Source organism: Silene latifolia, chromosome 9 (assembly GCF_048544455.1).
Source record: "Silene latifolia isolate original U9 population chromosome 9, ASM4854445v1, whole genome shotgun sequence".
Lineage (NCBI taxonomy): Eukaryota > Viridiplantae > Streptophyta > Magnoliopsida > Caryophyllales > Caryophyllaceae > Silene > Silene latifolia.
In genome coordinates, this window is record NC_133534.1 from 63,572,171 (window position 1) to 63,644,259 (window position 72,089).

General features: G+C 41.0%; 3 protein-coding genes and 1 long non-coding RNA gene across 4 annotated transcripts; 1 reads left to right on the forward strand and 3 right to left on the reverse strand.

Moving 5' to 3' along the window:
* Positions 1-8,416: 8,416 nt before the first annotated feature.
* On the reverse strand, positions 8,417-9,551 carry LOC141599859 (uncharacterized). The gene has a single exon (XM_074419989.1). It carries the CDS (start codon positions 9,480-9,482, stop codon positions 8,466-8,468), a length of 1,017 nt encoding a protein of 338 aa, XP_074276090.1. The 5' UTR covers positions 9,483-9,551; the 3' UTR covers positions 8,417-8,465.
* Positions 9,552-32,443: 22,892 nt separating this feature from the next.
* Positions 32,444-33,393, reverse strand: LOC141599860 (uncharacterized). The gene is made up of 3 exons (XR_012523994.1): positions 33,209-33,393; positions 32,983-33,104; positions 32,444-32,760 (listed from the first exon to the last, which is right to left on the reverse strand). It is a non-coding gene; the product is annotated as an uncharacterized LOC141599860 (long non-coding RNA).
* Positions 33,394-48,879: 15,486 nt separating this feature from the next.
* LOC141601130 (protein MAINTENANCE OF MERISTEMS-like) lies at positions 48,880-49,695 on the forward strand. The gene is made up of 2 exons (XM_074421397.1): positions 48,880-49,158; positions 49,363-49,695. The coding sequence occupies exons 1-2, from the start codon at positions 48,880-48,882 to the stop codon at positions 49,693-49,695; spliced, it is 612 nt and encodes a 203-aa protein (XP_074277498.1).
* Positions 49,696-70,376: 20,681 nt separating this feature from the next.
* On the reverse strand, positions 70,377-71,323 carry LOC141601131 (protein FAR1-RELATED SEQUENCE 5-like). The gene is made up of 2 exons (XM_074421398.1): positions 70,935-71,323; positions 70,377-70,848 (listed from the first exon to the last, which is right to left on the reverse strand). Exons 1-2 carry the CDS (start codon positions 71,321-71,323, stop codon positions 70,377-70,379), a joined length of 861 nt encoding a protein of 286 aa, XP_074277499.1.
* Between the last annotated feature and the right edge of the window lie 766 nt (positions 71,324-72,089).

Below are 72,089 nucleotides of genomic sequence, written 5' to 3' on the forward strand. Positions count from 1 at the left end.
TGATGATGATGACGTGAATTGTATGTTGGTTGATTGTAAAGCATGAAAGTATAATGATTGATACATGTAATTTGGCATGTTATAATTATGTAAGGAAAAGTGTTTTGTCTATATATATATATATATAAAGCGATGTGTAAATATACATGTTGTTGTTGTCGTGTTGAGTAAAAGTACAGAAGGTTGGGAGTGTGAATTGAACATGTGCTGGGTGAATATGTTGAACGAATATGGTGGGTAAATATGTGGTATGATGGATGAATTAGTGGGAAAAGATGAATCATCGTGGTGTGATAACATGGTTCCTGATTAAGCATGTTATATAATGGAAGTTATTTTATAATGTTGTTATGCTAGTAACATGTGAATAGGGGACTTGATGTCGTGCATTTGTGATTTTGTTTACGAAAAGTGATAGAATAAAAACATGTGGGTAAGTCATAATTGGCAAGTTAGATAAATTATGTGCATGATGAATGTTGTTTCTTGGCTTTTGAAAACAGTAACATATGATTATGAATACTGGTTTTATGAGTTTTGGACTGGTTTTGTTTGCTTGGTTGTTGTTTAAGCTGTCTGGAAGTAAAAATCAAATAGTTATGTCGTCTGATTACAGCAAAGTTGTCTTTAAACTGTTATAACTTGAGATTCATAAATGATTTGGATGTGATTCCAATTGGAGGTGATAGCTTGTCCTTTTACGATTCTAACGATAGGTCACACGCCCAAAACGACCAAGAAATGAGTGAGTTATGACTGTTTTACGAAAACTGGACAAAGTCTTTGAGAAATGCGTAGGTACTCGATCGAGTAGCCTTGGTACTCGATCGAGTAGGGGGTACTCGATCGAGTACGTCAGTTACTCGATCGAGTGGCCCTGGTAATTTATTTTACGTGCTTCTGATCTTCATCTACTCGATCGAGTAAGTGACTTACTCGATCGAGTGGCCTGTACTCGATCTAGTGACCTTTATTTTGGGTCATATTCTTATCTTTTGACTTCGTTGCATATTATGTTTAAGTCAACGGCGTTATTTTACTTCTTTATGCATTGTTTTACATGTATGTTGGTCTTGACGCGTAAGTTACCCAATCTTGTGGTGTAAAGAGTGGCACCTATGATGAGTATGAGTTCGGTGGGGAGGACATGATTTATATCTGTTGTGATTGGTAAGACTTAATTGAGGCATAGAGCATGTTGTGTGAGACGAGATGAGTGACATGATTGTATGTTGAGTAATGAAAATGTAAGTGAATGTGGGCAAGGCATGATGTAAGTTTAAGGAACGTGAGAATGAAAAGATTGAAAGAAAGGATGTGGATAGTAGCAACCTGAGATGTATAATAAATTATGGAGGGAGATGGTTAGAAATAGTGTTGAGTAAGAATATATGTAATGAAAGGTCGTTTTAGAGGAATTGAGAAGAGTGGTATATAGCGAACTTAATGGGACATGTCGCGACGTGGATTTGCAGATAGTGACTGAGTTTGGAAATTGTGTTATCGAGAGACGAAACTACTGTGTGATTTCCTTGGGTAATTAACGGTATTAAATGAATTCTGATTTCTAGAGATGTAAAAAGGGAGATGCAATTGTTTGAACATTAAACGTTGATTCTATGGATAGATTAGTGGCAAGTGTGAGTGATAGCATAATAAGAGAAGATCCATGGTAAGAAAGAGTGAGATGATGTCGGTAGAAAATAATGGAATTTGAGTTTTGGAGCAACGAAAGGGTAACTGGATTACTAAAGAGTTAGCTAGAAGGAATAAGGAGTTGAGCTATTAATTGTTATTGTTGAGTGTTAAGAGAAAAGAAGGATAAAAGTAAGCTGAGAAAAATGTTGACCAGAGTTATGTGATATAGAAGTAAGGAATCGTCGAGATTTATGATATTATCATGAGGATATTAGTTAATGATTATATAGAAGTTTCAGGACAAAATGATTGATAATGAGTTTCGAGGAATTAAGGGAGTAATAAGTTGGTGGAGTATTGGCAGGATACGAGATATTTGGTGGAAAGTTGGAGGACAATACAAATAAGACAGTATTGGGTATAATGTTGAGGTAATTTTGTTGATGGGTTTGATGTTCGTTATTTGGGATGTTAACCAAAGATGGGAGAAAAACCGTGTTATTTTGATATGAGTGTAAGAGGTTTGATATACGAGCAGTGGTGGTATTGTGGTGTTGTCACTAGTGGTTAAGGGTGATGATAGATAAGAAAAGACAATGATCTTAGAGAGGTTGATTTTGTAAAGGCCGGATTGATATGAATGTTTGTAAGGAAGTATAAGATGTGGTTATATGAGGCAAGCGCTAGTGGTTGAATATTAATGGTATGGTTATACTTGGCATGAGGTGATGGTTATGCGAGCGGGAAAATATATTATGAGGGGCATACGAGTTAAGCTCAGGGGAGAGGTAACTTTTGTCAGGTGGTAACTTACGTGATCAGGACTGACCAGTTGGATGTGATTATGGGTCTATGTTATATATAAATGTTTGTGTGAGGTTCTGACCTCACCAGAAGTGGTATGATGTGATAATTATAAAGTTGTCATCTGAATGTTCTGTAATACATGTTGGATACGATAGCGTAATGGAATGATGTTTAAAAAAAGGTAATAATTTGACTGTTTTGGCATGACTAGTTATGCTTGTATATATTCGCGATACATGTTAATCTGTGATATGGTAAGGGGATGATATTCATGAGGTTATCTGTTTAATTCATATAATATGTTGCTTTGTGATTTGGTAAAGTGGATTTGAGTAAGTTTTTCTTGTCCGAGAAGTTATGTTGAGACAATGCTTATGAGATTGTGTAAGTTGTGATGACAATCGATGTGTTGTGGTGCCTCGGGTGGTGATCCGGGCACGGTATTTAGTGTTGTGATGCGGGTATTTTCGCACTGCGGTGTGGCTATTGGTGGCGGTGTTGTGATGCCGTCACCGGTTGTGGTGGAGTAGACGGGATGATTACGATACGAGTTTTCGAAAGTACATACCAGTTATACATAAATTGTTGTTTTATTTGTTGTTGTTTCCCATGAGTTTCAGTTTGGACAGATAGACTGTTGTTTTGTTTGCTGATGTTTCTTACAAGTTTCAGTTTGAGAAGGAGGGTAGAGTTTAATATAAAGAGAGTTGTAAATGTTTTCGTTGTTGTCATGGTATAGAAATGTTCTGTTGATGGGACACAGTTGTCAGAAGTTGTTACAGTACTTTTGATCTTGTTCTAGATAAGGCTTTAATGGACATGGTAATGGCAAGTGATTCGTAAAGTATGTGTGATAATGACCTGAAAGATGCAGGTGGTTTATAATCCTTTGTTGAGACAGTGAGTGTAGGGTGTTGGGGGAACTAGTGTCATATTAAGTTATGTATGAGTTTTGCGGTAATAAAGGAAAGAACTTGAGGATCTAGTGTGAGTGTACGTAACGAGTGTGGATCGTGAGTTATGCCTTTAGGTGATAGGTGCTTTACAAAGAGAGGTATGTTGTTTTGCAGTAATAATGGAGAGTTAGTATGGTGATTTTGCTACGAGTTTTATGGTATAGGTTAGGTGGTATGCCGAATGAGTTGAGGAATGAGAAACGTTTATGTATGGGAGCCTTGGGTATAGGAATGGTGAGTGTTTGGTTTATGGACTGTTATCTTTGACATGTGGTGGTAAAGAGGGTAATGAGATATAGATAAGGTTTGGTATTAGTGAGTTACGAGGACGTAACATGTGTCTTAAAGAGGAGTAGGATGCGATAAAAGAGAGTTTGATGTCTGTGCATGTCGTAGTATAATTCGAAGTAGAGTGTTAGCGTAGCGTAAAGGAGGGATTTGTTTTGTGGATAATACTTATAAAAGGCCATGGCCGTGCTTGTAATAGTGTGATGCTTTGGAGTATGAGAATAGTTTATATAGCGTTGACAATTGGAGGATGATGTTATGAGTCTGAGTAAACTTCGAGGACGAAGTTCCTTTTAAGGGTGGTAGAATGTAACATTCCATTTGATGTTATGGGTATTTTGATATTGGAATTGCTCTGGATAATATATTATGGAGCTAGTTGGTAGTGTATGGAGTTAGTGTTGAGAGAGATACAATAGAGTTGATACGATATCGTGAGCCATGTTGTGGAGGTAGGAATAGTTAGTGGAGTTGGCGTTACGAGTTCATGTTTGGGTTGGAGTTTCGTTTTGAGTTCTTAGTCACGTTGTTGTGTCTTGATCGAGTTAGTATGTTTGTTTTTAGAGTATGGGTTGAACTTCGGGGACGAAGTTCTTTTTAAGGAGGGAAGACTGTAATACTTCGTATTTATGAGTCTTTGGGTACTCTATCGAGTGGGCCTTACTCTGTTGAGTAAGGGTAAGTTGCGTTTTAGAAAATTTTCTGACCTGTTGGGTACTCGATCGAGTAGCTAGGATACTCGATCGAGTAAGGGGGTACTCGATCGAGTACCTTGGGTACTCGATCGAGTAGCCGGTTTTACGGGGAGTTTTCTCGGGTTTTGTTAATTATGCGATTAAGGTATATAAGGTTTGTCGTCATTATTCTAAATCACTTTTGCAAAACCTAAATTACTGTTTAAGAGAGAAATCAAGCAAGTCCTTCATCCTAATCGCATTATTAGCAATACCCGGAGTTTGGAAGGTCAGTTCTCGTCGTTGGTTATACCGTTGAGTTCCTTGCGTCAAGGGTAAGATCTATGTACCCTTTTTATTGTCTTTCCTTTAATTTGGTTAAACCCTAATTTAGGGATTTGGGGGTTTTTGTGTACATTGTGATTCGGTAGTGTTTGTATGTTTGTATGATAGGAGGAGATTTTGTAGAAGAGCCTTTTTGATACAGCTGTAGAGACCGTCTGATAATTATGCTTTCCAGGTAGGATTTCCTACTCAGTATTAGTCCCATAATGGGATATTGGTTGATGTATTGTATTTGGTTGTTTGATATAATAATTGTATTGTGATTGTGGTTGTGATCGTTGTTGATGGTTCTCGAGATGCGTTCTCAGCTGAGTGGGGTCACTTGCGGGAGTGGCTTCACGCCCTAGTTTCGCCCTTCGTGGAACCCGCCACGGAAGGGGATGTGCACATTAATGGACAGGGTTATCGCTCACTATGTGGAGCGGGGATTTGGTGGGTACGATTGCGGTCCCCCATCGTGGTGGTGGGTCCGGTGGACAGTCGACGATTGAGATTGTTTGGATTGGTGTGGTTGTGTGCATGTGACGGTTAAGCTGTCTGTTTATCGGATTGTTGATATGTATATAAATTGTGTGATTAGTACTGACCCCGTTTAAATGTTTTAAAAACTGTGGTGATCCATTCGGGGGTGGTGAGCAGATTTGCAGCGGTATATCTTGAATACGCGTGGGATCTAGATGGGGATGGAGTCATCACATATCAGAGTCTTTAGTCTTCCGCTGTGTTTGTTAGGACAGTTCCTTTCAGTTGATTTATAGTTTGAGAACAGTTGTATTTTGCTTACAGTTGGTTTTATTATGTAATCACTTAAACTTATTCAATAAAGTATGTTTCTTCATTGTCTTATGATTATCATGCCTCGGGTAACCGAGATGGTAGTATCCTTATACCTGAGTGGTCCTGGTAAGGCACTTGGAGTATGGGGGTGTTACATTAATTAAATCGTATAGGCATATGATCTCCCAAACAATTAGCTATTATATATATAATAACTGGCTAGGCTTATCGCGAGTCTCCAAATTAGTATTTTTATCCACTACAAACTCAAACTAATAGTAAGGATAAGTAGGGGTCGATACCATGAGGAAGGTGTTTATGTCGATTTAATGTGTGAAAAAGTTAAGTAACCAAATGGAGGGTTTTGATATGTTGATGGATTTAAGTCTACTAAAGTAATAATCTAATGTAGTGAAATGTAAAAGCAATATAAATAATTGAATATGTAAACAAATGATGAGAATAATTCTCAGACCAAGTAATTTCCACCAACTAGTTATGAAATGATCATTGACTCTTCTAATCTATTTCATAATTGAATACTTTGCTATGAAGTTATTGACTTCTAATTACACATAATGTTAGTTATTAGCTACAAGCGTAAACAAATAACCCTTACAATATTATCAATTTAGTCAAGCGCTTAATCATATCAAAATTGTAGAATATAGCAATGGAATTTAGCAAAGATGAATAAATGAAGAATACAAGCGATGCTTCACTATGTTTCATCCAAGTTTAATCATTTATAACTCAACAATGATGAATTAGCATACTACTTGATGAATTATAATTGTTACAACGGAATAGGCAAACAAACAAAAGATTTATTCACCTAATCTAGCAATAGTTAATTAAATAATAACAACTAGTTGATCATTCTAGATGCATAATTAACAAACCAACAATAATCCAAATTAAACTTGATATTCAAACAATGAAATAGAAATAAAGTAAGAGTCTTACAATTCAATAACTAAATTGGCTTCAAGAACTTGTTCCAAGATGTAGAACTTAGCCCTCCATACAAATAATAAAAACAAACTTGAAATTGGAAATTGTTTATATATTCTAATGATTTGTAAAGTATATCTAATTTGATCAACAACATCTTCTTATATAGTTTTCAAAAGAGCTTCTCCATAAAGTCTCATAAAGTATGAGCATAATTGCAAAAATAAAGGAAAATTAACGAGTTGTAGGAATCCAATGCAGAATTCAATGCTCAGCCACTCCAAGTGGCATTTTGCCACTCCAAGTGGCTAGAAGTTCAATAGTCTTTGTTTTGCCACTCCGAGTGGCACTTCCTTGTGATGTTTCCTTGCTTTGACCTTAGTCTTTGGGCTTTGACTAGCTTTAAAATCCACACTCACATAACATCTTTAGCCCAATACCAACCTCTAAAGAAGCTCTCTCCATATATAACAATAAATCAATCCAATTATCCCATAAAAACACACAAGTCCATTACCAACCCAACATAAGAGACATATGCAATAAAATCCACTAAAATGCTTCTCAACCTATCAATTAACCATCAAAATAACCTTTATTGACCCATACTAAACTAGACTAATCAATAACTTTTGAGTTGTTATTTGATATGTTATCTAGGGTTTTCTATGGTTATCTTCAAACTCTAATCTACCCAATGTAACCTATATCTCAACTAGAGTTTTGATATCATGGACGGTGGGCTTATGAGTCGTCATCTATCCACACGAAATCCCTTGTGCAAGTAAAGGATTAGAATAAATCTAGAATAAGTAGTTGTTTGAGATATTTTATCTCATCATACTTATTTAGATTTATTCTTAGTTATTTTATAAGATATTATTGTATTAAATAAAAGAGGATTTGATTTGATTTGTTTCTTGTTAGAAACTCCACGGCACATCTAGGGTTGTGGATCAAACCTAGATCTACTCCTCTACTATAAATACATTGCCTTACATTCATTTAAAACGCTTTTCACTTTTGAGCTTTAAAATATCCTTGTAAACAAACTGAGTTTATTATTACTTTGCAATTAAAAATCATTTTGAAAAGTCGCGTCGTTCATACTGCAATTACTTTTGAAATAACGTTATAGGATTATAGTGCTTAATATTGTTTCTTATTCGTTCAATTGTGTGAACATCAAAGAACTAGCAAGTGCTTTCTTATTAACGTAAGTTAGTCGAGTATTTCACGATACTTAAGCGAGTTATAATTAGAGTTAGTTGTACGAGTGAGTTAGTTATTTTGTAATCTTCAAAATAGTTTTCTTATTTCGATTAGAGATGTCATTATTTTACTATAAATAGCGTTAGTTATTATTCATTCAAGTTGAGAAATTAAATTAGAAAAAAAAAAAGATTAGTTTGATAACCAACCTTTGATTTGTAACGTACTAGAAATCTCGTTTTAAGTGAAATAGGTCTTTAGCTCATTACTCCACTTCAAGTTAAATAGGTCGTTAACATTAGCACCCATTGTTCGAAATATAGGTCTACGTCGAGCAAGTATCTGGGTTACTTGTTTCATTGTTTCGTGAGCATCAACATGATCCGGTTTTCTACTACCTCGTTATTTCCAATTAATCAAAATTAACTCTTGTTACCTTGGTTGGTTTACAATGAAAATCACATAAAAAACTACCCTCAAACTTAACTTCATTCCGCTTTCGTATCATATTTTGTTACATCTTATTTTCATATGATCACTTTCAGCATATTATATTTTGAGAGCTCATTTTCAAACGGGGCTAAATGCAACCCGTGCATTTTTTTCTCGGAATTTAAAACTAGTTACTTGTACATAATATTAGTACAATCCAATTGATGTATTGATGATTTTAGCTGATACAAGAAATCCAAGCTAAAATAGACCAGAAACCACACAAAAATACATTGATCTATATATATTAACTTAAAAAAAAAAAAAAGTATAAAAATATATCTTATCCTTGTTCCATCTTCCTTGTATGAATGTAGTAAAATCATGGAACATACACATCTTGAGGATCAATGTAACCTTGTTCCCTATCATACTCTTCCATGGTATCATACTCATTAGGGAACTTCTTGGTCCCCCCATAGTTACCCTTTCTTTCTTGAGTGACATACTGATTAGGGAAATTAGTGTTCACATTTTCATTATTGTTCAGACCATAGAAATATTTCCCATTGTCCAAGTATCGAGTATCGCTCATTCCGTGCTTTTCTACTTGAAATTGTTCATTGTTATTGTTGTTAGCATTAGAAACAGCCTCTTCATTTTGGACATCATAGAAATATTTTCCATTGTCCATGAATTGAGTGTCGCTCATTCCTTGCTTGGTCGGAACATACCCATTATTCCCTTGATTTTCAACGAAACTACTCACATCTTTACTATCTTGATTAACATCATAATAGTATTTCCCATTTTCTAAGAATCTAGTGTCACTCATTCCTTGCCTCTCACTTACATATTTATTATGTTCACCATAAACAGGGTTTCTTGTACTAGGAGAGTATTCATATTTGTTTCCATTCACATTGTTGTTGCTAGATTGTTCAACATGAACATACTTCTGGTCACCAAGAATAGTGTTTTTCGTGAGCATCTCTGACTTAGGAGGGTTATTATAGGGTGGAGGCGGACCAGCATAAGACGGTGGCAGATAATTATTATCACCATAATTCTCGGTTTGGCTAAGCTCTTGAGCCGGAACATACTTCTCTTGTTCACCAGAAATAGTTTTTTTGGTAGGCATAACAGTTTTTGTTGGCGTATTTTCATAAGGGTCACGACCATAAAGACCGTACCCATGTTCAACAACTTCTGGCTCCGAAGATAAAGCTGGAGCCAGAGTTGGTGGTGATACTGATGGAGACAAGCTAATCTCATTAGCATTGTTTTTCTTTGTTGTTTTGGTAACTTTGCTAAACAACTTGCTTTCTCTAGCATGAATTTCGAGAAAGAAAGAAATTGCAAAGAGAAGGAAGAGAAGACATCTTGCATAGGATGCCATGGCTAATAACTGTAATTTTGGATAGAAAAGAGAGTAGTTTAGGGTGGCCTGTTTTATCAACTCTTGTACATAGTGTATTTATAAACCCTTAGGACTTGTAGTAAGTGGTAGTTCCCTGTCTTTTTCACTTAAAAATTGAATGGCAAATCCTTATTGATATATCGCTCTTAAGTTTAAGACGGGTCAAATATATTTATATGGGAGTTAGAAGACAAAAGCAAAATAGCAAAAAATTTCACTTATATGAAAATTGGGAATTGGGAAGATATTTGACTAATCCTGAACTAGGTAGCACCAAAACGGACACGGATACTTATTACCATTACACGGACATTTGAAAAGTGACACTAAGATCCCATGAAATTTAGGACACTTTACACGTTATTTAAATTTATATATATATATATATATATATATATATATATATATATATATATATATATATTTTAGTTATAAGCGTTTGATTTTATTTTTGTAAAAGTATTTGATATTAAATTTAAATATGTGAAGGTAAAACTTGCCTTAATTATAACTCATTTTTATTTCCAACCAAACTTATATTCTAATGAATCTCTTTCGATATCTCATTTTTCGTCTAAAAAACATCATTCACCCCAAATAATGTCAAAATACCAAGGACACGCGTCAGACACGTGCCCAAATAAAAATAGGAAGTTAGACACGGCTTTATAGGTGTCCGACACGTTTAGGTGTGTGTCCGAAGAGTGTTGGTGTCAGACATGAAACAGCCGATTAAGAGAAATGTCCATCCAACCTAGATCATGAAGGAATAGGGTAGGGGAAAATTAAAAGGGGAGAGACAAAGTCAAGAAAAGAATTGGTAATTAGGCGGGGATTGTGGAGTGATAGACTGAAGAAAATTGTACATGGTGGGGTTGGAATTATAATGGCTTTTAGTGCATACTTCAAGGCTTCATGTGACCTTGTTGAGTATGTTTAATGTGTAGGCCAACTAGCTCAATTGCTTTGCTTCAAAGTGAAATCAAATCACTACATAATTTGTGTTTTTTTCTCTTTTGTTCTATGATTATTAGTACTTACGTGTTAATAAGGAACATAAACTATGACTAGAATGACAAAATGGAATACATACACTATTGGATGAGATAAAGAAAATTCAAAGGTGGACATGCTCCATTTATTTTACTCATTCGTCCCACTCTATTATTATTCTTTGATTTTGGCATAAAAATTAAGAAAAGATAAGAAAACCCATTATAACATGACAAGTAAGTGGGCCAAATTAAGTGTGAAAGATCAAACTACTCGTAAAATGCAATCTTAAAATAAAAAAGACAACGGTTAACTGAGACACCCTAAAAAAAAATAGGACAACAAATAACCGGGACATAAAGGGTAGTACTCAAAATTCCTCTATATTTTTCCCAAAAAAATTACAAAGATAAATTCTTATTAATGATTTTGATTTTAGGCTATTAGATATAATCATTTAAAGTAACCGATAAATAATAGACTTGTGTAAAGATAAACCGGAGTCCAAAGAATTATTCTAAAATATATGATTTGATCTAATGGAAGCTACACAGTGAATAACACGAATTGCATTCCATATCTTATACTCCCTCCTATTTATTTATTTTGTCCTTCTTTCCTTATCGAAGCTAGTCGAATTTTTGTCCCTCTTTCCTTTTTTGATAACTTTTGTGTGATCCAAATTTAATTACATGTGAGGTAGAGTGGAATAGAGTGTTTGTGTGGTTCAAAATCATTTTCTTAATTCTTGTGCAAAATAGAAGGGGGACAAAATGAATGAATAGGAGGGAGTATCTAACATCTAATCCGGCCCAAACTTCTAAATTGGTAAAAAAAAAATAAAGAGGTTTGGACAAATTGGTAAAAAAAAAGTAGCATGTTATAGGACAAATTGGTAAAAAAAACATATTGGACAAATTGGTAAAAAAAAAAGTTGATAAAGTGATATTTAGACCAAAATAAATAAATAATATTAAATATGTTTGCTAAATAATATATATCGAGTCGAGCCGGGTCGAACCATTTCAAATTTGGGTCATTTAGCGGTCAATTATTATCAAGTTTATTGGGGCAATGGTTAGTTTACAATAATAAACATTCGTGTCGGTCATCTTCGTTCGTTAACGGGTCATGATAAGATCCTCAGTTTAGCTGTCGCGTCAATTTGATTAAATCATTTGGTCAAGTCGGTTCGGTTCAGTTTTTTTATTATAGTCTCTGGTTAATATAAATTTTGGGTAAAGAAAATAACTAATGATTTTTTATACTATTTTTATAATCTTTGGTTAATATCAATATAATTGGCCCGACTTGAAAGACAAGACCCGAGTTGACACGACACTCGAACTGAGGGGCCAAAAATAACCCGTAACTCGAATTAACCAATATGACCGGACACGAATGTTTATCGTTGAAAACTAACCATTGCCCCTAGTTAACCTGATGTGACTCATATTTGTACACATTTAGTCCCCAACTAGCCTCGTTCCTATGCTTTCTTGCATGCATTAGAGTCGTTTCTTATCTTTAGTTTCCTATTTTTTATATTCTTTGAGGTTTTGTGTCCTTGGTAGAAAGGAATGCTAACCTTGCATATATGGAGCTAAATGGATCGCATCTAACGACCAAGCAACAAAGAAGAGACCAATACTAAAGTCATAAGATCAATAAAACAAGTATTTGGGCAATGATGAAGGACCCCCAAGGCTCATCAACGATCCCCACGGATCATGGGACAGCCAATTGAAGAAGAAGCCAAACTGGCCTATGAGACGGGCGTCCCAAGCACGGCCTGAGCGTCCTGAAGAGCAAGACGGGCGTCCCAAGACTCAGCCCGAGCGTCCCAAAAGCAGGACAGACGTATTCCTTTACAAATGGGCGTCCAACAGGGGGAGATCGAGCGTCTCCTTGAGGGATTTGCAAGGCGTTAATCTTCATCTTAGGGACTTAATCGTCATTTAAGCCCTTAATTACCTTAATACTTGTACTTGGTATAAATACTCCATTGTATTAGGAGATTATTACCAAGTTTTTACCAAGCTTTAATAGAGTTTTAGTGGAGTTTATTACCAAGTTTTAATCAAGTTTTACTACACAATTCAATCTTAATTACATCTTAATTTTTCCTTAATTATTCAAGTGTTCTTAGATTTAGTTGGATAATTTGAAGACTATTTGGGTTTATTGAAGAATTGACAACTCTTCATCATTCATTAAGTTTTCTTCTATTATTATTCTTTGTTTTATATTGGATCATCTTAAGTTGGTACAATTCCTTTTACCCTTTGCTTAATTATTGTTTATTGTTTTACTCATCCATCATGTTTAGACTTGTTAATGTGATTAACACCCTTATTAGCATATTTTCCATGATCATGAGTGAGTAGTTTCCTAGCTAGGGTTAATGGGGGATTGGGGGAATTAATCATGGGGTAGATATTTACTTAATAAGTTCATATGATTGCTTGCTTGTTGTAGTTTCAACTTATGCACATGTTATGCTTAATTAAATGCTTGATTGACAACCTAGTATGAATCTTTCATCCATTCAACAAGACTTGTAAGACATAAACTAACTCAAGGCTTGTTAGACCATGCATATAGTTGAATAAGAAGAAATTAAGTCGACTTGTAGGTGTTGTAAAGTCTTGACAGACTCGGCTCCGAGACCCAAATCTTCCTAGGAGTTGTAAGATATAAACTAACTCAATTCCACTACAACAATAAATTGCTTGCATCTATGAAACTTGTTTGTTTGATCTCACCATAATTCCCTTATGAACCCATGACACCCTAGTGCCTTAATCAATTGTTTACAACCCCATTTGCTTGCTTTTCTTTACTTTCAGTTGTTTATGATGGGCATATTCTGCACCCGTTGACCAAGTCAACATATTGACCAAGGTCAAAGCTAAAAGACAACAAGTCAAAAGAAAAACAGACTAACCGACAAAGCATGTCGGCCTGTCACTTGGGTCTCGGCTTGGCAACTAGCCGGCCGAGAGGCATATCCGTGTACTCACATCCAATCCCCTCGGCATGGAGTCAACCAGGCCTGCCGGCCTGTCATGGGTCCCTCGGCCGAGGGTAAGACAGTCTTTCCACCTGCTACGCCACTTGGCCACTACGTGACAAAAGGTGAAAGTCTATAAATACTCATCATCTCTCATTGAGAAACCAACTGAATAATCTGGTATCAAACTCCCTTATCTCTCTACAATATATTTTGCCAAGTTAAACATACCACTTACCTCTCTAAGTTTACTGACTTGAGCGTCGGAGTGAGTACGCTCGGTACCAAGCCAAGCCCTCAGTTTGTTCATCTTTACAGGAAAGAGTGAAAGGAAGAGGCGAGCAACGACATCATTCTACAAGCTCAAGTGGTCATAATCCTGCTCCGGAATTACACCCGGAACAATTGGCGCCGTCTGTGGGAATAGATACTAAAAGCTAGTCACCTAAATTAAAAAAAAAAAAAAAAAAAAAAAAAAAAAAAAAAAAAAAAACCATTCAACGAGCTAAGAAGATGTCAAAGCAACAAGAAACTGTGAGTGAAGGAACTGCATTCTTCCAGGATGACACGTTCCTGCACTCGAGATCGGCGATCCCCCACGGCCGAGTCACTGACACGGCGTTCGGGATGTCGAAAAAGCCAGAAACACCGCTGCCTACCGGCCAAGTCACTGTCATGGAACATGTGGTCGATGCGGCCAAATTAAAGCTATTCCTGGACCTGATGGGTAGCACGCCGATTACCCCTGTCACGACGACGGTGACGGCAGCGCATCCACAGGTGACCAGGGCCCATAAAGTGACCCCGAACAACTTGTCCGGAGCGATACAAGGAGCTGGGAATGCTAGAACGCCAGCAGAGCCCGTGGTGCCAGTGGTAGACCTGAGTCCTTTCCCCACTCGCGGGAGGACAGCGTCGTCGCGGCAACAACGAGGCCAGCCCCGAAGGAATGAAAGAAGTCCGACTCACCAAAGTCGGACAACAAGCCCTTCCCGCCAGAGGGAGATAAGCCGGACTAAGGTTGCGAGGAGCCGATCGCCGCGTGTCATTCGACACGTGGTCGACGACCCCTCAAAGACCTATGTCCTCGAGATCCCTGTGCCGACTAAGCTGAAGCTGCCGCCCATATCATACAAAGGGGATAGCGACCCGACCGACCATGCCGAGGCTTTCGAGTCGTACATGTCGGTATGGGAGCAGCCTGATGAGGTGTGGTGCCGAGTCTTCCCAACGACCTTGCATGGGATGGCTCAGAGTTGGTACAAGGGGCTACCTAACGGCTCGGTATCTTTGTTATGCCGACCGAGAGACAATTTCATAGCCCAGTATGCTTGCAACAAGAGAAGGGCCGTGGAAACATCAGATCTCCTAACTATCCGACAGGGGGAGGACGAGTCCCTCCGAAGCTACGTGAAAAGATTCGACGCTAAGGTTTAGCAGATCCGTGAGTTGAACACCGAACTGGCGGCCTTCGCGCTGATGAAAGGCCTCCCGAAAGGCGAGTTCAAAAACGAGTTGATCAAGTGCGAAGACCTCAACTTAGACTCACTTGAAAGATGGCCGACCGAGCCGTAAAGGTGGAAGACTATCACAAAACCTGGGTAGGCCACAGTGAAGCTGGGCACCCAGAGAGGAAGAGCCGTCGGGACAACATAGATGAAGGTCGCCGTGACGGGAATAGGTCACGGCCTGAGAGATCAAATAGGAAACAGCACTCGGCGGGCGCCGGGGGGAGTTCGGGACCGTACAACCGAAGCGGCACAAAGAGTCTCACCCCCGGTCGCATCTCCAGCCGAGGTCTTTACCCTAAGCAAGAATGATGGACAGAAGTAGGCAAGGCCCCCCAAGGCGAGGGGGGACGGTGACGCAAGCCAGTTTTGCGAGTACCACGGCCACACCGGCCACAAAACTGACAACTGTCGACATCTAAGGAACGCCATCGAAGAGCTAATCCGAAAGGGGAGCCTCAGCAAGTATGTAGCTGGAGGCCCAGGAAAAAGCGCCGACGGGGCGAATAGAAAATCAGTTTTCCAACGGATGGGAGTAATCCAGGTTGACATCGGGGGAAACGAGAATGGTGGGTCAGCTAATGGGCACAAACGGCATCTTAACGAGTTATACCAAGCCATCAACTTTGTGCCTAAAACAGCGATCCCCGCTTCCACCATCCCCGATATAACCATTGGAAAGAAGGACTACGAGGGAGTCGTCGCCCCGCACAGCGACCCGCTTGTAGTCCACCTAGATATAGCCAACCACTTGGTCAAAAGGTGCCTGATTGACACAGGCGCCTACACGAACATCATGTTCAGGGAGTGCTTTCTTAATCTCGGTCTGAAAATTGGAGATCTGAGCCCCTGCATTAACCCACTATACTGACTTTCTGGGGCGGCTACTGGTACCCCCGGGGTCAATCGATTACGGTGATGTTCGGCCAAGCGGATGCGGCTAAAAATGTTTTATCTGAGTTCGTGGTTATAGATGGTTCGTCCGCCTACAATGTTCTCATAGGCCGGGTGACTTTGAGCGAGGCCGATGCAGTGATGTCCATCCGGGCCCTGACATTGATGTACGTCTCGGACCGGGGGGAAGAACAAAAGCTCGTCTCAAAGGACGAGAGAGATGAAATAGTCAATATCCAAGTGTCTGCCAGGGGGTGCAACATGCAATCCCTCAAAGTGGCGAAGAAATCGGAGAAAAGGAAGAGCCCATCCTTGCAGCAGGAGGGCGAACCGATGAATACTAATGTCGGCATGGTCGAAGGATCCGAGACCGAGGAAGTGAAAATTGACCCAGAGCGCACCGTAATCGTTTCGGTGTCGACCTGGAGCCAAAATTCGAGCCGATCTCCTAGACCCGCCGAGGAAGAACAAAGATGTCTTCGCATACTCACCGCCGAGATGTCGGGCGTGAGTCGGGAGGTGATCGTTCACAAGCCGAACGTACTCTCCACCGCTCGGCCGGTCAAGAAGAAGATGAGGAACTCCTCGGCCGAGAAGGATGAGGCCATCAAAGTCGAAGTAGACAAACTATTAGCGGCGGGCTTTATCATGCCTTGTACTTACCCTGAGTGGCTAGCAAATGTTGTAATGGTGAGGAAATCGTCAGGGGCGTGGAGGATGTGTGTTGATTTTACCAATCTTAATAAAGCGTGCCCTAAAGATTGTTATCCCTTCCCTCGAATAGATAATTTAATTGACGCCACGCGCAGCTACACTATGCTAAGCTCGCTAGACGCCTTCTCGGGGTATCATCGGTATTTATGGCCGAGGAAGATATGCCTAAATGCGCATTCATCACCATTCACGGCACATTCATGTATAAAATGATGTCGTTCGGTTTGAAGAACGCTGGCGCAACTTACACTAGGTTGGTGGACAAAGTGTTCCAAAATCAAAAAGGGCAAAACATCGAGGCTTACGTCAACGATGCTATTGTAAAAAGTAAGTCTGACAGCGAGCACTTAGCCGATTTGAGCGAGACATTTTGTTCACTAAGGAAATATAAGATGAAGCTTAACCCAAAGAAATGTAACCGGCGTCCGGCCGGCAAGTTCCTCGGCGTGCTTGTCGGCGCTGGGGAATTGATGCCAATCCGGAGAAAGTCAAAGCAATACTAGACCTACGGAGCCGAGAAATCGAAAAGAGGTTATGACGCCGACGAAGGAAGGATGGCGGCTCTCGCCCGCTTCATCTCTCGGTCACCGACAAGAGCACTCCGTTCTTTAAAGTCTTTCAAGGGGAATAAAAACTTTAGCCGGGGGGGAACAGAGCACGGCTTTCAGCAATCGAAAACCCACCTTCCGACACGCCGACGCCGGGGGAGACGCTATATCTATACTTAGCGATTACCTCGGCCACGGTCAAGTCGTAATCGTCGAGGGGAAGAAAATAAGCGGCAACACCCAATTTACTTTATCGCCCATACATCGCTGGCGCGGAAAGAAATTACCCACTAATCGAAAAGGCGACCCCTCGCCGTCGTCATTGCAAAGAAGGAAGCTAAAACCCTACTTCGACGCACATCCCGTGACGGTCTTAACCGACCAACCATTGGAGAAAGCATTAGAAAAATTCGAAAAATCCGGCAGACTTATCAAATGGGCGGTGGAGCTCTCCGGCTTTGGCATTGCATGCAAGCCGAGGCCTTCGATAAAGGGGCAAGCTCTTGCAGACTTCCTGGCCGAGTGCACGTATCAAGAAGAATCACATCCCGGCGTGTGGGAAGTGTATACCGACGGGTCCTCCACGGCGAACGGCTCACCAGAGCAAGCATCCTTATCATCGCCCCTAACGGAGACGAGTTTGAGTACGCCTTGAAGTTTACCTTCTCGGCCTCAAATAACGAATCCGAATATGAGGCGGTGATAATCGGAGTCGAGTCGCCTAGAGCCGCCAGGGGCGGAGCATATTGTGTTGAAAACAGACTCGCTCTTAGTGACTAATCAAATCAGAGGAGAGTATGAGACTCGAGACGATGGGATGGTAAGGTACCGGGAGAGGGTAAAAGCTGACACCTCAAAATTGAAATCTTTCCAAATACGGTGCATCCCTGTGTCCGAGAACAACCGAGCCGACGCTCTCTCAAAACTTGCCGTTCAAGCATAAAAAATGTCGGTCGAACCGTCTTTGGTGGATATCGAAATGCTAAAAGCATCACCGAGACCGTCGGCATGGTGGGCGACATATCAGCCGAGATGACGTGGATGACTCCGATAATGAAATACAAGCTGACAAAAGAGTTGGGAGGACCGCATCTGTCTCGAGAAGATAAGAAGAATCGCCGCAAGGTACTTAGTGTTCGAAGGAGAATTGTACTGAAGGTCCGTAATAAGACCACTCTTGAAATGTGTCGGCCCACCGACGCGAGCTTATCTCGACAGAGATTCACGAAGGCATGCGGACATCACATGGGGGCGAGAACGCTAGCCCACAAAGCTCTCCGAGCCGGCTACTTCTGGCCTACCATGCCGAAAGATTCCAGGGCAAAAACCAAGAAGTGCAAGAATTGTCGATGCATGCTTGATAATACATGCACCTTCCCGAGACCTACAACCAAGACTTAGTCCCCTACCATTTGCACAGTGGGGGATGGATTTATTAGGACCATTTCCGACGGCCTCCGGAGGAAGGAAGTACCTGATTGTCACCGTTGACTACTTCACCAAATGGGTCGAGGCTGTCGCGGTACCTGCCAAGACCACGGCGGCCGTAAGAAAGGTGATTTGGGAGAACATCATAACTCGTTTTGGGTTGCCCCAAGTCATGGTATTTGACCACGGCCGAGAGTTTTGGAGCGACACGGTGATGGATTGGTTGGAAGAGCTTGGTATCAAATTTGCATACTCCTCCGTCTGCCACCCTCAGAGCAACGGGCAGGCGGAGGCAGCTAATAAAACAATACTGAACGGGTTGAAGAAGAAGGTTGAAGATCTAAAGGGAAGATGGGTGATGAACTACCGCGTCCCGTGGTCACTTCGAACCACGGAAAAAGAAGCAACAGGGTATAGTCCATTCCACCTAGTCTATGGGTCCGAGGTCGTCCCCGCTAATCGGCGGCGGTGCCGACATTTAACGCAAACCTTTAACCCTTGACCGAAAATGAAGAAGGCCTGAGAGCCTCCCTAGACCTGGTCGAAGAAAGTCGAGATACGGCACGGCTCAACTTGGCAGTATATCAAAACCGAATGAGAAGAGCCTACAACCGTAGGGTCCACAAAAGGGATTTCAGAGTAGGAGATCTAGTCCTGAAAAAGTCGGCCGCAACCAACAAAAGAAACATCCATGGTAAGATGACGGCCAACTGGGAGGGACCCTACAGGGTGGTTGAAGAAATGAGGCCGGGGACATACCGGCTGACAGACATGGAGGGTGTGCCTCTAATGAGCCATTGGAACACAGACAACCTTAGGAAGTATTTCATATAGCGGCGGAGGTGTCCGAGACCGTTGTGGGCACCCCAACGCGTGATTATATCATATGAAGAGTGATCCAAGTTTTCCATCGAAATGCTTGTCCCCTCCGTAGTCGTACCAAAGTAGACGCCACGGCCAAAGCGGCAAATCACTACAAATGCGATTGATACTCGCGAAAGCGACCAACATGCTTAAGAACGTATAAGTCTGATTGAGAACGCAAATGATCGCCCGGCCAATCCGGGAGTGGCGGAGGAAGCGATCAATATGTCTATAGATACGAATGCAGTCGAGCCGTAACCTCGATTGCCTCGGCCAAAGCCGGGAGTGACGGGGAAACGACCGATATGCTAACATGTTTACAACAGCAGTTGGGAAGCGCAAATCTGACCGCCTCGGCATGACCGAGAGTGGAGGAGGAAGCGACCGACATGCCAACATGTTGCTGAGCAAATTGGAAAACGTGAATCTTGCTACCTCGGCTTGTTCAGGTGCAGCAGAGGACACGACCAATATGCTAAAAAAACGTTTAAGTACAGTTGAGATACGCAATCTAATTGCCTCGGCCAAGCCGAAGGTAAAACGAAAAAGCGCTCAATATGTTTAAAAACGTAAGAAGACAACTGAATGGAGGATGAGATCAAAGCCTCGGCCAAGCCAAAAGCAAATAAACAAACTTCATTGAAAATGTTTACAGGTGAGACAAAATAAAGTCGAAGGCCGTCCCCATAGGGGTAGCCTAAGCTCAACCTACCAAAGTTTAACAAAAAAAGAAGGAACAACAAAAATTACAACATTCAGACATGAAGAGCCAAAAGGATGGCAGGGAGGAAAGGCTCAAAAGTTGGCCCCCGAACAGCTGAAGCTGTCCGAAAGGCCAGGTGAGTCTGGTGACGACCGCCCGTCTCCCTATGCTTGTTGCTGCTCGCCACCGGCAGCAGCAGCAGCAGCATCACCGTCGGTGGGCGGCCCAGAGGACGACTTGGCAGCTTCGCGTGCCCTTGCCCTCTCAGCCTCTTCTCTAGCCTCCTTCACCTTAGCATCATGGGCCGCCTTGGCCGCTGCTTCCTGAGCAGCCTTCGCCGCCTTCGCCTCGCGCGGCCTTGGCCTCCTCGGTGACCACCTTCTCATCCGAAGTTTGTCAAAATCTTGCCACGGAAAAGTGCCTTCGGGAAGGAGGGCCTTAATCGCATCCCTTGTAGCATCTTGACTTGGTCCGTCACGGCACACATTTCGGGGATGATAACGGTTTTCAAAGCATCTCAATATCCTTCTCCCTCCGAGCAAGGATAGCCTTTGTGCCCTTATGTTCCTTCGCCTCGGCCAAATGCAGGGCCTTCCATCTTTCCCTCTGCTCAACCATGGCCTTGTAACCACCCTCAAGCTTGTTCCTCTCCTCCCGCAGCCTTAGCGGCATCGCCCAACGCGGACTCAACCTTAGCTCTCTCGGCCGAACCACCTTCTCGGCGTCCTCCTTAAGCTTTCGCTCCGAGGAAGTCCTTCATGGTGGCCGGGAAGTCCCGTCGTCTTCTCGGCCTCCTCCCTAGAAGCGGCAAGCTCAAGCCTAAGCCGTTCGAGCGTAGGGGCGATTTGAGCTACGAGCTTTTCTTGCTCGATAAGATGAGTGCCGCAACTTCACCCCCACTTCACCACCTTTTGGCCAACCTTATGTCGTCCGCCCCGAGCCGAACGAAGGAAGCCTTCTCGGACGAGGAGTCGGCGGCGACATTTTTGTCGCCCCCGCAGACAGCCGTTCGCTTCTCCAATTGTCGTTCGTGAGAACAACGGTGGCGACGGCCGATCTATAAAAACCCGGACAAAGCGTCCATGTCAACATTCATCGACATATCGAAAGCCTGTCATCGGGAATGCATAAGGAACCGCTAAATCCGAGCCATGGGTTAGATCCGTACAGTCCTAGCCTTCTTGGATTGAGGGTGACCCCTCCTCTTTCCCCGCCTCTGAATAAAGCAGCAGCAGCAGCAGCGTTGTTTCTTTCCTCTTATTTGAAGGAGGAGGACCCTCCAAACGGTGACGTCCTCGTCAACATTGACGACCACCTCATCCTTTTGGACTCGGGATTGGAGACCGAGTTGGAGTTGACGTCGTAGCCGCCGCAGACGTTGCTTTTGGTCTCCCGGCGCGCACGTTACCGCCAATCTCCGCCGAGTCGCCCCCACATCCATTGCTTTCAACGCGCCGCTCCATGAGTTCGTGCGGGGCCCTTGCGATCGCGGCGCGGCCTTAGGGTGCGGTTCAACAACTCTCCGTCCCGGTCAAGTCCCAACTTGCTTAGGATGGAGACAGAGAGATCCCGCCAAATCGATCCGCAAGAAACAAAGCAGGAGTTAAGCGAAAGAAGTAAACCGAGGCTCAAATATCGAAGCATAAAAGCAAAGGAGGGCCCCATACCGACCCCACTCACCCCCGGGCCGAGGTAGGTATGAGGCCAACGTGGCAAAGCGGCTCGTCTTGAAGGACGATCTGCGTCGGAGGCATCCATCCCTTCGGCGTGCCATCCTTCTCAGCCTCAAACATGCTCATTGCCCGCACTTCGTCGTCTTTAAGATAAACCTTCTTGGCGTCCATCTTAATCTTATTACGGGAGACATATCTTTCATGCTCCCCCTGACTCTCACACCGCAAATTGACGCGGCGCTGGAAGGACCAAGGCGGTGGATAGTCCTCGGAACCTCGACATATACCCACCGCCCCTTCCGGTCTTTGCGGGATGTCACTTGAGACGGTCACATAACCCGGCTCGGTGCTCGCACGTTGTACCACCCCATGACGCCTTGGGTAGACAGTAGAAGATGGTGGAGCCGTGGAAAAGGTTCACCGTTGGGGCCACCCCCTTAAAGAGACAAAACCATACGAAGCCAATAATCGTCCTAATGGCCAACGGGTGCAGTTGTGCCACGGCGACATTCATGGCTTTGATTATGGCCGAGACACGTTCATGAAGAGGAAAACGGAGCCCATACTCCAGATGCCTAATATACACGCCTATACAGCCTTCGGGAGGGCAACAGACTAGGAAAATATAACAAAATAGAATTTTTCCAATTTTTTGGTTATGAAATTGTTTTACATGATATCTCAAAATAGACTAATGAATTATGAAACTATTTTACCAAATATCATTTATCAATATTTGCTAGAAATTTGTTTAGGTGAGATTTCGGGATATTTTTGTGACAAAAATACAAATGTCGGATTATTATTGTTTAAGTTAAAAGGTTAGGTTTATTTTGGGAAGACTTATCAAAGACTGGGTTATTTTTGTTAAATTCGCCTTATTATTTATTTATAGATTTTGGCCTAAATATCACTTAATTAAACATTTTTTTACTAATTTATCCCTTAATCAACATGTTTTTTTACCAATTTGTCCAATATGCTATTTCTTTTTTACTAATTTGTCCAACATACTACTTTTTATACCAATTTATCCAAGACTCTCTACTTTTTTTTACCAATTTGGTAAATTGGCCATCCACTAATCCTAAATAACCTTTGTTTAACAAATTTTAGCATACTTGAAATCATTCCTAATTGAATGATACTCAACCTAAATTGATCATAAACTTTTCCCATAAACACTCTTTTACTCGATAAAATTTATAATTGTCCGAGACTCCGAGTGATTTAACTATGTTACATTGAACTATTTTAAACAATAAATAAAATACTAATGAAAAATATTTAGAATGTTGCCGCAATACAATAACTCAATTATGTTCAAGTCGAATCTCACATGATCTGACATCTATCGAGCTAAACTCGTTAACAATGCAAAATAATTCAAATTGGCTAAAATGAGTAATCGAAATAAACCTAAACTAGGTTTGAGCGAATGAAACTGATTTTATTGAAATTTACCTCAACTAAATAGAATGTCCCGTGTTCTTATGTCTCATAAATACCTTACTATGTCTACGATGCATGTAGTCCACGTGTTGACTTTTGGAGGCTAAATTATAACCTTCAAATCAGAGCCAATATGCAAATGTCAAATAGCTTAATTGGTAAAGTTATGAGAGCTGTTGTTTATATTTATTGTTCAAATTCCGTCAGTATAAAATCGCTTTTATGACTAAATTATAGAGGATTTCTTATTGACATAAGTTTATTTTAAATGGAATATTTTTTTATGTATAATACCATACGGAGATAAGCTTTATTTTTATGGTCAAGAAAGTATTTTGTGACAAAAATTAAGTGCCACAGATTTACACTAGAAGTTGAAAAAGAGGATAAGTGTGAAATTAAGATGAGCAAATTATTCTTCATATGTGACAAAAAGGGGCACATCTCTACTTCCTGGCCAAAGTGGGAAAATTTTGTGGGCATTGTAGAAATTTAAGAAGGTGATGGTCATGAAACAAGGAACCAAACATGGTGGACCAATTTTGTAGGGTACACCGTTTATGTTGGTTGGTGTTATAGTTAGTTGAGACACACAGAAGCTTTAATCTTTGTGTTAATCTTTTGACCTTTTACACGTTTAGTAAGTATATCCGTCTATAACAAGAGATGGGTCAAATATCCTTAAAGTGATGATATTTTTTTGCCTCACTACGCAAGTTGTTGTTTGTCTTATGTGTAATATGGTATGTTATATGGCCTGTCTTTAGTTATAAACGGATAGTTGGATAGTTGTCTATAATGAAATTTTGTGTTACACCTTTCAATACGGGGTAAATTAATTACAATCATTTGTCCAATTGTCCTTGACTCATTTTTGTTCCAAGTTTCTTAAAAATTGCCTCTTGTTGTACAAGGATGAATGGATGATGCATGCTTTTAAAAACCGCTTATTGTCGATACAGCCTCCGGTTGGTTTCGGTTCACCAATTTACGGGTTTTAACGGGTCGATTTTGGTCTGGTCAGGTTAACTTTAGCCGGCTCTAAATATAGGGATGATGCTTTTGTTTTTATTTTATTTTTATCTTGAACTCGACTTAGAGTAAGTCCAATGGTTTAGCATAAGGATTTGCTTGTAATTTTATAAAATTGCAAACTAGTGACTAAACCATTGGAGATAGCCATGTAGAATGGCTTGATTTAAGCAACTAGCCTCATAAAGCTAGTAGCTTAAGGTGGCCCACAACTTAAAATCAACAAATGAGAAAATTAGTTACACATTTTAATTAATTAAATAAAATTTATGAAAGCTAGCTAAACCATTGAAATAATATGGTAGCTTAAAATGGTTGTGGCTTAAAATGTGACGTGGATTTATTAAGCTAGTAGCAAATAGCCTATAATTAGACTTGCTCTTATAATGTTTAAAATTAATTTCAAAATAGTGAATTAAAGTGAACAAAATGGACTTTGAGCGGAATTTCTAAGACCCATCATTACTATAAATAAGCACTCGAGTAAGCACACGTATAAGGACCTCAGCTATTACAAAATGTAGCTATAAAGACCTCAACTAATATTATGTGGCTTTAAGGACCTCAAACCATCTTTTTTTACCAAAATACCCTTGTGTGTATATATATACATACTTCTTATTTTGTATTGAGGTATATTGTACGCTGATTCAAAACCTTTATCAGATTAAATATTTAATCAAATTGAATAAATAACTTGTTAATTTACGTCAATAAAATGATGATACTCCGTAATTAATTAGCTAAAATAGTTAGTGTACGTGAATTATGAACTATACTTTACACAAAATACTATATAGATCGTCTTACAATAATTTGTTGTTATATGACCATTTCAATACATAAAAAATGCGATAATATTTTTTGTACCGTTTAAATGATGCCAATAATTTTTTTTAATTGGTACGCATTTTACAATGTTAACACTTAATACCTATTTTATCGTGTCGTTATATTAATTTTTTTTAGTGCTTGTTCGGTATCTTTTCATATCTGTTTTATGACTTTTAGTTAATATATTACTGAATTGTCTTACAATAACTTTTATTATGAGACGATCACATACAAAAGTACTTGCTCGCCATCTTACTACGAACTCCTTGATATGTTAAATATTTGAATTTACAAATAAAAGACATAATTGAGTTTGTGTAAGTTTGTTAGTTATAAAATCGTCTAAAACACATTGTTTTAAGTTTTTAACCTATTTTTGGCTTCATTAAGTTATAAGTAGACAAAATAATGCTATCACGTACACGAATAAATAATCATTTAACTAGGTTGTACCTAGTCAATTTTATTCATTCAGTTTGGTCAAAATTAGGCTATACTTAGATGAATTATTTCCCTTTAGGTTCAAATTCAAATATCAGCAATTTCTCTTAAGACGGAGGTATCCATTTTAAAAGTAAAACGGATTAAGTATCATCCCACTAGATAATATAAGATAAATATTTTACGTTTCTCAATACATTTTACTTTTGACTTATTCTTACTACTTGGTCGCCTAACGCTTAAGACGGATACCATATTCGTCTTAAACAAGAATTCACGTAACATATATAACCATAAAAAATAAGAAAAGCATATGTAAGGTTATTTTCGTTAAAAACTGTTTGGAGTCCTTAAAGCCACGAAATGATAATTTGGGACCTTAAAGCTACATTATATGATAGTTTGGGTCCTTCTTGTAGTATTTACTCATAAGCACTCGGACACGTTAAAATTCATGTGGCCATGTGGTAAATTGAGTGAGCTAGCAAAGATGAAAGTTAATTTTGTTGATATGATGAGTAACTAGTTTTTGTACCCGTTAAATTCATGGATGCGATTAAGATTAATTGTTTAAGTTTACGCATAATTGTAATCTCTTTAGTATGAAACATGTTGACATTTTTGTTGCTAACACACACACACAAATGTTTCACATGAATTATAATTTATGTAATTTGGTGAGAATCATATAATATTTTAATATCTGTTTTTATATAAAATAAAATATTATATGGGTAAGTAGACTTCATACCAGATGAATGTAATATAAAACTACTTAATTAGACATTGAAAACTCTTGATATAAAATTAATCGTGTTAATTGAATAGTCTATATGTCCGTTGCTAATTATTTTCATCCGTAACCATGTCAATTTCACATGACACCACTTAACGTAGGTTGTGTTTATTTTATTTTTATTTTACATTTGCTTTTTTTTTTTTTTTTTTTCATTGCATATAACTAGTTTTAAACCCGTGCAAAATTGCACGGGTATGTATTTGGGCCGGTATTAATGTTTTTGGATGTATTTTTTTTTTTTTCATTTCTATTGTAATTATCTAGTTGGTCTAAATCAGCGATCTACATAATTAATGTTTACACTTGTTTCAAATACGTGTTCAAATGCAATGGTTTAAGAGGAAATAACGTAATATACTATTGTAAATAAAATTTGCATACATAAAAAACTTTACATCCCGAAAAAAGAAATATAATTTAATAATCAACTTTAACATAGACAAATTATTCTAAAAATTGAAATTTTTCATGATAGTGGTTCTCGGGGATTTGACATTGATTGTTACGTATTTTCCGTAATCACCAAGTTTCTTGGAGGTATGAACACCTATATTCGTCAAGCATAAAGGCAAAGACGAATTATTTCATTAATTTCTGTAAAATATTCATATTATTTGTTATTCAATCCCGTAAGTAAATGTAATTTATTCACGTAATTATCTAATTTTATTAGTAACTATGTAATTCAGTCCAATTATATGTAATTACTTTCATTTATTCCGATTTGTAATTCATTCCGTTTATATGCAATTTCTTTTACTTCTGCCGATTATCTATTTATTTCATTAACTATGTAATTCAGTCCGATTATATGTAATTACTTTCATTTATTCCAATTTGTAATTCATTCCGTTTATATGCAATTTCTTTTACTTCTGCCGATTATCTATTTATTTCATTAACTATGTAATTTAGTCCGATTATATGTAATTATTTTCATTTATTTCGATTTTTAATTCATTCCGTTTATATGCAATTACTTTTACTTCTACCGATTATCTATTTTATTTCATAAAATATTTTCTATGACATAATTTGTCGCATGTTTGTCAGAAACGATTTAAAGAAATAAACTCTTTCCACGTAAACGGAACCTACCATTACCTGAATTTCTCAAAAACAAAAAAGAAAAAGAAAAATTGGGTGAATGACGTGGCGCATCCTGTGTTAAGCATTGTCTTTTGCATTAATATAGATAAGATTTGTATTGTTTCATAGCAAGATAACATGGCCTTAGAAGTAGACCTAGTAAAAGCAATCCAACCCGATTGGCCCGACCGAGACTGACCCGAGGCCCCACCTACATCACCCGTATGTGACCCGAAAACCCGAAATACGGCCGACTCGAGCATGACCTGAGCTTCTTGACCCATAGGTCATAACTAACCCGACCAGCAAATAACCCGATCCGAAACCACCAAACCTCAAAATGACCCGACAAAATATAACATCTAATTGAACCGAAAGACTTAAAATGGCTATTTCTCTATTATTCATTGACCCGAAAATGATCCGACCCAAAACAACCCGATCCACTTGATCCGAAACAGACCCGATCAACAAACCCGAAACAGACCGAAATGACCCGTCCCGACCCGAATTAACCCGAAATCAATGAGAGACCCGAACTGCCCCGACCCGTTGACCCGAATTGGTGCTCTCTATGCTATTCTTGTACTATAATATTTAATTACTACTCCCTCCATTTTTCTATTTTCACCACATTTGCTTTATTGCGGTCTCCAAGGCGTACCTTTGACCGTCTTTTTCAACATCTATATGTTACTTTTTTTGTCGAATTTTTTTTTTCTTAAAAGATGTCTTGAAATTAATCGTAAATGTTTTAATTTTATAAATAAATAGTTTTTATTCTCCAACTTATTTACGGTCAAAGTTCGGAAACTTTGACCTCCATAAAGCAAATGGGGTGAAAATAGGAAAATGGAGGGAGTACGTTATATGAAGTATTTAAAATACGTTATAGGAAAAAAAACTGTTATTTTATTTTTTAAAGCTCTTTTTATATTTAACTAATTCATTGAAATTAACGGGTACAATTATACAACATAATATTGCACAATTAAATTAATATGATGTTTTAACAATAAAATAGTAAAAGCTTATTTATATGTTCATTCTTTTTTTTGCGAGTTAACTTATTTTACAATAAAGTCTTAAAATTCAAATTTAGAATTTACTTTGATGTTTAATTGTTGTTTAAGTCGTCTAGTTTACTATGAAGTTAATAAGACAAATTTTAATGTTTGTGAGGTAATAATGTTATTTACTGCTTTTTTTTTTCCTTCATTATTTTTTTTTTCTTTTGCTGATAAATAAATTGGTGATGTAGAGGTGGTTTGCGTAAATAATTAAAAAAGTTGATGTGTCATTAGGATATGTGGTTAGTTTGTCTTTTTATTATTATACATAGATTTGAATCCTTTTAAAATATTTTTTTTTTCAAAAACTACACTTATTATCACTTAATTGTAAAAAAATATTACACAATCTACATATTTATGCGGGAAAAAACACAAATTTGATAAAAATAATCAACTTTTTGGTGATGACTTTCCTCGTAACCATTTTTCCAAAACGAAAAAGAAAGTTAATCGCGAAAAAAATTATAACATTACCCCCAATGCCTCAGTATTAGATAAATATTTTGATCACCTTTTTTTTTACTAATTTTGAAAATAATTTTAAATACTTTGAGAAGCTAGAAAAACCTTATGGCAACAACGAATGGATGTATAATTACACAAATTCTTATTATAGACAGACATTATCCGTCTATACGTACAGACGGATACCATTTCCCCTCACAAAATACCCATTTGCCATAAAGTGAGAAGCACATGGGGGCACCCCACCTTGTCCCCCCTATCCATTTTATTAGAGGTCTTTACCCGTCTGTTCGTCCACCCGTCTATACCAAGACATATTGAATTAATTAGGGGGTAGCTGAGGGTAAATTAGGTGGCACTTGACAGTTTTTGTAACAACGAATTTAGTTTTTTTTTTCCCCTTTTGGAATTCTTTTTTTTTTTCTGCTTTAATAAGATATCTGTTCTGGTTGTTGCTTTTTTAAATAAGATAAGATGCCGAATATGATAGGTTGTCTGGCATTGGTCGTACCATGTCATTTGGACCCCATGGAAATGTGAATATCGCTACCAATCCCGGAACGCAGCCTAACGAACCAGCCAAGCTGCATTGGTAAATTACGGTGTCTGGCCTATTGCCAATTCGGGTTATGCTAGGCTGGTTCGCAATGAGCTCAACTAGATCAACGTACCACATACCTTCAGTGAAATCAACAAACTAAGATGTACTAAAATTAGACACAATAGCTATTGCCAATTTGCCATCAATCCAGAGTAACAGTCTCACTTTAGCAAGGGGCCAATGAAAAGTATAAACTCAGAGTTGCTCAACACTACAACTACAAGAACGTCAGTTGAGAGGCACGGCCAATACACAAGATAAACTAACCAGATTATAGTACTCTGCAGTAAACCAAAAGAGAAAAAACACAAATCTAGACTTTTTAAACATTGAAATCCTCACACAATTCTAACTTTTTACGATATACTTAGATGAAGAGTAAGTAATAATAAATTCACAAAGAGAGCTATTAAGGACAGAATAACCCAGATAAAATCATATAATGATGGTAAATTTCCAGTCCAGCGCTTTTTCAGCACTGCAGGAATGGATTGACCAAACTTAAGAAGCCATGCAATAAAAACATGGTACTAAATTAGGCTCATGACACTACATAAGGGACGCCAGACGGAGATATAGTGATTTTGGAGGTTACAGCAGTAGGACATTAGCGCTTCAATGTCATACACCATACTGCCAAAGTAACAAACTCTCACGCTGTCTTATTGACTAAGAAAAGCACTTCGAGCAGACAAACTGGATGTTGAATTAGCAGATATGAGTGTTATCAGACTTGACCAATTGAACTCACAGAAATGAGAGGGTGGTACTACTGAGTATGGAGAAAGAGCTAAGGTGGTCGGTCATATACGAGAATCTGGCTGGGCCCAAGTTTCCAATGATTCTACCCTTCTAAGGTTAGACAGAGCTGGAGATTTAAAAAAGAAAAAAAAAAGGTTTTATTAGTGTTTGGAACCAAACAAACGATAGCATCATCATTCCAAGTCATCAACAAACACCATAACACCCCGCTAAGAGAGCCAAATAAGTTGTCTACAATACTCCCTTTGTGTTACTTCAATCTTCTTATTTTCAAAATTCCCCCACATATATTGAAAACTGGAAGATTATATCGGGACAGTGGGCGAATCAATGACCCACGACTTCATGAATGCCACTAAAACTAAGGATCATCTATGTCATCCTTTTGATTAAAGGAAGTAAAAGGAATTGATGTTTTGGATGAAAATCATGTGGTTGTGCAGAACTTAGTAGAATTACAGACTCATATCTTACGAACACTTACTAAACTTAAGAGAAGAGCACAATAGATAAACAACTTGATCTATCAGGTTAAAACATGAAAGGGATATCTCAAATTTAGAATTTAAGAAACTAACAAAAGTAAATTATGCTAACTTGAAGATACCATTAAAAAGTTGAATTCAGGAAGTTTTACAACTTGAAAATTGAACATTAAGAAAATAACATATTGCTCTTTGATTTATGACGTTCAAAATAAGGAGATAAAATAAAAGATCGAAAGGGAGTGAAATGATAAATAAAGCCACATCTTACGGTTTAGAAAGTTGGAAAAGACTAGAAATTTATGATTCTCAATACTCGATGGTATTAGAGTAATTAGACTACTAGCATAACTTAAAGACACTCTACCACATAGTTCAAAATTCAAAGTTTGTATGGTAAAATGCTTCACATAACTTGAAGCCCAACATCCTACAATATTTGCTTAATAAGGTCAAGTTAACTCGAAGTCCCATATTCTACTAGAAGATGCGACTTATAAGATATGAATGATCAGTATCCATATAAATCTTCCATCTTAAAGAACCCAAATTCTTCCGGCACGCAACTATAATATCAGTAAGGGTGTGTTTGGATAGCAAAAGTGGAGGGAAAGGGAGGGGAGGGGGAAGGAGGGAAGAGAAAGGAATGGAAGGGAAGGGGAGGGAGATGGGATGTGGGTGTTTGGATACAATTTCCATCCAAATCTTGCTTATTGTGGAGATATTTTAATTTGCCTTGGAGGAGGGAAAATGGATCCCTCCAAATCCTTCCCCCTTCATTTCCCCCCACCCTTATTTCCTATCCAAACAAACAATTTTCCCCTACTCTCCCTTCCTTTCTTTTTTCTCCAAATCCATTAATCCAAACACGTCCTTTAGGGTGTGTTTGGATAGCAAAAGTGTAGGGAAAGGAAGGGGAGGGAGATGGAGGGAAGGGAAAGAGAGGGGAGGGAAGGGGAGGGGAGGGGAATGGGAAGTGGGTGTTTGGATACAATTTTTTTCCAAATCTTGCCTATTGTGAAGAGATTTTGATTTGCTTTGGAAGGGAAAATGGATCCCTCCAAATCCCTCCCCCTCCATTTCCCTCCACCCTTATTTCCTATCTAAACAAGGGATTTTGAATCTCCTACTCTCCCTCCCTTTCTTTTCCCTCCAAATCTCTCAATCCAAACCGACCCTAAAGGTGTGTTTGGATAGCAAATGTGGAGGGAAAGGGAGGGGAGGGTGAAGGAGGGAAGAGAAAGGGAGAGAAGGGAAGGGGAGGGAGAATAGGGTATGGGTGTTTGGATACAGTTTCCCTCCAAATCTTGCCTATTGTGGAGAGATTTTGATTAGGCTTGAAGGAGGGAAAATGGATCCTCCCAAATCGCTCCCCCTCCATTTCCCTCAACCCTTATTTGTTATCCAAACAAGGGATTTTAAATCCCCTACTCTCCCTTCCTTTCTTTTCTCTCCAAATCTCTCAATCCAAACACACCCTAAGTGAATTAGTGAGGCTTATGATAAAACTGTCCAAAAAATAATCAGAAGAGTCGTAGCTTTGTCACGGCTTCAATAAGTATGTTCCACTTGGTGCATCAAACAAAACATTGAATTCAATTTCCATAGAGCAAGCAACAACAACATTACCCCATGTGGCTCAACGGGTTCCACAAATTGCGGGGTAAGGGATCTTTAGAGCACGCATAAATGTTTCCATATTATATTCCATGAGTGATTGATATATATATATATATATATATATATGGTTATCTCATCTAGTTAATCGCATTCAACTAAAAATCTAAAATGATCAATAAGCAGATGCATTACTAACATTAAGTTATCCATGAGTGATTGATCTCTAATTGCTTGTCTCGTCTAGTTGACAACCTTCAGCTAGCAATCTGAAAGAACAAACATTACTAATCAGCACTAACAATCAACAGCTAGACTTCTATTGAGCATCTTAACAAACTAAATTCAACACCCCCCCATAAAAGTAATCCTAGACCCTAGTTAACGAATCGTCAGACTAAAAGAAAGAAAAAAAAAAAAAAAAAAAAAAAAGGAAGCATAGTCGCAACTAAATTGGTAATGAGTGTAGGAAAGCATGATATCGTCATTACCATCAATAAGCCAAGCATGGGTGTGGCGAGTGATGGAAACCATGGAAGTCATCAAAGCGGATGCGGTTGCAGTGTGAAAAGGCTGCATTGTATCAAGACACGCACTCAATTCGACCGGACACCTAAAACAACCAACCATTAAAATGATTGAGACGGAGGCAGTATAAACAAATGATTGAGACGGAGAAAGTATAATAAAGTAAAGAAAGCAGAAAGGGGGAATGACCGGAAAATGCGAGGAGGGGAGAGCAGGTTCTTGGGGGAGGTGGAACACCCTGATGACTTTGATTTGGTTGCGTTGACCAAATTGGCGACGGCGCTGCGGGCGGCGTTCGACCTAAGTATTGACCTTGCGGCTGTTATGGTCGCCATTTTTTGAGGGATAGGATAAACCCTTCAACCATCAACTCCTTTTTATTAGAGCAAAACCAACTAAGATAGGATCATTCTCGTTTGTACCCTGTGTGGCTGAGTTATTGGGTTCTCTTACCCGATTCGTAAATATCGACGACGTTTTAGTAAACATCGACGACGTTTTCATTTTGAAAGACATATTTGCCCCTCACATTTCACTAACTTTACTCTTTTCTCTCTAACTCAAAAATTCCCAAAATAATCCCAACATCACCACCACCTTTCCGGCTGCCACCACACCGCCACCACCACAATCACGCCGCCACTGCCGCAAACCGCCACCACCGCAAGTCAATAAGGTTTGTAATTCTTTTTTTAAAAATTATTTTTGTAATTGAAGTTAAACTTGAAATTAAATCGTTTATTATTGTTGTTAGTAGATTATATGACTTTATTTGTTAGTTTTTTTTTTTTTTTTGTTGTTGCAAGAATAGCAAGCCTTGTATTCTTCCATATAGGGAAAAAAGGAGGCCAATCTTACAAAAGAGAACCAATAGAGAACCTAATCAAGCATTTAAAGACCCTATAATCTCCCCTTCTTTTGAGGGAGAATTTACAGACAATAAGCGTATGCTAACAAAATATTGTATGCGTTTGACAACATACGCAATATCATGTTCTAACCCCTGAAAAATTCTGATATTTCGTTCCTCCCATAGACTATAAACTGTTGCCCCCAAACAGCTAGAAAACCATTGAGCCTTCCAATGCTTCCTGACTTTCTTACCCGCTATCCAGTGCATCTCTTTACTCAGTTTAGACGTCTTGTACTGCATTCTTAACCAATGCAAAACTTTTTGCCATATAGCATCAGAAAAAATGCACTGAAAGAACAGGTGTTGATGCGTTTCATTGTCAGCTTTGCATAAAACACACCTATTTACCAGTGAGATCCCCCTGTGGTGCAATTTATCAATAGTGGCCAATTTCTGTTGCATAGCAAGCATAAGAAAAACACTGTGCTTAGGCATAACAGCTCGGTGCCAGACTGCTGCCCCCCAACTGATTGGATGACCCTTCTTACGGAATTTATCATAAAGTAATGATAGCTGAATGCAATCCTTCTTGACACTGCCAGACAGTAAACGTTCAGCAGTTTGTACATTGCCCCCCATGCTCAGCAGCTCATCTCTAACCAGCAAAATACTCCTCCAACTCTCAGAATGAGTACTTTTCTTCTGAAGAGTCCAAAAATCACCAGACTTAATGTTATATGCATAATTCCAGTTAGTCCAAATGCTATCTGAATGTTGAGTAATTCTCCAAATCCACTTACAGATGATGCATTTGTTCCATGCTAAAATTTCTTTAATATTAAAACCTCCTTCAGTATAAGGAGCACAGCAAGAATCCCAGCTCTTCATAATCAATTTCCTATGCCTGTCCTCAGAATCCCATAAAAATCTCCTGCATAATTTTGTAATAAGCTTGAGCACACCCTTAGGAATCAATAAGGTAGAGCACCAATATTGTTCCAATCCAAAAATGACAGAATTTATCAGGCTAACTTTCCCAGCATAAGAAAGCTTATAATTAGACCAATGATTCAACAACATTCGAACTTTTGCAATAAGGTCGCAAACATGGTCTTATTAAGCTTACCAAAGATTCAAGGGCACACCCAAATATATCGAAAGGGAAGAAACCTTCAAGTATAACCAAATGTGATTAAGATTTCTGTTTGATATTATCTCTTATGCTAGCCATGTAAATGTTAGTTTTTTCTGGATTAGCATGCAGACAGCATAAGTAAAGCAAAAGAATCCAGTGAGGAGGTGATAGCTTGAACAGATGGAGTGTCTCCCCTAACAAATAGCATCGGGTCATCAGCAAAAATTAAATGATTGAGCCCCAATTTCCCACATTTAGGATGGTAGGAAACTTGAGACTGTTGATGAATGCCCCTTAAAATCCTAGAGAGGATTTCCATACTCATAACAAAAAGGAAAGGGGACAAAGGGTCTCCCTGTCTTAAGCCACTAGCTCCCTTGAAAAAACCAATGTGATCACCATTCATTTTCAAACTAAACCATGTAGAAGTGATGCTCCCCATAATCCACCTCTCGAAATTTCTCGGGAAAATTGAAATCTGCAAAGCATCTTGCCTATAAAGTCCCATTGAAGGGAGTCAAAGGCCTTCCTGATGTCAACTTTGATTAAACATCGAGGAGAAAGTCCTTGCTGTCCATATCCCTTCACCAAAGATTGAGTAAGCATTATGTTTTCAAATATGCTCCTCCCAGCAACAAATGCTCCTTGTTCTTGTCCAACAATGACAGGTAAGAGTGGCTTAAGTCTAGAACATAAAATCTTGCTAACTGTCTTATAGAAGACAGTTCAACATGCAATTGGCCTATAATCCAGAACAGTAGAGACAACAGGCTTCTTTGGAATCAAGGCAAGTAGGGTAGTATTGGCTTGCTTAGACATTTTCCCAGTTTTGAAAAATCTTTTAATAGCATCACAAAACTCATGTTTCACAATATTCCAAGAAGTTTTGAAGAATTGAGCAGAAAAACCATCTTGCCCTGGACTTTTGTTAGAAGCAATAGAGAAGAGAGCAGTCTGTATTTCTTTATCCTCAACCTCCCTGCAAAGCTCCATCCAACTAGAATCTGGAACTTTGGGCCCATCCAAAGAAGCCATTAGATTAGTGTCCACAGGGGTTTTCTGACCCAAAAGCCACTGGTAGTAATCTATGAAGGCTTGGTTAACCTCAGGTAGACCCTCTTTATCAACTCCATGTCTATCTCTGATTCTTCCAATAATGCACTGATGCTTCCTAGCTGCAATGCGGGCAAAATAATGACTGGTGGGAGCATCATTGAATTTTATATCCTGGATTTTAGCTCTCTGAAGGAGAGAACTTTTTTCAGCCTTTTTGAGAGCTATGTAAGTCTGCAGGAGAGTTTTTTCAAGTTCCAATAGAGAAGTGTCCATGGGCTTAGTTTGGAGGCTAAGCTGACAATCTTGCAACTGTTGATAAGCAACTTTAACTTTCTCAGAAATCCCAGAAAAGGAGCTTTTGTGTAAGTTGATAAGTTTCAACTTCACATTCCTTAATTTAGAAAAAAGCTTGTATATTGCATCTCCTTGAACAGGAGTATCCCAAGCCTGCTGTACAACATGACCATAATCCATATGCTCCTCCCAACAATTAAGGTAGCTGAATCTTCTTTTATGCTGATAATGATCCTGAAGAGTGACCAGCAAAGGTGAATGATCAGAAATCCCAGATGCCAAAACATTCACCTGAGTATTAGGAAACTGGATCAACCATAGAGAATTAGCAACCACTCTATCCAGTCTAGACCAAATTCTAGTGACATTCTCTTGTTTGTTTGTCCAAGTATATTCACATCCAAAACTATGAAGGTCCTCTAACTGGCAGTCAAGTAAAGATTGATTAAAAGCCAACATTTCTGTAACAGATGGAGGGTTAGGTCCTATTCTTTCTTCCATGTTTCTTACAATATTCCAGTCACCCATCAAAATCCAGTTAGTAACCTTAGCCTTTAATCCAGTAAGTTCATTCCATAACCTCTCCCTATGTCCAGCATCATTACTTCCATAGATGAAAGTGACATAGATCACTTTATTAGAAATATGATGAAGCACTTCCAAGTGAACTAGTTGATCGTGGCCATAAGAAGTAGGGGTGTTCACCGGTCCAAAACCGGACCGGACCGGACCGGACCGGATGAACCCGCGGACCGGATAACCACATATCCCAAGACCGCGGACCGGACCGGTTAGAAGGGGACCCGGACCGGACCGGGCCGGAACCCTTTAGGTCCGGTTTTTTCCGGGTTTGGACCGGACCGGTACTAATTTATAAGGAAAATTTAGTTTTATTTTTTTATGTGGACCGGACCGGGGACCGGTCACCATATTTTTTGGGACCCGGAGACCGGACCGGTATGTATCCGGTCTGGACCGGACCGGACCGGCCGGTCCGGTTTGCCGGTCCAGACCACTTTTTGTTCACCCCTAATAAGAAGAAATCAGAGTGACCCTTCTAGTGTCCAGAAAAACCCAAATCCTACCATTAGAATGATAAGGATAATTATTTAAAACTAAATAAGAAGAAAAAGTCCTACTTATAGCAGCATAATTATTCTCCTTCACCCTAGTCTCCAACAATCCAAACACTTCAACTTTATTTCTAATCAGATAACCCCTAACCTCATGCTGCTTTATTGGGTCATTAAAACCCCTAATGTTCCATGAAGAAAGTATCATTGAGCAGGGTCAGGTGGCTCCCCCTCCAGAGTGACCACCTCCACATCAGTATCCAATGGTTGTCCCTCATTCTGCAGCACAGAGTAAGTATTTGCAATAGGAACAGCATATGAGTCAACATGTGATGTATCCAGTCCAGTATTTTTCCCTTCTTCTCTTCCTGCAGCATCAGGACAGTCAGAACCTAGCACATGGGATCCTGAACCCACCTCACTGACAACAAGAGATGAACTAATCTCTGAAGATGAAGGAATGGAGCCTAGCTCAATGCATTCTGAGCTCTGTTCCTTCTGTTCAGTAGAATGTTCACCCCCAGTTACAGGAGGATTATGGCCTAGCCCATTGCATTCTGAGTCCAATGTCTCTGAGTTGCAGGGAGGAGATTTGGTTGTCTGCACTGGTCTATATTCCTGAACCACCTTACTAGCCTTCCTTTTTTCCTCTAATTGTTTGTTGATTTTAGTAAATTTGCAATGCTCCTTAGTATGTCCCAACTTCCTACAACAGTTACAGTAATAAGGCAACTACTCATATATAATTCTTTGTGTGGTTGTTCCATGATAGGGAGATGTGACTGTAACAGTTTTGGGCAATTCCTCAGCCACATTAACTTCCACCAAAACCCTAGCAAATAGCAATTTAGACTTAAAGGTTGTTGGTAAATCTGCAAATAGAGGCTTCCCAATTGTGCTTGCCATCTTACTTAAGACATTCTCAGACCACATAAAGGATCCAGGTCTGGGAATAGGACCCAAGCAGGAACTGTGGAAACAGAATCCATCTCCTGAGAGAAGGACGGAGACCATTGCTTCAGAATCAAGTTACTAGACCCCATAGTCCATGGTCCGCCCTTAAGAACCTCATTCATGTCCTCAACAGAAAGGAAGCAAAAGCTAAACCACCCTTTCTTATAATATTGAACTACAGGACGAGTTACATTCTTCCAATTTTTCAACACAAAATCATCCACTTGTGGAAGCTTTGGTTTAGAACCCAAAAAATTACCCATAAGAGTATTTTTCCAAAACCTAATCTCATCCGCTACATCGTCCTCAACAATCTCAACAATTCCTGCGTCCCTACTTTTGTCACAATAATGAAGGCTCATACCAGGGGAGGGTCTTGCAACCTCCTTCCAAGGTCGAGTAATACCAATACCAAGATCAGTAGCAGGGTTAGAAAGAACAGGCTCCACAGTCGGAGTTTCAACTACTGGTTGTTTCTCTAAGAACCCCGTTAGATTAAGTAATTGACCCACTGTTTCAGATGAAGGAGTACCTGAATTCTCATCCGCAGCTGAAATAACCTCAAGATCTTCCAAAAGTGCTTCTTCCTCTGTCATGTCTTCCACAATCGGTTCCATAGAATTCACCGAAGTCGAAACATTCTCAACAGATCTAGTATTCACAACTTGTTTATTGCGTGCTCTTGTTTTAGCCATGGTCAAGCTGAAAAAGCAGAAAAAAAGATGAAGATTAACGTGTTTTTGGTTTTTTCAGGGTTTACTTGGAGAAGAAGTTGCTTCTCTTTCCATGACTAAAAAAAGATCTTTTTATTTGTTAGTTTTAATTGATTATATGCTTCGATTTGGCTAGTTAATTGAATTTGTTTTGATTAGTTTAGGTTTTATTAAACTTAATTGAATTAGTTTGTTGTAATTGTATTGTTGTTTTTCTTGTGAATTTCTTGCTAATTAGTTGTAATTGTATAGTTGTTTGCGTAAAATAGGTTGAATTATATGTCGACGATGTTGTTGTTAGTCTCGAAATTGAGTCGAAAATGAATGGGAAAGGGAAACCCATGGTGAAACGTGGAATCCACACGTTTCAACCATGGTGAACGGTGGAAATTTACGTTTCAACCATGGTGAAACGTGGGAAACGGACATTCAACCATGGTGAAACGTCCAATTCCTACGTTTTAACCATGGTGAACGTGTGGATTCTACGTTTCAAGTTTCAACCACGGTGAACGTTAGGGTTCCACGTTGGGCCATGGTCAAACGTTGGATCTCTTCGTTTGATCCATGGTCAAATGTTGAGATTCAACTTTTGTCCATGGTCAAATGTTGAGATTCAACTTTCGTCCATGGTCGATTGTTGAATTTCAACTTTTGACCATGGTACGTTAAATTTTTTTTTTTTATTATTTGTCGATTTTTTTTTATTTTATAAGTTTTCTTGTCGATTAGTGTGTTTTCTAAAAATTTTTATTTTATTAATGCAGATGGCAGATCGAAATGAGAGAGGAAAGACCATCATGCAAGCTCCGCCTCCGCTACCCGTACACGACCGTACCGATGGGCGGATTGTTACGATGTCGAAGCGTCGTTTGCGTGTTAAGCAGGCCCACCAAGAGCCACCGCCACTTCGAGAGCCGTCTCGCATGGTTATGTTGCCTACTCCCCGGTCACGTCCATAGTGATTCGAAGGAGGCGAGGTGACGGGAGGTTGTCGGTAGTTACCGGCATGTTAGAAAGGATGAGCCGTCGGATGAGGGTCCGGAGGAGGATGTTGGAGAGTATCGGGTCCAAGAGAACCCGTCATCCCAGAGATTGTTGACTCAGAGGTTGGGCCGGGATCATAGAGGACGTTATTCGAGTGTTAGAGAGACGTCCTCTAGCACGGATAGGTCGAGGAGGCCGAAGAGGGATACTTCTTGGATCCTGAGAGAGCCCGTTCTTGGTGGTCCTAGTAACATTGCCATCTTACGGAGTTTTGGTGGACACATTGCGTTCAAGTGTTGGTTGGACCCTAACCCGGAGAATATGAGGTCGTGGATGTAATACTAAGGTTTTATGAGGCTCTGGGTACTCTATCGAGTGGGCCTTACTCTGTCGAGTAAGGGTGTTTTGATTTAAGAAACAGTAGTCTGCCGATAGGGTACTCGATCGAGTAGCCTGGGCGCTCGATCGAGTAAGTGGCACTCGATCGAGTACGTCAGTTACTCGATCGAGTAGCTCGGTTTACGGGTAATGTTTTGTCGGGTTTTGTTAATAACACGGATTAGTATATAAATCTTTCTGTCATCTTCATAATACACTTTTACAAACCTAATCACATTGAAAAGAGGTTCAAGTTACGTTCTTCGCATTCATCCGTGTTATTGACAAATCTCGGAGCTTGAGTGGTCGGATTTCATCATTCTTTGCATCCTTATGATCCTTGCGTCGAGGGTAAGATATACGTACCAATTTTATAGTAATTAGTCAAGTTTGTTTAAACCCTAATTTGGGGGATTGGGGGTTTGTGTTAATTTTTGTATGGTTAGTGATTATGTGATTATGTGTTAGGAGGAGGATTCGCAGAAGAGGCATTTTGATACAACTGTTGAGATCGTCTGCGTGTGTTGCATTCCAGGTAGGATTTCCCTACTCAGTATTAGTCACATAATGTTTTGGTTGTTGGTTGTGGTTGTTGTATAGTATCATACTCGCATCGTGACGGTTGTTGGAATTGGTTACTGTTGATGATTGTGATTGTTTGTATCTGTCTATGTTCTTCGGGGTGCATCCCTGGCTGAGTGGAGTCACTTGCGGGAGTGGCTTCACGCCCATTATTCGCCTTCTGTGGAACCCGCCACAGAAGGGATGTGCACATTAATGGATTTGGGTTATTCGCTCAATGGAGATGAGCGGGGCTTAGGTGGGAACGGCTGCGGTCCCCCACTGGCGGAGTGGAGTTACCTGTTGCGATGGGTACTCTAGCAGGGCTACACACTTTAGTGTGTAGTCAGTGATGAGGAGTTGATTATGGAGTTTGGGTTATGTGACGATTGAGATGTGTTGGTTTCTGTCTTATTGTAATTATATATGATTGTGTGATTAGTACTGACCCCGTCTTTGTTTTGAAAAACTGTGGTGATCCATTCGGGGATGGTGAGCAGTTGTTGAGCAGGTATGAGTCGAGACATGAGGGCTAGCTGGGATGTGTCACCACGAGATGATAGAGTCTTCCGTTGTAGTTTTGAGTAGTTGTCAGACATTTTGATTAGTTGTTAGACTTTTGGTTTGAGAACATGTAACCTTATTTTATCAGTTGGTTTGGTTTGTAATCATTAAACTTTATACTATTTAAATGTTGTTTCTTTATTGTCTTTTGATTATCATTGCCTCGGGAAACCGAGATGGTGACATCTTTATACCTGAGTGGTCCTGGTAAGGCACTTGGAGTATGAGGGTGTCACAAAGTGGTATCAGAGCGACGATCCTGAAACTAATGAATCTAATGAACATAGGGAGTCAATTAAAATGAACTCGGGGTAAAAGTTATAGGAGCTAATGCAAAGGCTTGGGAGACGTCCTAAAGTCGCGAACTCGCCCTGCAATTTTGAACCGGTCACGTGGGGGTACGTGTCGGAGTCGTAAGTGTTGTCTTTGTTTTGTGTGTGTACCTAATAACATGTGTTGTGAATTGTTGGATGTTGGGAGTGGAGGATGGAAAGTATAGTTAAAGGTTGAAAAGATATGTTTTATATGTGAATTGAATGAAGAAGCATGTTGGGTGTTTATAATGTGGCATTTTGATAATATGAAGTAGATTGCTTTAATGATTATATGAGAAATTTTGTAGATTTGCATGCGTAGTTATAATTATAATGCCGAGATTATAAAGATTGCGTATTATGTTGGGGTAAGTGAGATAACATGCGGCTAGCATATACGAGTCAGCATGACTCGATCGAGTGGGGGGCACTCGATCGAGTAGGTGAGGTGCTCGATCGAGTGGGCTTAATTCGATCGAGTGGATAGTTTGACGTTTTTATGGTCATACCCGTGTTTTTGGGTACTCGATCGAGTACATAGGGGCACTCGATCGAGTGGCTTGTCAGCTCGGTCGAGTATGTTAGAGATTAGAAGGTCTATTTGGGGTCTGGAGTCGGGGCACTCGATCGAGTATGTTGGGCACTCGTCGAGTAGCCTCAACTCGATCGAGTGGGTTTTGGTACTCGATCGAGTGGGGTCTATACAGGCTGTTTTCGTGTTTTGGGTTATAGTATGTATGTTTATATCTACCTTTTCTTATATAGTTTCAAGATGCCGCCAAAGAAAACCGCCTTGTATGCGAGAGCTGAGAGCATGAACGTTGATGATATAGTTAAGATGTTGGAGCACCAAGATGCTCTTACGGAAGCGCTAAAGTGAGTGGGGAAGGATAAGGAGGTTGATCATTCTAAGATCAGTCTCTACATAGATAGGTTTAACCCGAAAGAGTATAAGGGAACCGGGGAGCCAATTCTTCTTGACAATTGGCATCGTGAGATGGAGAACATTCTGGATTTGGTACATTGTCCGGATTAGATGAGGGTAGAACAAGCTGCGTTCTACTTGAGGGAGGCAGCAGGAGAGTGGTGGGATAAGGTAAAGGTGAGTGCTAGAAGTATGTACGAGAAGCAGGGGCTGCCCGCTATTCCTTGGGAAGAGTTTAGGAAAGCTATGAAGAGGGAGTTTGTGCCGGAGCATGTGAGGAGTAAGCTGAGGGAGGAGTTTGATGGGTTCAAGATGACCTCTGAGATGTCTGTGGCTGAGTATTACAAATAGTTTAATGAGAAGGCTAGGTATGCTGAGGATATGGGATTGAGTGATGAGAACCTAGCTCTGAGGTTTGAGAAGGGGTTCACCCCCAAGATAATGGAGAAGTTATCCTTGGGGATCCTTACAGATGTTAAGGAAGCTTATGAGAGGGCTGGGAGAGCTGAGAGGCTGGTAGAGATGACCCGAGAGAGGGGTGTTGAGAAAAGAAAGGCTGAGAGCGAGGGTGGTGGCCAATCTAACTACAAAAAGGGAAATCACACTCAGGCTAGAGCATATTCATCTGGTTCGGGGTTTAGTACGGGGGCTTCCTATGGCCATGGCCGTGGGAACAGTGGCAGCAGCTGGGTAATGGCTTGTTTTAACTGTGGCGGTGTAGGCCACAAGAGACAAGAGTGCACCAGTGCGGTGAGCGGGGGTTACCAGAGGCCGGGACAGGGGAGCTTTTCTCAGGGGCTGGCACAGAGTTTTGCGAGCAATAGACCTGATGGGTCATGGAACAACCGGGGAGGTCAGAGTAACAACGGGGGAGGTAACCGCAATGGTGGTAGTTCTTATCAGAAGCCAGCTACGAACACCAACAACAACCAGGGGTCAGGTGCTAAGCCGACTACCTCTGCCAGTACTGTCCAAGGAGGTGGGCAGAAGACTAGTGGAAAGCTGTTTATGATGGAGAAACAAGCAGCTGAGGACGACACACATGTTATCACTGGTACTTTTCTTGTTAATGGTGTTTACACCTTTGTTTTGTTTGATCGAGGGCGTCTCAGTCGTTTGTATCTTCGAGTCATGTTAAACAGTTGGGTTTGAGAGAGTATGATCTGTAAGTGAGAAAGTTTTTATACCCTCGGGAGAGTCTGTAACATGTGGGAGGTTGTTTAGGGATGTATCTATGATAGTTGGGCAAGTTGATCTACCTATAGACTTGCTAGAGTTTCCTTTAGACGGTTTTGAGATGATAGTCGGGATGGATTGGTTAGGGAAGTACAAAGCTAAGATAGACTGTCATCAAAAGAAAGTGTCTCTGAGAGGTCCTAAGGGCATTTGTGTGTCTTATCGTGAGTTTGTTGTCAAACCCAAGTTAAGTTGATTGCAGCTGTGACCTTGAAGTCCTATCTGAGGAAGGGGTGCTCGATGATCTTGTGCCATGTGAGAGATGACCGGATAGAGAGTCCAACAGTTGATCAGATACCAGTTGTGGGGGAGTTTTCAGATGTCTTTCCAGAGGAGATTCCGGGGTTGCCGCCGAAGAGGGAGATACATTTCAGTGTTGAACTGAAACCGGGGACAGGGCCAATCTCTAAGGCACCGTACCGGATGGGTCCTAAGGAGTTGGAGGAGCTCAGGAAGAAGTTAGATGATCTGATAGAGAAGGGATACATTAGACCTAGTGTATCACCGTGGGTTGCACCAGTTCTTTTCGTGAAAAAGAAAGATGAGAGTTTGAGGTTGTGCATAGATTACAGGGAGCTGAACCGAGTGATGGTGAAGAACAAGTATCCTTTGCCAAGGATAGATGACCTGTTTGATCAGTTGAGTGGTGCAGCAGTCTTTTCCAAGATTGATCTGATATCGGGGTACCATCAGATGAAGATTAGAGATGAGGACATACTAAAGACCGTTTTTACGTCGAGTTATGGCCATTATGAGTATGTGGTGATGCCGTTTGGGTTATCTAATGCGCTGGCTGTGTTTATGGATTTGATTAACAGAGTCTTCAATCAGTTTTTGGACAAGTTCGTGGTGGTTTTCATAGATGACATCTTAGTCTACTCCGAAACTAAGGAGGAACATGAGGAGCATCTGAGGATTGTGTTGCAGACCTTGAGGGAGCATGAGTTATATGCTAAGTTGTCCAAGTGTGAGTTCTGGTTAGAGAAAGTTACTTTTCTGGGGCATGTGATCTCTAAGGATGGGGTAGCTGTGGATCCTGCAAAGATTGAGGCAGTTACCAAGTGGGAAGCACCAAAGAATGAAGCTGAGATCCGGAGTTTCTTGGGTTTAGCTGGATATTACAGACGGTTCGTGAAGGATTTCTCCAAGATTGCTCGACCTATGACAGCTTTGATGAAGAAAAAGAACAGGTTTCGTTGGGATGAGAGTTGTGAGACGGCGTTCCAAACATTAAAGGAGCGTTCGACCACAGCTCCAATCTTAGCATTGCCTGAAGGGAGTGAGAACTTTGAGGTTTATACAGATGCCTCAAAGAATGGGTTGGGATGTGTGTTGATGCAGAACGGTAAAGTCATTGCCTATGCTTCTAGGCAATTGAAGCCTTATGAGGAGAGTTATCCTACACACAATCTAGAGTTGGGTGCAGTGGCGTTTGCTCTCACGATTTGGAGACATTACCTTTATGGGGCGACCTTTAAGGTATTTTCAGATCACAAGAGTCTCAAGTACATCTTCACTCAAAATGAGTTGAACATGAGACAGAGGAGGTGTTTGGAGTTAATTGGCGATTAGGACATGGATATTATCTACCATGAAGGGAAAGCCAATGTAGTTGCAGATGCCTTGAGCAGGAAGAGTGTACATGCTTTGTGCACAACTATATCTTTGATGAGGTTGAGAGATGTGGTTGGGAAGTTTGGGATACATATGATCCAGAAAGGGGATGTCATGGGAGATTTGACAGTGCAGCCTGATCTTTATGGTGATATTCGAGGTAAACAGGTGTTGGATCCTAAGATGGTGGAGTGGAGAGCTGGAGTAGAGAAAGGGACAGTGTCTAGATTCTCTATTCATACCGATGGTAGTTTGAGGTTTGATGGGAGGTGGTGTGTCCCTAATGTTGAGGAGCTGAAAAAGAAAATCATGACAGCGGCACATTGTACACCATATTCGGTACATCCAGGTGGTGACAAGATGTACAAGGATTTAAAGAAGACGTTCTGGTGGCCTGGGATGAAGAAAGAAACAGTTGAGTTCGTGGCCCGTTGTTTGACATGCCAGAGAGTTAAAGGGGGAACAACGACGACCACAAAGTAAGATTCAGTCTCTTGAGGTACCTGAGTGGAAGTGGGAATCCATTTCTATGGATTTTATCGTGGGTGTGCCAAAGAGTCAGCAGGGTAACAACATGATATGGGTTATAGTGGATTGACTTACCAAGTCAGCTCATTTCGTGCCAATGAAAGATACATGGACTAAAGCACAATTAGCTACGGCCTATCGGAAGAATGTGCTAAGGTTACATGGGGTGCCTAAAGACATGGTATCTGACAGAGATGCGACGTTTATCTCAAGGTTTTGGAAAGAGTTGCAGGACTCTTTGGGAATGACATTGAAGATGAGTACAACATTTCATCCTACAACAGATGGTCAGACAGAGAGAACAATCAAGACTCTTGAGGACATGTTACGAGCTTGTGTGATGGATTTTGGTGGTAGCTGGGAGCAGAGGTTAGATTTGATTGAGTTTTCTTACAACAACAGCTATCACACTAGTATTGGCATGACGCCATTTGAGGCTTTATATGGGAGGAGATGTAGGAGTCCGATTTGTTGGGACGACAGTGCTGAGGAAGTGATTTTAGGACCAGAGATGGTACATGAGATGGTTGAGCAGATTAAGATGATCAGAGAGAGGATGTGAGCAGCTCAGGATAGGCAAAAGAGTTATGCAGATCTACATCGCCGGGATATAGAGTTTTAGGTTGGGGACAAGGTTCTTCTGAAAGTGTCTCCTATGCGCGGGGTTATGAGATTTGGGAAGAAAGGCAAGCTGAGTCAGAGGTTCATAGGACCATATGAGATCCCATACCGGGTTGGAGAGGTTGCTTATCGTTTGGCTTTACCATCTTCTTTGGATAGGGTACATAACGTGTTTCATGTATCTCAACTGCGCAAGTATGTGAGTGATCCGTCACATGTGTTAGAGGTAGAGAGCATAGAGTTAGATGAGTCCTTGTCTTACCTTGAGGTGCCTAAGCAGATTCTTGACCGGAAGGTTAGGAAGACTAGACATGGTGAGACAGTTTTGCTTAAGATCCTTTGGTCTAATCATGAGGTTGAGGAAGCTACATGGGAGGCAGATGAGGCCATGAGAGAGCGTCACCCTTTCCTTTTTGATCAGGTATGTATGGTTACGGGGACGTAACCTTGTTTCTTTTAGGGGGGTAGGAGATGATCGCGAAGAGTTTTTGCACCTTTTTGTGTTGTGTCGGTATAGTTAGTAGTGGTTTGAGTCGGGTTGAGTTTGGTTGGTAGCATGTTTTGTGTTGAGTTTTAATTTGGTTGTTGTGTCGGGAGTATGGTAGTATGTCTTTTCTTTGTTGTGGTTTGAACTTCGGGGACGAAGTTCTTTTTAAGGAGGGAAGGCTGTAATACTAAGGTTTTATGAGGCTCTGGGTACTCTATCGAGTGGGCCTTACTCTGTCGAGTAAGGGTGTTTTGATTTAAGAAACAGTAGTCTGCCTATAGGGTACTCGATCGAGTAGCCTGGGCGCTCGATCGAGTAAGTGGCACTCGATCGAGTACGTCAGTTACTCGATCGAGTAGCTCGGTTTACGGGTAATGTTTTGTCGGGTTTTGTTAATAACACGGATTAGTATATAAATCTTTCTGTCATCTTCATAATACACTTTTACAAACCTAATCACATTGAAAAGAGGTTCAAGTTACGTTCTTCGCATTCATCCGTGTTATTGACAAATCTATGAGCTTGAGTGGTCGGATTTCATCATTCTTTGCATCCTTATGATCCTTGCGTCGAGGGTAAGATATACGTACCAATTTTATAGTAATTAGTCAAGTTTGTTTAAACCCTAATTTGGGGGATTGGGGGTTTGTGTTAGTTTTTGTATGGTTAGTGATTATGTGATTATGTTTTAGGAGGAGGATTCGCAGAAGAGGCATTTTGATACAGCTGTTGAGATCCTCTGCGTGTGTTGCATTCCAGGTAGGGTTTCCCTACTCAGTATTAGTCACATAATGTGTTGGTTGTTGGTTGTGGTTGTTGTATAGTATCATACTCGCATCGTGACGGTTGTTGGAATTGGTTATTGTTGATGATTGTGATTGTTTTATATCGCATCTATGTTCTTGGGTGCATCCCTGGCTGAGTGGAGTCACTTACGGGAGTGGCTTCACGCCCATTATTCGCCTTCTGTGGAACCCGCCACAGAAGGGATGTGCACATTAATGGATTTGGGTTATTCGCTCAATGGAGATGAGCGGGGCTTAGGTGGGAACGGTGCGGTCCCCCATGGCGGAGTGGAGTTACTGTTGCGATGGGTACTGGCGGGGCTACACACTTTAGTGTGTAGTCAGTGATGAGGAGTTGATTATGGAGTTTGGGTTATGTGACGATTGAGATGTGTTGGTTTCTGTCTTATTGTAATTATATATGATTGTGTGATTAGTACTGACCCCGTCTTTGTTTTGAAAAACTATGGTGATCCATTCGGGGATGGTGAGCAGTTGTTGAGCAGGTATGAGTCGAGACATGTGGGCTAGCTGGGATGTGTCACCACGAGATTATAGAGTCTTCCGCTGTAGTTTTGAGTAGTTGTCAGACATTTTGATTAGTTGTTAGACTTTTGGTTTGAGAACATGTAACCGTATTTTATCAGTTGGTTTGGTTTGTAATCATTAAACTTTATACTATTTAAATGTTGTTTATTTATTGTCTTTTTATTATCATTGCCTCGGGAAACCGAGATGGTGACATCTTTATACCTGAGTGGTCCTGGTAAGGCACTTGGAGTATGGGGGTGTCACAGTGGATCAAAAACTACGAGAGGCCGAAAGCTGGGAGGGAGATTAGGGAGATATATCTCAGCGAGGTTGTTGTCGCTAGGGTAGAGGCGAGCGGGCTTGGGATTTTGAGGGATTGTTTTACCACCGGTCTAGACGATAACCTCCTTAGTGCTTTTATCGAAAGGTGGCATCCGGATACTAACACTTTCCATATGCCTTTTGGAGGGATTAGTATCATGCTCCATGATGTCCAGCATATTCTTGGGATACCTGTTACTGGTGAGCGGGTGTGTGTGGACGGTTGGCTGAGGCTGATGATAGTGGTCTGAGGAGGAAGATTGCGAGATTTTATGGAGTTCCTGAGTCCGACGTTGTACCACCACGCTATAATAATGGTGGTTTACTTACATCAAACTTGAGGATTGTTGTTCACCGAGGGAACGAGGGCTTACCTCTTGATTTTACTGGGGCATACTCTTTTCATGGATAAGAGTGATGATAGGGTAAATGCTCAGTTGTTGCCCTTGTTTGATAGTCTTGATCGGGTTGGTTCCTATGCTTGGTGTGCCGCTTGTTTGGCTTACTTGTACCTACAGTTAGGGACAGCATCGCGCCGAGATGGTACTGGTGTTAGTGGGTGTCTACCGTTACTCCAGGCATGGATATACGAGTACTTTCCCAAGTTCCAACCCGGCGCTGGATTCTTCCTTGAGGACCGACCTCTAATCGAGACTTGGGACCGCTTGCCTCGGGCTAAGGGCGATTCTCAGACTTTTCAGATGTATCGCCATAGTTTGGACGATCTTAGCTCGGAGCATGTCTGATGGTTGTCCTACGGGAACCGTCCCCAGGTAGCTTGCAGAGTATCGCTTTACTGGGGTTTTATCAGGCATCTTGATATAGTAGAGCCGTACCAGCCAGATGCCCGGATCGGTGCATGCGTCAGTTTGGGTATCTTCAGGCTATCCCGGTCCCGATGCCGATTCCGATTGTTGAGTCTCGCCTGACGAACGGGAATTACAAGCTGGAGTTCGGGCAAGAGCCCTATAGGACATGGGGGAGCGAGAATTCGATCATATCGTTACGACGTCTGTCAACTAAAGCATATATGACTTTCGAGTATGGTGACGAGTACATGAGTTGGTATGCGGAGATTTCACACCCCTATTTGTATCCCCCCTCAGACCGCCTCCATTTTCGTACTGTCGAGTTTTATGAGGAGCCGGAGGTCGCCCAAGCTCTTAGTCGTAAATTTAAGAACGTATTCCAACAAACTAGTGAGGAGAGGGAGAGAGAGACTCTAGAGGATTTGTTTTCGGACATGCGTCTCTACTATGAAGACGTGTATACGACTAGTTTTTTTATTTTTTATGTTTGTCTCTTTGTACGGATTATGTTATTTTAATTCTAGTATCTTTGTATGGATATTTTTTATGTTTTTTTTTTCGTTAATTTAATTTTAGTAATCATTTTGTTGATCAATCCCGTAGTTAATGACACAAATTAAACGTAGTTAACGAAAATTAAACGTAGCCGAATACTTAATTTAAACACGATACAATTTAACAATAGGACATAATACAGAGATACAACTTAATAAGGTAAAATATAAATTGAAAATACAAAGGGAATTAAAACGTAGTTAAATGGAAATTAAACAACGACATAAATTGAAAATACAACTTAATTAAAACGTAACTAAATTACTTTCGAACTTAATTATCTTCGGCTGATGAAGATAACGATTCCAAATCTTCCAAATCGTCTCCGGCCTCAATTCCTTCAGGTTGGGCGTGAGATACTACTCGGAACCCAGAATGACCGTCATCTCCAACATTATTCACCCAACCATCTAAGTGGCCCCAAAGAATCTCAGGAACACCCCACCATTTGGCCAATGATGATATGAGGCCAATGTTAAAGTTCCTTCGCAAATGAGCACCGAGAGGTCCTGATTCGGAATTACCAAGTCTTTGTTGTGATGGTGGTGCATTTGTTGAACCGTTAGTACTTGGTGTCCCTGTAGATACCTCATTTCTGCACCTCCCGCAAACCACCCGGTGATGATTGGGCCGCATGTTTGGTATACGGAACGATTTGTGACAGTTCGTAAGTTGGCAGTAATTAGAGTACATTTGGAGTCCGGGTCAAAAACCGTCTTCATTTTCTAATAACCGAGTCAGAATGTTCTGGAATGTTCCAGATATTTCTATTCCATATTTTCCAATCTTTTGATCTTTAGTAAAATATCTCCCGTAATATTCACACAAAATATTAAGGAAACGAGATTAATCCGCTATTCTATATTAGAAACGCGAAAATCTTTCTTCCGCAGGAAGAAACCACTGAGGAAAGGACGCAGCAAGTGCTGCGCCTCTTCCAAGAGACACAGTGCCTGCTGCGCCTCTTCCTCAGTCCTTTTCTGCGTATTTTTCATATCTTTTCGAGATTCACTTCCAAAGTTTCTCCGAAAACCCTAGTTCCTCCATGTGATTAGTATAAATAGAGACCTTCGGTCTCACATATTTCTCACGCGAGTGTCCGCCCTTCTCTTCTCCCTTTGCATTCTAGACCACGTTCTTACTTTTTGGCGTCTACGTGCTTGAACTTTCGACCACGTAGCTCGGATCTTTCTAAGTATCAGCCTCGTTTTGCATGACCGACCAATTTGACCAACTCCACATCAATCAACATTAATCAATCTTATTCGTTTTCCTCCTAGAGGGCACTTTCGTCGTACATTCGAGTCGAGCATCACTAAACGTTAACTTAGTTCATCTCGTTTCGTCAAACATGTAAGTTTGAGGGTGTAAATCCTTCTTTTGTTTATTGTTCTTTATTATTGTAATTATTATTGTAAGATTTATGTCGAAAGTATTCTTAAAATCGATTTGTAAAACCTTATTTTAAAACCCTTTTTACGGATTATCAGAAGACAACCGTCTAGAAAGGACGCAGTAACTGCTGCGCCTTTTTGAAGGGACGCAGCACCTGCCGCGCTTCTTCATGAGGCTGCCGCAGTTCCTGCTTCCTTTCTTATTCCTTCGTCTTTTTTCCGTCCTTTTGTTTTTTCGCTTTGTTATTAATTGTTCATTGTTTCATTAACATAACAATTTAAGTATGATAATTTTAACATGTATTATGTAAATAATTCGTTATTAATTAATTCATCTATTAAAATCCCGACTTAAATCCCTTATAATTCATGTTTGCGGGTTTTCGTCATTAAAATCAAATCGGGTTTTAGAGATTCGATTTACCCATATTGAATCTCTGGAATTCATCTTTGATATACTTGTATCTGTTATTTACCGTCGCCATCATTAATTCATCATTAATAATTTGTTCAACCTAATTAATATGTTTAGTTTGTTTAATTCTCATAATTAATCTCTTTTAATCTTGTAAATAATTCATTCTATTTAGTTTCATTCATGTTTTATCATTTTTATGACCTCATTCACATGTAAATAATATGTTAATCACTTTCATCCGAGTCAAATATCATTAATCGACCATTAAATTCACCAATGAATATTAACGAGATGCGGTTCCAGCTTCACAGCCAGAACTCAACCCAGGAACAGACGCAGCGACAGCTGCGCCTCTTCCAAGGGACGCAGCTCCGCTGCGCCTGTTCCCGGTTGATTTATGTCCCTGAACTCCCATTTCTGCTTTGACTTAGTTATTAATTACGTATTTAATTAACTATTACTCGTATTATCATCCATAATCTATTCGTTTATTCATTTATTCTTTCTTTTCTAAAATTATCCGTTTTAAATGTATTTTCGACATAAATCGTTAAATCCGATGTAATTATTGTAATTTTCCTTTATTGCTTTTTTATTGTATTTCTTTTATGTATTGCTTGTATGTTTTCACATGTAATTACCCTAAATCTCTACCTCGACATTAATTGTATGTTAAATTACGTGTTAACCGACTTAGTTAATTCTCACATGCTTGGATTAATTTATTGGATGTTGCATTGCATGCATATAATCGACAATATATCGAGTATAGACAATTTCCCTAATCATTAGTAGAGGCCGCTATCGAGGCGGGCGGGATTAGGTGTTCGATCAAAAGAGCTTCCTAATACGTACGCTCACCCCTTACTCCAGATCTCTGTGAACATCCGTGTTCATTGGCATCCACGAGAGTCATTCTAGACATAGAATGCTAAGGGTAACGAGTGCTTAGTGTTCATGTCACTACTTTGTGTCTTGACATGACACAAGGTATTCGAACGGTTTCCAATTTTCCACAATAAATTGGTGGCGACTCCACAAATGCAAACAAACCAAGAAGGAAAAGCTTGCTTCGCGTTTCGCCCCCGTGGGCTTGCGTCCACAGTTTGGCGACTCCGCTATGGATAATACACTTACGTGTAGCCAAAAGGGTGAAACTTGAACAAGGTTAGGGAATAGTTTGTACAAGACAATTGTCGGTTTTCATAACTCGGTCTTCCTAGATCGCTTCATTCGATCTTCCTAGGCCCAACCCAACCCATTCGACCAATCGTCCCGTCTAAACGGTCCTAATTCTTATTTGGGCCTAAGGATGGATAGCGATTGACGTCATCCATAACATGGTACTTACTCTTGTTTGTATCAAGGACTTTCACTACTTGAGAAAATGGACTAGGAATCGGCCTTACTCATGTTTGGTACGAGCCTCTCCACAGACCTCGGGTTTGGTTGTTCGGTATGGCAACCCACCCTTTAAAACCAAAACCCTTCTAAATGCACTCAGCATCCCGTTATAATGCTTGTATAATGTTTGTACCATATGTGATCACCATTTCTAAACAAAACCATGACGATTTTTGTAAAATCAAAATCCCTTTTAAAATGTAAAATTTTCGAAACATAGGCCTAATATTAGCGCAAAACCAGTCGAAACTCTGTCTAATTGCCAAGTCAAAATTCGGGCCTCAAAACCCATCTCAAAACCTCACTTCGAGTCCACTCCTACAACTACACTAAAGTTGACTAGGACCAACATTTTCAAACTTTGTCATTTCCTCAAAACTCACTTGACACAAGTGGCACACTCCCACTTCATGAATCAAAACATTTCTTTTCGAGTAAGTGTGCTAGAATGGTCGATCGTGTTTTGATTCGTTGTCGATCTCTTATCCAGTTTCCAAGATGCCTGAAACAAGCGACGTGAACCTCAACCAACTCCAGAATGGTAATGATCAAATCCTAGCCGCACTAGCTCGTCTCCAAGTCACTCAAGACCAAGTCTATGATCGTCTTGACACAATCGAAGGCCGAATATATGCCGTGGAAACGAGGATGCCTCCTCGAGAAAGTGAAGTGTCTGATGAATTTTTGAATAACTTCGGAGATGAAAACCCTCCCACAGGTATGACTACAGCTGAGAAACGACTCCAATACTTAGAGGAACAATTGATGTATCTCAAAGGGGATGACATTTATAGGGAATATAATCGCAAATATGAAGCCGTGAGTTCCAAGTTGCCAACCAATTTCAACATGACGGATATCCCTAAATTCAAGGGGCATGAAAACCCTTTGAACCATATCCGTGCTTTCAAGGATTACATGTCTATCAAAGGCATTAAACCCGAGATGTTCTTAAGGATCTTTCCGTCATCTCTTGACACCATCCCAAAACAATGGTTCTATTCTCTAGAGCACAAGAAAATTGCTACCTGGGACGATGCCGCAATTGAATTCGCCAAACAATACGTGGATAATGCTAAAATCCAAGTCAACATGCACACTTTAGAGGTTCTTACCCAAAGTGACAAAGAAGGTTTCACCGACTTCCTAAGTAGGTGGAGGACGACTAGTACTCAACTTGTTGAACGTCCAGATGAAGCTACCCTCGTGGAGAAATTCGTGGACAACCTAAAACCCATCTATGCAAGTCATTTGAAGTACCAAAACATTAAGACCTTCAAATATTTAACCGTACTAGGAACAAGGATCAAAGATGACATCCGTAAAGGGCTCTTGTCCAAAATGGTAGGTCGTGGATACCAAGGCTCAACAAGTCGTTCTTACGGCTCTACTAGCAAAGCTGATGAAGTTAACCTTCTCGAGCCATCTAAGAAGAGTACCCCACCAAGGAAATTCACAAATCTTGGGGACACATATTCCAATGCTCTAAAAAGGTTGATGAAACTGGGTAAACTTCAACCCATAGGCCCTACACCCGAACCATAAAAGAAATCCAAGTTTTGGGATGAGAATTCGTACTGCGAATACCATAGAGGCAAGGGACATGATACAGAGAAATGCTACAAACTGAAAAATGTACTTCAAGACATGATTGAAGACGGTCGCCTACCAATACCGCCTGGAGGTAAGCCCAACAACACTCAAAAGTGTGAATAGACAAGTCATGGAACTAGAGAGTGCAGTGGCAACCCTACGCGATTCCAACGCAACACCTAATGAACGTGCACCATTAGTCTTCTCTCAAAACACTACGATGCAAGAAGTAGTAGCCATGGTTGATGAACTAGTCGACCAAATTATCCAATTGGAGGCCGAAATCATAAAAATGAGGAAACTTGCTACTGTCAATGGAATATGGGCCGATGATGATGAAGATGAGTATCTCACTGAACACTACCTAGTCAAAATCAGTGAGCACATAGTCCAAAATTATGAAGATCAAGATGTAGACCACCTTACTCGTTCGGGACGCCCATACCAAAACACTTCTCAAAATGGTCCCATAGCGAATGGTCCAACCAATGTGGTCACACCAAATGATAATGAAGATGGCTCTACCGACCATTTGCTAAAGCAACTGCAGAAGACAAAGGCTGATCTTTCAGTCTGGCAACTAGTGGCAAGCTCATTCCCACATCGCCAAGCTTTACTGCAAGTCTTGGCCAAACTAAATGTGGCACATAACTCCACACCCAATGACGTAGTCAAATTGGTCTTCCAAGAATCACCAAAGGTAAGTAATCCTATTACTTTCTCGGATGAAGATTTGCCACCCTTTGGTGCTAGTCATAACTTGGCTCTTTATATCACTGTCATTTGCTTAAAGAGGAATGTGCCAATGACTTTGGTAGATGATGGCTCCGCAGTCAATGTCATACCTTTGAAACAGGCATACAATTTGGGCATGAAAGAGTCGGATTGGACCCCTACCAACCAAGGTGTTCGCGCATATGATGGTACACAACGAAAGGTAATAGGACTTGTTGACCTAACCATAGCCGCAGGGCCGATTGAGCGAAAGGCTAACTTCCAAATAGTGGACATTGAAGCATCCTTCAACATACTTCTTGGAAGACCTTGGATTCACGCTTCAAAAGCGGTAACATCCACCCTCCACCAGAAAATCAAAATCCCACTAAATGGTAAAGTGGTGACGATCACTTCGTCACCCATCAAGGCAATAATCTAAAAGAAGTCAAGTAATCAAGTCCTTGCGGATCCAGTATATGAACTTGGGGGCTTCCATAGCATAAATATCATAAAAAGTGAGTTGGCACCCTTATACTTCAATCCCTACTCTAATTTAGTGGTCAACCACATGCTCAAATCCCAGGGACACTTCTCAGGAATGCCTTTGAATCCTATCCGAAGGAACACCTTTGCACCCTACAAAGAAGGCAACTCACAAAGAATACCACTTGGACTAGGATACAAACCCACTAAAGAGGAAGTTCTCGAGATGCTCGCTTAAGTTCAAAACCGTAAGAATGTGGGAATCCAAATGCGACCCTACCTCCCTACCCTAAATGGATACTTCGTTAGGGAAGGAAGTCAAGATATTTTTCACGTATTTCCCGAACCTTGGCACTATCTCGACAGGAAGCTGGCCGGAATCGAGATCTTTCACGATTGCTACTTCATTCCTCCAGAAACGGTTCCTATCGTCAAGACACGCCATGCACCTTGCTTAGACGAACAAGCTGTTAGTCTACTATTTGGAGAAGATCGATTTGTTAGAGCCGCGCAGGATGAGATCATTACCATGATACTTCAAGACGATCACTTCAACCCTACCGCGTTAATCATAGAAACTAACACCAGTCAGCAGAAAGGATGGAGAAAATCGATCAAGTGGACAAACAATCAAGGAAGACTCTTCAAGCTCACCACTGGAGAAGGAGAAATGTTCAAAGGAGAACCATAAGACGATGAATTCGAGTCAGAGTCAGAGTCTAGAGAAGTTCCTAGAGAGTCTCCTCCTGTCGTCATTCCCACTCCCCTTGTTTCTCCTAGCTTAGTATCAAGTAGTAACAGTAGTTCGGGAAATGTCCCAACGGCTGTCCCTTTACCGCCACTGACTATAGATCAGATGGCTTCTTTGTTTCAACTCTTTTTCAAATTTTAATACGAATAAATCAGGTTCTGCTTACTCTTCGTGTTATCTTGAATGCAATTCTGTTTACGATGATACTGAAGATGACCCAGACCTAGACTCGATCGAAATATCTCCTTACATAGCCAAAGAAATACTACAAGAGGGGGAAGGAGGACCAGTAATAGAAAACACTGAACCCATCAACGTAGGAACCGAACTAGAACCCCAAGAACTTAGGATAGGGACGACCTTGAGCCCTACCAAAAGGGCCAGTTTCATAGACCTCCTACACGAGTTCAAAGATGTTTTTTCTTGGTCCTACAAAGACATGTCAGGGATCGACAGGGACATCGCAGAGCATATAATCCCAATCAAACCGGGTTTCAAACCCGTGAAACAGAAGCTTCGTCGAATGAGGACAGAGTGGGCTCTCAAGATCAAAGAAGAAGTCGATAAACAGTTCAGAGCCGGGTTCATCAAAGTTTCCGAGTACTCAGACTGGGTAGCTAACATAGTACCCGTACCCAAAAAGGATGGGAGAATCCGTGTTTGTGTTAATTTTAGAGACTTAAACAAAGCGAGTCCTAAGGATGACTTTCCTCTACCACATATCGACATATTAGTGGATAATACAACAGATCACGCGTTACTATCCTTCATGGATGGATACGCAAGATATAACCAAATCAAGATGGCCAAAGAAGATATTCATAAAACCGCCTTCGTCACTCAATGGGGAACCTATTGCTACACGGTTATGTCGTTTGGGTTAATTAACACTGGAGCTACATACCAACGCACCGCAAATACGCTCTTACATGACATGATGCATAAAGAAGTTAAGGTATACGTAGATGACATGATTGTCAAGTCCAAGGATAGAGAGGGGCATATTGCGAACCTTCGCAAATTCTTCTCAAGGCTACGGAAGTACAACATGAGGCTCAATCCTCAGAAATACGCATTCGGAGTAACATCTGGTAAACTCCTGGGATACGTTGTTAGCCAACGAGGAATAGAAATAGACCCTTCTAAAATCAAAGCCCTAATCGAAATGCCTCAACCTCAAACGGAGAAAGAAGTTAGAGGATTCCTAGGCAAGGTGCAATACATAAGTTGATTCATATCGAAACTCACCATGATCTGCGAACCTATCTTCAAAAAGTTAAAGAAAACAGATCACACCATGTGGGATGATGATTGTCAGAAGGCTTTCGACCGAATTAAGGAAATACTAGCCAAACCACCAGTGTTCATGCCACCTCAACGAGATCAACCTCTTGGTTTATATCTCACGGTAACTGAAACGGCCATGGGCGCCATGCTAGCTCAAACCGTAGGAAAAGAAGAAAGAGCTATCTAGTACCTAAGAAGTTCTTGGAGTACGAGTGCAAATACACACCCCTCGAGAAGACATGCCACGCTCTTGTGTGGGCAACGAAGAAGCTATTCCATTACATGCTTAGCTACTCCATCAAAATATACTCCAAAATGGATCCTGTCAAATACCTCTTCGAGAAACCCATTCTCAATGGACGCTTAGCAAGATGGACTTTGATGCTCTCAGAGTTCGATCTCAAGTATGTACCTCTGAAAGTTATAAAGGGGCGCGCCGTTACCGAATTCTTCGCAGAAAATCCCATTAATGATACACAAACGATAGACACCTGGTCGTTTCCGGATGAGGATATACTCCAAACCGATGTAGACTACTGAGATTTTTATTTTGATGGAGCATCGAACTTAAGAGGATTTAGAATAGGAGTGTTGCTCATTTCTCCTGAAGGCGAGCATACACCAATATCTGTCAAACTCGACTTCGAGGTGACAAATAACGCTGCAGAATACGAGGCTTGTCTCATTGGATTACAAGCAGCAGTAGGTTTGGGCATCAAGAATATTCGAGTGCATGGGGATTCATCTTTGATCATAAACCAAATTACGGGATCTTGGAAAATCCGAAGTGAAAGCTTAGCACCTTATCAAGCCAGAATAGACCAAGTAGCCCAATTCTTCGATCAAGTAACCTACCTACACTTACCTCGAGAGGAGAATCAATTTGCAGATGCTCTTGCAAAACTTGCATCTTTGATTAATATGCCGGATAGCATGGTAGAAATGCCTTTATGCATCGAACAACGGTCAGAGCTAGCTTATGTGCACCAAATCACCGATGAAGAGGAAATCACAGAGGAACCTTGGTTCCAAGCGATCCTAAACTTCAAACCCAATGGCACCTATCCACCAGATATGGACAAAAAGGGACAACATGCTATACGCTTACTAGCTTCCCAATACGTTCTCATGGAAGGAGAGTTATACAACAGAAGACCTCTTGGTGTAATCCTACGCTGTCTTGATCATTCACAGGCACGGAAAGTGATGGAAGAAGTCCATGATGGATAATGTGGCCCTCACATGAGTGGACCCATGATGGCAAAGAAAATCACACGTTTGAGGTATTATTGAACCACAATGGAATCCGATTGCATCAAATATGTAAGACATTGCCACAATTGCCAAATCTTTGGGAATGTGCAATATGTCCCTTCTTCATTGCTTTACACCATGACATCTCCCTGGCCATTTTCTGCTTGGGGAATTGACATCATCGGCAAGATCACTCCAGCCGGAACAGGAGGCCACTGTTTCATCCTAGTAGCAATCGATTACTTCACCAAGTGGGTAGAATCGACTTCCTACACCAGTCTTACAGCCAAGAACGTGGCAAAATTCATACAAACCAATATCATCTGTCGATACGGTTGTCCACATGAGATCATCAGTGATAATGGATCACATTTCCAAGCTAAGACTGAGCAATTGCTAGCCAACTACAGAATCAAGCATCACCACTCCTCGCCATATAGACCACAAACTAATGGCGCGGTAGAGGCGGCAAACAAAAATGTTGTCACAATTCTCAAGAAAATGATTGAAAACTATCAAGATTGGCCAAGCAAGATACCCTTTGCTTTATTGGGATACCGTACATCTGTTAGGACGCCCACTGGGGCCACCCCTTTCTATTTGACCTACGACCTGGAAGTTATACAACCAGTCGAGCTAGAAATACCATCCTTGCGTATTTTACTCGAAATTCAAATCCCAGAAGCCGATTGGAAGAGGGATAGGTATGAAGAACTCATCCTCCTGGATGAACGAAGATTGCGTGCATTACATAATGTGCAAACATATTAGGCACATATCAAACGAGCCTTCAACAAAAGGGTTAAGCCAAGGAACATCAAAGAAGGAGACTTGGTCCTCAAATCAATTAGAGCTCTTTTACCTGTCGATCCACGAGGAAAATTCAAACCCAATTGGGCCGGGCCATTTATAGTCAAATCCATACTTCCAGGGGGTGCGGTTAGGATCACAGACTTAGATAGGAACGAATTTGCCAAACCGACAAACCTCGACCAACTGAAACGTTACTATGCTTAGAATAGGAGCAAAAACGCGCCTCGCGTAACATCACGTGTCGCTCTTGTGTCACGAAATAAACGGCCCCTGGCCAAGCTAAATTAAGCTAATGTCATCTTGCTCTTGCATTTTGACAATTTGTCATCCTCATATCATCAAAAAAACTGAAATGCATTTTAGGAGTAAGTGAAAGCTCATGCTTATTTTCTAAGTTCATTACAAGCTCTTGCTTAGAACAATTATTCTTTTACATTTACTTGAACTACGCGCAAGGGTTTGATTTTATTTTTTAAATGAATACGTAGGCAATCTTTCTGAGGATACAACCCATTAATTATTTTAAATGTAAATAGAAGGACATTTGCAAATGCATTTGAAATTCGACAAGAATAATGATAGAAAATCGTAACGGTTTCATAACCAATCAACCTCTTTTATTTCATTTCTTTTAATAATAATACGCTACATAAAAAAATATAAAAAATAAAATAGGCTAGGATTCTAAAAACCCCGCCTTCTTATTACAATAATAATAATAATAAATAATAATAAAAGACTTAGGCTATTCTTCAATTTTCCCTTTGCCTTTGTCATTTTTATTATATTTCTTGTCTCGACCTCACGCCGGACGCTCTTGTGCCACTTCCGACCTAATCACCAACGGTCTCTCTCGTGGTCTAGCCTTGCCATTCTTGTCAACCACCATCTCGACGGCAGGAGAAGTTTTCGGTTTCTTCGAAGGATGAACAACTCGAAACCCGGCTTCTTCATCTCCCTCTGTCAGATGCTTCTCTTTCTCCTTTTCTACATCACGAACCTTGTAGTCAACAGGTTCGCGTTTCCTCAATCTCTCGCGCTCCTCCGGAGTAGTAGCTTTCCTCCACCGTAGCTTTCCTCCACATCAAGAACCACATATTCCTTTGAGCCCATTTGATGGCCCATTCTCTTCGACTCTCAGTGGTAAGGGCCATGGCAGTCTGCGGGACGGTATCAAACTTCGGAATCATCTGCTTCAATCCAACTTGCCTCACCAACCTCTCCGGGAAGATGCATATCATAAACTCCAAGCCAGGAATGCGCACAGACCGGGTAGGATCCAAGGATGATACTCCAGTGACAGATTTAAGATGCCACCATGGTACGATCCATTTAATTAAGGGGTCATCGTCACTGTTCAATTTGTTTTCCCAATAGTTACAGACTCGAGTGAAGTCCACCATGTAGAGCCTGGTCCTCATCGCGATTGAGCGAGCATGATAAGCAGGAACATTAACTGGGGGCTCGATCAATTGAAGACGTTCCATAAGCCAGACCTACCAAAAGCAGGTATTAGAAACAAAAAAAAGAAGAAAAAAAAAACGAGAAGAAAAAAAAAAAGAGTTCTTTTACCTGCAATATGATGGGACTTCCCAGGTAAGGAAGGTCACGGTTGGCTTTCCTGTTATCTAACCCCAACAGGATCTCTCCTAAGCACAGACAAGCTGGGCTCCTGCGTAGTTCCATTTGCTCAATTAGGCTCAAATAACGAGGATCACTTCTTAAATCCTCATCAACATGCCCTTGAAGGACATATACATGTAGTAGGCAAAACCCGAATGCCCTTCGCCTGACAACATAAGAGATAGTGGGATCAGCCCTATTGATGAATCGATCAATGAAGTCCAACATTCGCACTCCCTTTGAGGTCACAAGGCGGTCCACCTCAGCTCTTGTCAACCCAAGCAAATCCCTAAACTTGTACTTATACCCTTGAGAAGTAGAGGGAGTAGCGGGCAAATGTTCCAGGTCCCAACCACCAATCGCAGCAATTTTTTCGGGAAATGGGCAAATGTCGCTTCCAGGGAAGGCAAATACGTGATAATTCGGGTCCCAATAATCAAGAAAAGCATCAAGGAACAGTTTGACCACCTTATCAGCTTCAAGCTCAAAAGTGATCCAAAATTATAAGCACCCATGTCGTGTTTCTCCACATTAGAGAACTCATTTGTCCACTCCTTTAGACGAATTTCGAGAGTATTCATGATGTATGCTTATTTTGAGAGCTTTTTGTAATAAGACGAAAGAAAGACGGAAGAATTATGTGAATAAAACCTCCCTCGACGTCTCTATTTATACTAAAAGCTGTTTCCTAAAATCCGTCAGGACGGATACACTGGGGAACAGGCGCAGCATCTGCTGCGCCTCTTCAAAGGGACGCAACTCTTGCTGTGCCTCTTCCTCAGCCTTCTTTCTATGTTTTTCCGCGTCGGATCTTTCCTAATTCCTCAAATAATAATTTCTTATTCATACGTGTTATTATTTTGGTAAATCCGTCAAATTGCCATGTTTCGTGTTTCCTAATTCCACGAGCACGAATTTTGAGGCGATATCGACATTTTCGTCATCTTAGCACGCTTATCCATTTGTTTTTTTATTTTTTATTTTGGCGAATCATTTCACCAATTTAATTTATTCATTTTCAAACTTATCCATTTCTTTTTTTATTTTCTTTTGGGGAATCATTTCACCAATTTAATTTATTCATTTTCAAACTTATACATTTCTTTTTAATTTTCTTTTTGGGGAATCATTACACTCCCGTTCCACATTACATTTTAAACTTATATGTTTCTATTTTTTCCCTTTTTAGGGGATAGCCCTCCCTGTCGTCCGGTCATTTCCGGCAATTTTTTGCATTTTTTTGCTTTTTTGTTTTGCGCTAATTTAGGCCATGTGTACAAATGTATGTTCTATGTGATTTCTGTGTAAATTTCGGCAGCATGACGACATAAACCGTCATCTACCAAACTTGTTCAAAGCTAACCTGCAGGTATAAACAAAGCACCCCAGCAACAAAGGCACTCAGGCCATCATATATACAACCAAGAGGGGATATGTACACCAAACTGGGGGCTCGAGTCCCAAAACAAAGTCCGAATGTCCAAAATGTAGGTCCTAAAATGTACAAAATGTGCAAAATACAGCCGAAGACAAAAGAATAACAAGCAAACTACTGCTGGTCGCCACGTAGCTCAACAACTCTCGCCTCGAGAGAAGCAACCTCGGCGTCGCGGACCTCGAGCTCCCTCAGCAGACGAGTTGTCTCCTCCCGAGACAGGGCAAGCTCTCGCTCCAGCTCACGCTCCCTCTGCAAACAACAAGAATTGGCTCATGTCAACCATTTCAAGCATAAGGAAAGTTAGTAAATTCGAAAATAAAATAAACGGAAGGTGCATACCTGACGTCCTCGGCCTCCAGCAAGTGCCTCGACGGTAGTAGCCCGCAGCCAGTAGGCTACCCTCCACAAAGCCACGAACCGGGATGGCGCAACCTGCATTTTGAAAGAAGAGATTCTTAAACGGATGGACAAACTCAAGCAAATGTGTTCTTACACAAAATTATATAAGTCAGGAGACTTACTCTCCGAATCAGATGCTGCCACTCGTCCAAGCCAGCATCTCTCACCGTCGCATCAAAGTCGCGCAGCTCGGAGATCGTCGTCATCCCCGTCGCGTCAGTGTACTCAAGGGTCTCGGGGTACTCTGGGGGCTCGATGCCCACCACCTCGACCTCCTGCAAAGTCAAATGATTTCCATTAACCGATAATCATTCATCGTGTTCTCAAAATGATCAAAAGTAAGAGTAAAACAATTACCACGACCGGCCAGTACGCCAGCCTCCCGTAGAGGAATGCCGAGTAGTCCTCGCCCGGAAGAAGGAGGGCGTCACCACCAACGCCAGCTAAGTCAGCCTCCCTCTCAGCCTCAGAAGGCTCCCTGAACATCGTCCGAGGAGGATCGATGGGAACCGTCAAGACATCCCGAGAGCACTGACGAGCCAAAAGCCCGCCCAAGTACCACACAGGACCCATCGACATCCTAAGCAGCAACCGGCTCGAGCTCCTAGGTCGAAGGACCTCAGCCACAAAGGGAGGAGCGCCAGCGTAGTCCACCCAAGGCCTGGGCACCCACTAAGAAAACCAAACGAAGGGTCATTCTTATGATCAGTTCTAAAAAGTAAAGAAGAAAGACAAACAACGCAAGGTGAAGTACTCACGCCGTCCAACTGAAGAGCGTTCACCTTCCGTCGACAGACGTCGTGAAAGGAACGCCGGCTCCTCGTACGGCACATCACCCAATCCCTCATAATGGGATAGGCCCTCTCCACCGGCTCCGTCCTCTTGGGCGCGAGGCCCGGAAAGTAGGAGTACACCCACGCCTGTAAAACAAGATAATCAATAACGATCTTTCGTGATTCGATAAGAAAAGGAAATGATCTTTCATGAAATTAAATGAAGGTTCATACCTCCAACAACAGTCTAGGGCCAACAGCGGCAGGAGAAGTCCCCTTCTCCATCAACTCCGGACGAACCATGGCCCTCATAAAACGAATGAGGACCGCAAAACCAGCAGTGACCCAGTCCCAACGGCCTAGATCGCTCAGGTCAGAAAGAAAGGGAAGGAGCTTCGTCGATAGCCTCTCTCCCTTGTCTCCGAGGTAGATCGAAGACAGGAACCACCAGAGCCACAGGCGGACTCTCTGCTCTGCAGTACAGGGAGGAGGAGCCGTCTCCCTCCCCTCGATCACCACCGACACCGGGGTCTTCCCCGTAAAATAGTCCCGGACGTAAGAACTAGGCACCAACCCGGGCACCGCAACAGCCTTCGGCATCAAGTTCCAGCCGATCAATCTCCTAGCCTCAGCGGAGTCTACCCTCAAGGCTGTCTCCGGCCACTCCACCACCTCAGTCCCACACGGCAAACCAGAAATCATGCCGTAATCCTCCAACGTGACCCCCACCTCACCAAAAGGCATGTGAAATGTGGAGGTCGTGTCCCAAAACCGGTCCAAGAAAGCTCGGACCAGGCTGAGGTTAGCCCGAAGCTTCCTCCTCGTGATATCCCTCCAAGCCTGCACCAAAGCACCGAATGCTCCCCGCTCGATGATGACTCGCTCGTCAGCCGACAGCCTCTCGTAGCACCCCATCGCCGTCGTGTAGCCTGAGAATGATCTGATGTTCCCGGCCTCCTATTTGGATTCGAAACAAAAGCTATATTTAGTTTGAATGAAGAAGAAAAGGAATAACAAGAAGAAATGGAAGAAGATGAATGAAGAGTGATGAATTCGGTTTACCAAACTCTTCACCGTCCTGTAGGACAGGTGACCCTCTGCAGCCCAAAGTAGGTGCCTGCTGTCCCAAGTCGCAGCCCACGCAGGTGCTCCCCTCAGCTGGCGACCACCCCGTCCAACGTTGGCCCATCTCGGGGCCTCCTTCTCCTCAAGGACCTCAGCAGCCGTCACCGCGGCAGTAAAAGCCTGCTCTAACGCCTCCTCAAGCGAACGAGAAGGGTCAATAGCAGTATCCAAGTCCATGGGAGCTCTCCCTGACATAGAAGCCTCATCGCCTGCAAAATTAAAGTGAATTTAGGCCGCGTCAAATGACGACAAGCCTTGATTAGGGGATTTTTCGAGTTCTCGGAGCTCCGAAATCGCTCTTTTCTCGCCATCTTTGGCCATTTTCCCACAAACCCGACCGCTCATGTGGTAATTTGGGTCAAGTCAAGCCTAAATTGAAGCCTAGTCATGGGTTCGAGACGGAATTTCAACAGCATTTCGTTATAACGGCGTTTATGCCCTAGAAAGTGTCCTGAAAAAGCCGTCATAAATCAAAATTCCGAGATGATAGGAAGTTTACCCATCATACAAGGATTCCAAATATCGAGTTTCGTCACAAATGGATAATCGTAAGGCAATTTTCAAAGCGATTTGCGGTTTAGCTGTGAGACCGTCTCAATTTCACTCAAATGCTCAAAACTCAACGAAAATTCGAAACAAATACATGGTTATGATCCTTATACTACCAATTAGCCATTTACAAGGTCAATTGTGCAAGGCAAAATTATTTGGGGGAAAAGGCCCAAATTTTCGACATAATTAGGGTTGAAAACCCTGATTTTGTCGGTCCAATTTGATCAATTATAGAAGATTAATGCAAAAATAATACACATACCTCGATTAGTCATGGCAAATGCAAGTTTTTGATCAAATTTTGACGAAAAATGGTTGGAATTTGAGAGAGTAAGTAGAGAATTTGTATTCCGAAATTATGCAACAAAACCTCTGTTTCATCAGGTTTTTACCCAGGAAAGCCACATCCAGGAAAAGACGCAGCAGGTGCTGCGTCTCTTCCAAGGGACGCAGCTCTTGCCGCGTCTCTTCCTCAGTTTTCCTCCATATGAATTTTCGAAGATTCGTTATAAGTTCGTTATTTTGTGGGCCCATGTTTGGTGCGCCTCTTCCTCGATGTCATATCGCATATTTGGTCCGTTTGACATTTATTCTTCGCCCGGACCCGTATTTTCAAGCCATCTGCAAACTGTCGCCATATTTTTACCAAGACCTTGCTTGTCACAACGAGCGAATATTCTCTGACAGGTGTTTCGACACACCTTTATTATGTTCCCCCAGCGAGAGTACACAGACAGACATTCCCTCTCGAGACATGGAGATCAGTTCCCGATTACGTTCCCCCAATGACACACCTTTATTATGTTCCCCGAAGTTTGTTTGAAGCCGACCCAAGCAGATTTCTCCCAGCAGTTCCTGACTACGTCCTGCTGCCTCCTCCCAATATCGCGTTTTGTTTCCCCTAGAGTTTCAAGGAATTTCAGGTATGGTCTCTTATTATGGCTGGCGAGCCTCCTTACATAGTCTAATGGACTTTAAACGACCCTCCCCGATAGTCGACAGATTCTAAAATGTTCCCGACGACAGGTCCTTGGCTCAGACCCCTTGAGCTGCCACGCGTCACCATAGTCGTCAGGTTGTAATCTTTGATTGACCTGATGGCTATACTTTGACTTTCGCCTTGTCCAAGCCTCAGTCAAAGTGAGGGCTCTGTAGATACCTCATTTCTGCACCTCCCGCAAACCACCTGGTGATGATTGGGCCGCATGTTTGGTATACGAAACGATTTGTGACAGTTCGTAAGTTTATCGTCAAGTGATCGCTCAAACACTTGTGTTTACCTCTTAATTGTCATCTACGTGCCGATATGGTCGTTTTGGCAGTAATTAGAGTACATTTGGAGTCCGGGTCAAAAACCGTTTTCATTTTCTAATAACCGAGTCAGAATGTTCTGGAATGTTCCGGATATTTCTATTCCATATTTTCCAGTCTTTTGATCTTTAGCAAAATATCTCCCGTAATATTCACACAAAATATTAAGGAAACAAGATTAATCCGCTATTCCATAATAGAAATGCGGAAATCTTTCTTCCACAGGAGGAAACCAATGAGGAAAGGACGCGGCAAGTGATGCGCCTCTTCCAAGAGACGCAGTGCCTGCTGCGCCTCTTCCTCAGTCATTTTCTGCGTATTTTTCATATCTTTTCGAGATTCACTTCCAAAGTTTCTCCGAAAACCCTAGTTCCTCCGTGTGATTAGTATAAATAGAGACCTTCGGTCTCACATATTTCTCACGCGAGTGTCCTCCCTTCTCTTCTCACTTTGCATTCTAGACCACGTTGTTACTTTTCGGCGTCTACGTGCTTGAACTTTCGACCACGTAAGCTCGGATCTTTCTAAGTACCAGCCTCGTTTTGCATGACCGACCAATTTGACCAACTCCACATCAATCAACATTAATCAATCTTATTCGTTTTCCTCCTAGAGGGCACTTTCGTCGTACATTCGAGTCGAGCATCACTAAACGTTAACTTAGTTCATCTCGTTTCGTCAAACATGTAAGTCTGAGGGTGTAAATCATTCTTTTGTTTATTGTTCTTTATTATTGTAATTAATATTGTAAGATTTATGTCGAAAGTATTCTTAAAACCGATTTGTAAAACCTTATTTTAAAACCCTTTTTACGGTTTATCAGAAGACAACCGTCTAGAAAGGACGCAGCAACTGCTGCGCCTCTTCGAAGGGACGCAACACCTGCTACGCTTCTTTGTGAGGCTGCCGCAGTTCCTGCTTCCTTTTTTCTTCCTTCGTCTTTTGTTCGTCCTTTTGTTTTTTCGCTTTGTTATTAATTGTTCATTGTTTCATTAACATAACAATTTAAGTATGATAATTTTAACCTGTAATATGTAAATAATTCGTTATTAATTAATTCATCTATTAAAATCCCGACTTAAATCCCTTATAATTCATGTTTGCGGGTTTTCGTCATTAAAACCAAATCGGGTTTTAGAGATTCGATTTACCCATATTGAATCTTTGGAATTCATCTTTGATATACTTGTATCTGTTATTTACCGTCGCCATCATTAATTCATCATTAATAACTTGTTCAACCTAATTAATTTGTTTAGTTTGTTTAATTCTCATAATTAATCTCTTTTAATCTTGTAAATAATTCATTCTATTTAGTTTCATTCATGTTTTATCGTTTTTATGACCTCATTCACATGTAAATAATATGTTAATCACTTTCATCCGAGTCAAATATCATTAATCGACCATTAAATTCACCAATGAATATTAACGAGATGCGGTTCCAGCTTCACAGCCAGAACTCAACCCAGGAACAGACGCAGCGACTGCTGCACCTCTTCCAAGGGACGCAGCTCTGCTGCGCCTGTTCCCGGTTGATTTCTGTCCCTGAACTCCCGTTTCTGCTTTGACTTTGTTATTAATTATGTATTTAATTAACTATTACTCGTATTATCATCCATAATCTGTTTGTTTATTCATTTATTCTTTCTTTTCTAAAATTATCCGTTTTAAATGTATTGTCAACATAAATTGTTAAATCCGATGTAATTATTGTAATTTTCCTTTATTGTATTTTTATTGTATTTCTTTTATTGTATTGCTTGTATGTTTTCACATGTAATTAACCTAAATCTCTACCTCGACATTAATTGTATGTAAATTACGTGTTAACCGACTTAGTTAATTCTCACATGCTAGGATTAATTTATTGGATGTTGCATTGCATGCATATAATCGACAATATATCGAGTATAGACAATTTCCCTGATCATTAGTAGAGGCGGGCGGGATTAGGTGTTCGATCAAAAGAGCTTCCTAATACGTACCCTCACCCCTTACTCCAGATCTCTGTGAACATCCGTGTTCATTGGCATCCACGAGAGTCATTCTAGACCTAGAATGCTAAGGGTAACGAGTGCTTAGTGTTCATGTCACTACTTTGTGTTTTGACATGACACAAGGTATTCGAACGGTTTCCAATTTTCCACAATAAATTGGTGGTGACTCCACAAATGCAAACAAACCAAGAAGGAAAAGCTTGCTTCGCTTTTCGCCCCCGTGGGTCCGCGTCCACAGTCCCGAACTTCCTTTCTACATGCTCGAAACCCGACTTGTTTCTAGTTGTAGAACCTCTCGCACGGCGTTTATGTTGCTCATTAATAGGGGGTGGCAAAATCTCTTGGTCCTCCGGGTGGGAGAAGTCACGCAACAAGTCTATGGCTGCCCTTTGAAAAACCGGGTTACCGTTTCTCACACCGTCAACTAATTCCTCAAACAAATCACCATCATTTTTCGGCATTTGTTGAGGAATATCATACACCAATGTGTTCCAAAAGACATGAATATCCTCGAGATGGACCCTCCTACCTCTTTTGTGCAAAGATACCAAATTGCATGCACAAGGAAATCCATGATTCGTTCGTAGCACGTGTCCGCATCCATCCTCCAACCCGATACCCAATCCAAGGCCTCTCAAAAGTTTTTTATCCATTAACTCTATGACAATAGTAGACATGTTCCCTTACAATAAGGAGAAAGTACGGGATGTTATCCTTGGTTTACTCATTTAATCTTCGAGTTCTTTCTTAATATTGGAGTGTTGACCTTCTAGCATGCCGTGGACATGGGACCACATGGTATCAAGTGTGAGATGACTAGATTTCAACCAAGCCTTGAATAGAGAATGTGCTGACTTAACACGGGAAGTTGCTGTGTTACCAAGATGGAAGACCTCGTTTGTATAGCATAAAACAAACTTACCTGCATGCTCACCCCAAGCTCTCCTGATATAAGCGGACATACGTGCCCACTTACGACTAAACAACACCCAAGCTTGCTGAAACTCTTGCTTTGTAAGTGCATTGATCACGTTATTCCAACCGTCTTCTGGATTTGTGATGATAAAAGCCTTCATACTCTCAGTATGGTAGAATTCCAAAGCTTTAACATTGATGGCTTTGTTCAAGTGCCATCGACACAACAAATGATCAACTCCGAGAAATACTGCCTTAAGAGTGTTGATCAAACCAATTCCCGGTCTGTGACAAAAACAGAAGAGGACGCTACCGTGACATCTAAAATGTCAGCTAACTTCTTCAATAACCAACTGTAACACTACTCAGACTCGGTAGGAATCATCGAACATGCAATTAAGAAGGACGATCCGGTGGGTATGACACCAACCATCTCAATGAGTGAATTCTTGTACATGTTGGTTTTATACGTCGAATCCAGGATAACCGCGTAAGAATAAGCCCGGAACAACTTCACGGAATCAGGATGTGCCATAAAAATATGACTAATCTCTTTTTTCTCGGAATTAATCTCGTGCAAATGGGCGTATTTCGCTTCAACCGCTAGAGCGAACATTTGCTGAGCGATGTTTCTTTCACCCCTAACTTTTTGCCTAATTTTCCTTGTTTCATTATATAGCTGGGTGCTTGACGTTTGAGGTTTTTCTGGGGTTTTCAAATGAAGAACATTTTTAATATCCTTTGGTAGAACCCCGACCATAGTTTGTTGCCTAACATATGCCTTCTCTTCCGCGTCCAATCCCGCAAAGTGTCGATCCCCGTTCTTATAAACGGCTACGTTGTGGTTGTGTAGTCCACCACCCTTGGAGGTTACAATGTTCCACACTATCGTCACTTGATCATTTTTAGACACGAAATTTTGAACGACATGAATACGGAACTTGCATGAACACTTCTGCGACCTCCTTGGCTTTTCAAGATCATCCGATCGGGTTGGTAACCCATGTCTTTTACATCGAAAATAACTTGCCAACAACCTGTTCTTTTTTCTGTTTTAGCTCCGTTATTTGCTTTAACCAAAGCAAATCCATTCTCGAATGCAACTTTATTAGCGGAATTGAAAGCATCGTCACGCGTTTCGAAATCTAAAGTAGTCTCGAACAACGGGTTGTAATCAATTGAATTCTTGCCAAAAGTCTCCCACGAAACCTGTTCTAAGCAAAACGGACTATAGTAAGACAATAAAAACGATACACCTAAATAAATTACGTAAAACGAAAGTAAAACAAGATAAAACGAGTAATCCATGGCTAAACCACGAGGCTCAACAATCGACCATGGCCAAACATTGGTTTCCAACGTTCAACCATGGCCAAACAAGGAAAACCAACGTTCAACCATGGCCAAACAAAGAAACTCAACGTTCAACCATGGCCAAACATTATTGGTTTCCAATGTTCAACCATGGCCAAACAATGGTTTCCCATGTTTGGACAATGGCAAACGTAGAATTCCAACGTTTGGAT

Coding starts and splice junctions, on each gene's coding strand:
- LOC141601130 (XM_074421397.1), top strand. CDS start 48,880: ATGGGGGTGTCACAGTGGATCAAAAACTACGAGAGGCCGAAAGCTGGG. Junction 49,159..49,362: donor TACCTGTTACTGGTGAGCGG/GTGTGTGTGGAC, acceptor TTCATGGATAAG/AGTGATGATAGGGTAAATGC.
- LOC141599859 (XM_074419989.1), bottom strand. CDS start 9,482: ATGGCATCCTATGCAAGATGTCTTCTCTTCCTTCTCTTTGCAATTTCT.
- LOC141601131 (XM_074421398.1), bottom strand. CDS start 71,323: ATGGTCGGGGTTCTACCAAAGGATATTAAAAATGTTCTTCATTTGAAA. Junction 70,849..70,934: donor TGTTCGATGATTCCTACCGA/GTCTGAGTAGTG, acceptor TTTTTGTCACAG/ACCGGGAATTGGTTTGATCA.